The sequence below is a fragment of the Pinus tabuliformis genome, chromosome 7 (genome assembly GCF_031772625.1).
Source record: "Pinus tabuliformis cultivar Carrire ecotype Pingquan chromosome 7, CPIR1, whole genome shotgun sequence".
Lineage (NCBI taxonomy): Eukaryota > Viridiplantae > Streptophyta > Pinopsida > Pinales > Pinaceae > Pinus > Pinus tabuliformis.
The window spans coordinates 986,702,114-986,774,202 of NC_142293.1; the positions used below are offsets into that span (position 1 = coordinate 986,702,114).

Sequence of the window (72,089 nt, forward strand, 5' to 3'; positions counted from 1 at the left end):
AAAGAAAATGAAGAAGATCAGTGCTTAACTTCCATTTTAGGATCACACTTGGTTTTGAAATATGGCAACAAGAATATTCCAATTTAGTTTGTCCTTGAATTAAATTGTGAATTAAAATCGCATTTAGTCTTAACAGCTACTTGGAAATAATTGATTAATTCATTTTGAATTAATTAGTTGGAGAAATTCAAGTTAGAAGTTTTTTTGAAGTCATGCAAGAGTTATCCCTTAAATTAAGGAGATAAGAATGAGTTATATTTGAGTTATAATTAGTTAACTCAGTTTACTGAGTTAAGTCCAGTTAAATTAGTTCCAATCTGTTTGAGGAACTAACAGAGAGTTAATAGTCAGTTGATGCATGCATGCACTCAACTAGTGTACTCTAGTTAATTGAAGATTCCCTCATTAGAAACTCATGCATGTCTATTATGAGAAAGACCCAGTTGAGATTAAAGACAAGGACAATTTACTATCAGTTGCATGTGTTTTCTTATAAAGAAAACTCATGCATGCAGTCAAGGCATCATTCCTTGAGGATTGCGCAGTTTTGACAGTGTGTGAGATCAGGTGATCATCCACTTGGTAGATGAGTTTTCCACTTGGTTGAAGGTGTTTCATCCCAGAGGAACAACACAAGGAAATAGGAGCTTGGAGGGCATAGAGGAAGGCTGGAGAGAAGCCAAGATTGCATGTGAGCATCTGTGAGGATTGTACTAAGAGCTGGCTAACTGTGAGAGCTAAGGCTTTGTATAATTCCTATGTATTTCCACCTTGTTTGATAATACAGATAGTGGGGTTTTTAGTTGAGGCTTTCCCCAAAGTATTTTGATGTGTATTGTGCGTTGGTTCTTCTTCTTCTGGTTATATTGTTAAGCTCGATCTTTAAGCTTCCGCAAATTGATAGTAGAAGTAGGTTATAGTATTCTGCTTTGATTTATATTGCATTATTGGGCTAACCTGCACCAGATTTTCTACACTTCGCCTCGGTTGAAGCTTTGTTCTTGTATTAGACTTTGGAGTTCCATGACACTATTGGTGGTACCTTGTAAGTTCCCCAAGAAATACTCAAATGCTTCAAGTTTTCAATGGGGAGATTTATTTTGAAAAAACTCTTCTAAGTAGCAAATGGATAACCCTTATGTTACCCTAGAGCGAGAACTAGAAACCAAATAAATGCTTGCTAGACTTAATGTTTTAAATATCAAAATAAATGAGTAAAGACTACAATAAATCACAAAGTAATTAACTCACAAGCTCTTAGTTGATCAACATTTATTGATAAGTAATGCATTTTAGACCTAAAATATCATTTATTTCATTTTTCAAATTTGAGGGATACAAAGTTTTTCATTCTAGATATTCATCATTTTCATCCATTTGGAAGATTATCCTTTATTTATTTTAAAATCCCTTACATGGTTATCAATCATAATTTTGCTTCTTAACATTAAGTCAATTTCTAAGTAGTTAGGACAATGGTATATAGGACCTTGAGAAGTAACCTTTAATCACCACACCTTAACTTAACACTTAGTCATCTTCCATCTCGTAGAGACTCCTTACCTACAATTGTCCTAACAATTCAACCCCACTATCCCACCCCACCTTAACACTTGGTCATTTTGAAGATGTGAGGACATAATGTAACTCTTAATCAAGTGAAACCCATTTTCAAATCATAATGATGTAGACAATCTTTTCACTATCATCTTGCTACTATCTCACATGACACCATATTTGATTATCTTTATTAAGAGAGATGGAGCGATTGTATTAGTGTGAATTCAAAATGGACTGATTTATCAATTATTTTATTTTTATTTTTTGTATATAGAGGAATCGACAACTAGGTCGGGCTCGTAATTGTATGACACGGGTTGATTTTGACCACTACCACTATAACATGTAGGTGAAACCATATGCACCCCCAAGCATGACCCACATGGTAAATCATGAGAATTTGAACCTCATACTTCCTATAGGACATTGTATGACACGGGGTTGATTTTGACCACTACCACTATAACATGTAGGTGAAACCATATGCACCCCCAAGCATGACCCACATGGTAAATCATGAGAATTTGAACCTCATACTTCCTATAGGACTTTATATCATGGTCGTCGCCAATAGAATTGTCCATGAGAGCAATAATTTAATTTAATATTTTTGTAATTTCAATTAACTAATATAATTCTAGATTTACTTTAAAACCAACTTATATTTTCTTTAATAACAAAATTTAACTCTTCTACATTTTTGCCATTTTCACTAGTGATATAATCCTTGGTGATTTTTTTGTTACTTGAAATACATATTTGAAGCATAAGAAATTGAGGTTAAATCTTGATTTAGAAATTAAAAAAACCTTCCAACAATATTTGATTAAATTTAGAATTAAACTAATAAAAAAATATATATATTAAAAAGATTTATTTAAAATATATATTTTTAAAATCTTTTAACTTAACTTATGTATTTTAATGAAAATATTTTCCACACTTCTCAAAATAATAATAAATAATTATTTAAATATTTAAATACACACTCTTTAACATTTAAATATTTATCTACATATTAACATAATTTGTTTTTGGATTTCAAAACTTTTCACGAGCAATAATACCAACAAAAAAACCAAAAAATTATACCAATATGCTAAAAACCTTGAAAATCTAGGTCATAGAAATTTATGTCCACTTTTAGTTATTAGTTACTAATAACAACCACAGAGAATATTTATGTCGACTTTTTGTTATTAGTTACTAATAACAACCCCATGTAGTTTATACAAAACATTAATACTGTTAATGTTAGCTAACGAACATGCTTACTTTAACTATCACCCTCCCCGAAACCAGAAGTACACACGCTGGCGGGTCAACGAAAAAGTGGCAGGCAGTCCACGGTGTTCCACGAGGAACGGTGTGATATCCGCGTAGGATTCAAAAGAACCACATGCGTTTATTCGAGGAGCTCAAACCCTTTCAGTCAGTATCTAATTCTCCACCACCGAGATTCCACCTACCCTTCCGCCCACAAGGGTTGATTTTATTTCCTGTGAATTGGGAGAGATTTGACATTTTCTTTCTTTATTTATAGACAGTTAGCGAATTCGTCTCTTGCATTCCTGTGATACGGAGGGTGCAATCTGTTCCAAATTTTGTAGAACAACTTTGACAGAGTTTGGATTAGATGGGGAGAGGGGGTAAAGCGGAAGGGGAAGGCAACGAGATGAAGGAGGTGGTGAGAGTGAGAGTGCTCTGTCTGCATGGGTTCAGGACAAGTGGAAGCATTCTGCAAAAGCAAGTTGGGAAATGGGAAAATTCGGTGTTGGAGAGAATGGACCTTTGCTTTCTGGATGCACCTTTCCCTGCCGAAGGAAAATCAGACGTGGAAGATCATTTTCCTCCCCCATACTATGAATGGTTTCAATTCAACCCCGTACGTTCGTTCTCCTTTATCGCCTCCACTAGCCATTCCCCAATTCTGGAGTTTCAATCTTTAGGAAGCGCTTTTTAATAATCCCATACTCTGTTCTGTTGGTATTGTACAGCAATTTACAGAATATCGGAACATGGACGAATGCCTGTCATTCATAGAAGAGTATATGATAAAAAATGGCCCCTTCCATGGTTTGCTTGGATTTTCTCAGGTGGGTCGGTAGGCAATTTCTGCATTGAAAGCAAACATGCGTTCTTGCATTTTCTTTATTGCATCATCATGTTATTATAATTAATACTATTTTCTACAGGGTGCGATTCTTTCCGCTGCTCTTGCAGGTCTCCAATCAAAGGTATTTTGTTTTTGAAGTTTGTTCTTTGCTCTAGAAAGGTAAGGTTTTTACTAGAACTGGAAAGAGGAGAATACATACAAAGATGGATTCTCAACTTTTGCTTCTGTTTGGCAGGGTTTAGCTCTCACCAGAGTACCACCACTTCAATTTGTGATAATTGTTGGGGGTGCAAAGTTCAAAGCATTATTACATTTAAATCAATCTGCTTATTCCTCTGCTATTAAATGTCCATCGCTTCATTTTATAGGTATGCGGTTCCCCCTTAGCTAGAACTTACATTCATAAGCATGCAGAATGGATTTCTCTTTTAAGCTGTATTGTGATTTTTTTCTGAAGATTGATATATCATGTTAGTGCCAATTTTTTTCCCAAAAAATGTCGCAATTTCATTATTGCTCTGAAAGAATTTTAAAATTACATTCTTCGCATGTTTTTCTCAAGCATTTTTTGCTAACTGTCTTCACTTGGGACATTCTAAAGCTCTAAAAAAGAGTCCTGATATGAAACTACGCCTTTTCTGATGAATAACTACGCCTAAAGTCCTGATATGAAACTACGCCTTTTCTGATGAATAACTACGCCTAAAGTCCTGATATGAAACTACGCCTTTTCTGATGAATAACTACGCCTTTTCCGATGAACAACTACGCCTTTTCAACTTCATCAGATCTAGTGTATCAATAAAAAAACTCCACTCAAAAATGGATATCCTTTCCATTCTGTCCACTCAAAAAATGAATATTCTTTCTATTCCGGAGATACGACTTCAATATCTAGAAATAAAATAAATAGTATAATAAGAAAAACTAGAGAGTAAATTTTGATTAAACATAAGAAAGACCTCAGAGCATCTCTATCCCACCATTATTTCAAGGAAAAGAGGGCAATAATATTTCAAAATATGATACTATATATATTCCAAAATGAAAGCTATATCATGCTATGTCGAGGACATTGCATTTTAAATAATAAAACATCTTTCCTGATTAATTGTAATTAGTCTGCAAAATTTAACTGTTTAATTTTTCATATTATAATCTGAAGAATGGGAAAATTCCTTATATCTTATCATGTCAAAATTGTCTATAGGATTAAAAAGCTTGCATTATTTGCTTTGTACATCTAGCAGTAACATCTTTTGACTGGTCTGTTTCCAAATGATATCATAAAAGCAAGATTGAGGATTCCCACTATTAATTATTTTTACCAAAAAATTCAATCAAGTACCCTGGATGATTCCCAGAACTGATGTATTTTGGCAAAAATTCAATAAAAGTGCACCATTGTTCGATGAATAATGGCAAAAGCTCAATGAAAGTGCTCTAGGTGAGTAATCTCATGCACTGTTAGTGTAACTGAGTTCAACATAACTACTTGAAACAAACTACTCTTTTTCTGTACCAGTGGCGGTCAATAGTCATATTTAACCTCTGTCTAGTATCATGCTGGTGCAAGTTATACTTTATAATCGCCATATATGCCAACATTAGTAAATTGCTTATTACATATAACTTGTAAGTTGCACAACTGATAAAATTATTACCTCAATTTGTCATCTGCATTGTTAGCATACTCAGACGCAGGTCGGAATTGGTTAGCCCCAAAATTATTGCTTGGTTCAGAACCAACCGTTGACACCGTAAACATCTTGGCCAAATAAAAAAATACTTATAATATTCAAATATATTTATATATACTTTGTCTAGTATTATGTTGGTGCAAGGTATAATTTTGAATCTCTGTATATGCCAACATGAGTAAAGAGTAAAATGCTTATTCAGTGTAACTTGTAAGATTTTTTTTACTCTTCCAGGTTTAAAGTCTGGTGAAAATCCCTAATACCTCTTTTCATTTTTAGGATGGTATTCAAGGTAACTCCTAAAATCTTTCGGGCACAAAGCCGGTTAACGACAAGGCTCAAATCCATTATAATAATTTACTTAATATGAGCTCAACATAACACTTGTGGGAATTGAACTTGGGTAGAGAGGATAACAATCATTCCTTCTAACCACCCAAGATAAATTTAATTGACATGTAACTTGTAACTTGCACATTTGATAAATCTATTACCTCAATTTGCCATTTGCAATATTTCCATACCCATACTCTCAAAATTGTTTAGTCCCAAAATTATGACTTGTTTCAAAACCAACTATTAACTTAGTAAATCTCTCAATCAGATCCATAAAGTTTGTAAATTTATACTGCATGTAAGGGTTATAGGAAAACTTTATTGAGACACATAAATTATAAATTTTGAGATAGAAAAAATTAAAGTTCTAAAACAAAATGCATAAGTATTGAAAATACAATTCACTTTCTCTTACTATTATCCTGACACAAAGTTGCATGCAACTTTCCCTTGGATACAACCTTACAATGGTTTTGTGGAGGGTCTTGATGTGCATTTTGAATATATAGGCCAAGCAATGCTTCCATTTTACTTAAAACCTGCATGGTAGAAAGGTGCCTAAGCTCTTTACCAATGCACACTTCCATAGGCATTCTTTTATTCTTCTATACAAAAGTTTCTTTTGTATGTTTCAATTTTCGAATCTCACAAATCCTTGATCAAGGGGTGTAGGTGGAAGGGTTACATGGTACTTTTTGCAAATGTGCTGAAGTGTTTGAAAAAATTGTTAAGTGTGTTGAAAGGCATCCTAATTTTTCTTTTTCTTTGTGTGAGGTTTGATGGTTTGATTCTAAGTTGTACGATTCGGGGATATGGGTACAAGTTTTTGAAGCAGAAGTGCAATAGAAATGGGACCCCAAAAAATTTGGAAATAGGTAAAAATATATATATGACAAGCAATATTCCACCATTGCTTATATCAAGATTCTCATCATTAGTATCACCCTTTGCCTCGGGACATTACACAACACCATCCAATTTTGATGACACTGCTTAATCTCCGGGCCTTAAAATGTGGTAGAAAAAGTTTAACATGCGTAAACATTGATTTTGGTTTGAGTGAAGGGTACATTTTTGCTAAGGCCATGATAGAGGAGTTGAGCAATCAACACCATGAACTTCAAGCTACATAAAGGGCTTAATGCTCTTGATTGATGTCAATCCCATACCCTCATATGTGATAGAATTCAATAACAAATCTACGATACTACCCATCCTGAAACCCTAGAAACTATAAAGTTTGTTGAATTTTGCATGGGATATGAAATTCTACTTTCTCCATATGAAGTACAATGAGGTTGAAACCACTCTCAAACATCTTAGAACAATTAATGGTAATGTCAAAATTTAAGTAAAAGTTGACACTCTTTATCTTTCCTTCTATAAAGGTGTAAAAGGAACGATAAAGGAAAAGTCAACTTTTACTTCAAGAATTTAACATTACCATTGATTGCCAACATTTTTGGTCAAACCAAATCAAAATAGGCAGATTTAATGTAAGAAACATGTAGTAGAACTATTTGTATGGCTTGGAAACACTTTTCCATCTATAAAAAATGCATTTCCTGCACATCAAACCAAAGTTGCACAAGTGGAGATGAAGCAAGTGCGTTTTTTTGGAAGCGAAGCGTCATTGACTCATTTTCCAAATTTTCTCGAAAGCGAAGTATCCTGGAAGTGTGTGTGTGTATATATATATCTTCAAAACAAACACCCATAATGTCAAATTAGTTACAAAATATATGAAAGCATGCATACTTGTACAAAATTCAAGATAAAAGTGGCATCTGTAATACATTAATGATTAATCATTTGAGCCTCAACCATCTAGAATGTAGATTCTATCAATTACAAACAAACATACAATTTTTAAAGTTATATAATAGAAAGTAGATCATTACCTTGTGGAATGAAATAGGTTATCTAGCAACTGACAACAATAACATGACCAAATAATTATCTTTGCAAAATGGGCCATATACGCATCGAAATATGAAGACCAAAAGGTCTAAAACAATAAATTGAGCTAGTTGCGAAAATCTACACATCGAAATATGAAGACCAAAAGGTCAAACAATAAATTGAGCTAGTTGCGAAACACCTCTCTACAGTAGAAGTGTTCACCAATTTTGAAAGCACCCATGTTACCAAATGTTGGAACTGTGGCCCGTGGGATAACATCTCCATGCATGTTTCACCACTCCTTCACAAACAATGTCCCCCCATTACTTATATTGAGATCTTCATCACTAGTATCATCCTTTATTCTTCTCATCTTGTCTAGCCTTTGTCTCTACCTCTATTCTCTAGGGACATTAATGAACATTCCCCAATTTTGATCAAATTGCCTAATCCAAACCTTAAAATATGATAGAAAAACCTTAGCATGCCTGATCAATGATTTTGGTTTGAGTGACGGGTACATTTTTTGCTAATTCCATGACAAATGAATTGAACAATCAACACCACCAACATTGGGGTACATATAGGGCTTGGTGCTCTTGATTGAATGCCAATCACATACCCTCATATATGATTTAATCTAATGAAATCCCACAATTCCATTGATCCTGAAATTTTGAACACTATTAACTTTTAAGTCTACAGAATTTTCAATAGGATATGAAATTCTATTTTCTCCATATGAAGTCCAATGAGGTTGGAACCACTCTCAATCATCCTTGGTCAATTAATGGTAATGTTAAAAATTTATGTAAAAGGATGAAAATGAAAGATAAAGGAGAATGTCACTTTTACTTTAACATTACCATCATGAAACATTTAGGAAGCGTGTAGGGAGCACCTAGGGAGCATAATTTAACATTACCATTAGGGAGTATCTAGGAAGCGTCTAAGGAGTATCGAGGGAGCACCTAGGCAGCATCCAATAAGCATGGTTCATCACATAGCGGTTCCAAAATTATAGAATCGTGCAAATACATCCTGAAGCACAATTCCAAGGGCACCTGGAAGTTGGTCCACAATTTCACACAGTTCACGGTTCCAGGGTCTGGTGCGTGTGTTAGTTCCTGCAAGATTGCATGGTACATGTTCGTACTTTCAGAAATACATTTCAAGGCTGTAGACACATGTTTTTACGTTTCCAAATGGAAACGTGTATGAGACGGTACTTGAAATGGTGTTTCCTACAACATATGTTTGATTCCATTGCCAAACACATTTCACCCCCAATTTAATGAAAGTGAAATATAAGTAAAGGTGAATATCAATATTAACTTCAAAAGTTGTAAGCAATTGCGAAAGGAGATTGATTGGATGAAAAGACTTGGCTGACTAGACCCACTGTTAAGTAGTTTAGTTAGCCAAGTCAGATTTTGGTCTAGCTCCATCGAGTCAATGGTTGGCTTTTAAACAATTTTTCTCAAAAACTAGTAAACTTAGCCAAGTTCAGTTGAATTGGCTGAGTTTGGTTGTAAACATATGATATTGGAAACCAAACTCGAACATATATTAATTGGTCTCAATGAATGATGTACACAATATACATAAAAATACAACAAGAAACCGTTGAACTAGTTTTCGAGTCTTCTTGGACTCTAATAACCACTTACAATAACATAAACCTAATCTTGAGGATTAGCTGTCTAACATTCCCCCCTTAATCTGAAGGGATGTACTAAAGTCCAAGAATGAACGCTCAAAATGCAAAAATGCATCTCAGCCAAGCGCTGAATGTCTCTCAGAATTGGATTTTAAGGATAACCACAAACTAAAGATGGTGGTTTTTAAGAGAAAACCACAAACAATACCCACATCTGGAACCTTCATAGCAATTCTCAGATCAATCAAAACAACATGCCAAAAGCATGCAATCATGCTCATTCTCATAGAGCATAAATAAAAAAACTCTATCTACAACTCTGAATCTGAACTTAGACTCTAGACTATAGCAACAAAATTCTGATCTCTGTTTGTCTCAGGCTTGCTTGACAAATCTTCAAACCTATAGCAGACCATCAACAATTCCCCCCTTGTCGGATACAGGGTGAGAAGTATTCTTCATCACTGCAAGCTTGGTCAACACTCTCGAGCATATCCTGCGGTATGACCTGTAAATTTTCTTGGTTGTTTTTGACCAATCACAAGAAGCAATCCATCTAAAATTTAGCTTCTGTCTCGCAATAGTCTTCTTTCTGGAACATCTATTTGAATAGTGATTGCGCTTTCCACAATGCTCACACGAGTGAAGATCAAAACACTAATCTTTCTCATGTCCAACTCTATTACACTGTTGACATCGATCAAATTGTTTAGGAACAACACCATCCAAAAATCCAACACTACAAAATTTTATAGGTCTAGAAAAATCAGAAATATGAAAAGATATATCCAAGACATCCTTGTTATACGCCAAACTAGTTTTGTTTTTGTTATGTGTAATTTCTTCCCATGGTCTTATAAAGGTCTTGGAAACTATAGGCATCTCATAAGAACTTTTTGCTGCATCCAAATTTTCTCTTGTAATAGTCTGATCCATCCTTGATTGTAGATTAGAATCAGGGTCAAACAAAATGTTGTCTTGAAGAAACACAGGTTCAGAATCACAATTTTTTTGTTTTTCTGAAGTTTGTCTCGTTGTAATGCGACTCTATTTTGAGAAATTCAATCATCCCTTGAGCATTTTTCAAACATGTTTGGATGTTAGAAAGTGTGTCCTTGTTGACTTGGACACTGTTATGAACAATAGATAGCATTAAATTGCTTAATAACTGTAACAAATCATCGACTCTGGCCATTTTGTCACTGAGAATACGCCTAATACAAGCAAATTTACAGGGATTTAACTGGGTGTTGGATTCAACATAACTTGACAAGTAAGTGTGGTCTTAAGTACACAACTGGGTGTCGAATTCAACATAATTCGACAAGGGTGGTCTTAAGTACACAAAGCAAGTGATACTACAAAGACAATAACATTACTTGCTTCCTCCTAAACCACTTCTCAAAGACTTTCACCAAAAATATGCCACCAGATAAAATAATTTACTTTTCAAAAATGCTTCAAAACATGATTGTGCAACCCTATCTAGGGCACTTACTTTTACCTTGGCTGCTTTTAATCTTTGGAAAATAAAATTTATTGAATATAATTTTCCAAATCAGTTGCTTCTTGGGATGACAAACAATTATTACTATGTTAAATACACTTGTCAAAAGTCTTGTGATCTCGAAGACAAAATATTAAATGCTGCACATAAATGAAAACTGCTAACAATTGCTAACTAATCCTTCCTCAAAGCTTCATAATACATCTTTGCAACTTTACTACATCTGGAACCGAAGGTATATTCTCAAACAATGTAACAAAAGAATATTCACTGTGGAGTGTGGACAATTTTACCTAGTGCAGCCTTTTCTCCTCTGTTGTTTTTCAAATCATTTAAAATTTTAAACTTTCTTCTGTGGTGGTAATTTGCCATGCAAATCCAGACAGTACTGCTGCAACTTCGACTTCTTGCTCTGAATATGTTGGAGTCTTGGTTATTTGTTTGTTTTCAAAATAGAAATATTTCTAGAATCTGACTTCGACTGGACTCTGAGGGCATTCAAACAACCAAATATTACTTTAAATTACAAACTTCCCGCTGTCCTCATCAGCTGCTTCATAAACCACAACTTTTCTATTTCTTATAATTATTGGCAATGTTGCATTTATATTTTCCACAGTTCTCCACTGAATTCACAAAATTACTATAGTGAAATTAAGCAAAAAAAGAAGGCAAGAAATTAACGTTACATTGTTGCAGCTGAAAGATAATGACTTCGCACATGTGAGTTATAATATTTTCACATATTTCCAGACAAATTCTCTGAAATCTCCACAAGTTTTACAATAACGCTCGATAAATCTAATGTTAGCACATCTAGCAGCACCTGGCCTTGAGGATCAGAGGAGCTATTTGGCTGAGATTTCGTTCTCTTGAAATTGAGATCCTCACATTGGCATGAATGACAATAAAAAAATGCCTCGAGGCCCAAATAGTGTCTCCCTCACTAATCCATCTAGTATCGTATGCAATTCATATGTGGCAAGGCTCAAGATTGTTAATTTTTCATAGGGCTACATTGTTCTTTGCTTTGATAATTGCATTTCTTCATTAATACATTAAGTCAACCTCTTATCATCATTACATTATTCAGATCTACAACATTATTCATTAGCATGTGCAATTATATAAAAAGAACAACATCATCATCATCAATGCAGCGTAACATAAAGGAACAATAGAAGAAAACCATGCACACACATTGAGACACTAGGATTGGTCCAAGACCAGGGCAAAATCCACTATGGGGAAAACCCTTGCAAATCTTCTTCTTCTTAGATCGTCATCAAATGATTCAGCAAAAGAGGGTACAATGATCCATAACTTTATCTATGCAACAAAGCAACTAGGATATCCATGAGACAGATCTAATCATGCTTATAACCACAACCCTGATTCTGAGGACTGCTACTGGATGTTGCTGTCACTGTGCTGAACACTACTGTCACTGAGTGGAATCTTCGGAATACTGAAATCTCATCTTTGAGTCCTGTATGCAGGGAGGAGGGGTTGTGCGAGTGTCTGTAGCAGTCCTGGACGCTGTCTGCAGGATTGGAAGACTGCGTCCATAATAGATTTAGACGCTTCTAGGTGAACTGGATGAGGGCGTCCGGGGTCAAACATACCCAGATCTACGTCATACCCTGGACTCTCTCATAAGGCTTCTGTACGAGTGTCTATGGCAGCCTGGACGCTCTCAGGACCATACTATGCGTGCGTCCGGGGACCAAACTGAGTAGCGGAAACCCTAGCCTCTCGGACGCTCCCATAAACACTTTGTGCTAGCATCCATGGCTCCTTGGACGCTGTCAGGACCATACTATGCCAACGTCCTGGGACGAAAATACTCAGTACATGCCAACGTCCTCGACCCAGAAAACCCTAGATCGATCCAGAAAACCCTAGATCGATCCAGATAACCCTAGATCAGTGTGAGCTTCGACCCTGTAGTTTCAAACCCTTTGCGCGAGTTTTCCTCTGTCAAACCTGTGCGAACCAAGATAATAAGAGAAGAGAAGATGGCTTGATCAATGTGTCCAAATGAGCTTAATGTCTCTTCTATTTATAGGCTTTCATGAGGGTCCACTTGTGGTTGAGGCCGACTTGTCCAATTTAACATGTGCTTAGGGCCAACCTAACTCAATATACATGAGTGAATAATGAATTCAAAACCAACTTTTTCTTGTCTAAATAAGGTGATATTTAGGTTGATTTTGGTCCTCTCGAAAAGAGGAATCTAATGCAATCATCATGCCAGTCATCTGAGCTGTCCAAGGTGAAATTTGACCGCAGTTGCAAAAATTAACACTCCCTCTCAACTAGGGAGAATTCCACTTGCCAATATCTGTCCATCGATCAATATGCCATTCTTGTGTCTTCAAGTGTCATCACGTATCATCCCTAATCATCTCTGTCATGTAGTCATCATGCAATGACCACCTCAAGTATCTCATCATCACAAATCATCAATGTACATCTCAATCTATCCCTTATTCTTGCTTATCTCTTGATTGTTCCTGCTCGTATGTTGAACATTCTCGAATCTAGAAGAAGAAGAATTTGTTACCGGAGGGGAGCTTAAGCTACCACCCTCTATCCATTAGGCTGCTACCTAGAATCTCTGCCAGCGGGCTACTACATAGAATATCATCATCAATCGTCATCAGAGAGCATATCATCAAGGAGCACATCTAAAATTGGATCCACATCGGAGAACACATCTCGACTCGGAATCTCATGGGGGAGCTATACATCTACAATCCCATATCAAGCAATAGGATATCCAAACACACAGGGGAGCACATCTTGACCTTGGGATCTCATCAGGGAGCTCAATCTCAACCTGGAATCGCATAGGGCTATCTCAATCCATCCTAGTGCCTACTGATCTTCCCATCGAAGACCTTGAATAGTCATGTGGTAGAACACCTGCATCATAATCGACTTGGGTTATACACCCAAGTACACTCTCAACTCGTTGGCCAAACGAGGAGCGATATTCCCGACAAGCCCTGCTTGTGGGGACGATGGCAATTGGGGTATACTCTGCAACAACCTAACAGGGGAGCAACATTCTTCGACCTTATGAAGATAGGGGAGCAACATTCTTCGACCTTATGAATATAGGGAGCAACATCTTCAACCCTATGGGTAATACATAGGGGTCATTCCCATTGTCCAGAGTTTCCTCAACCCCAGGAGCCCTCTATCTCAATTCCTCACCCTGGGAGCTCAGACAGGGAGAAAGAGTTGGCTCAATGTCCTTGATCAGCGTTGCTCTCATCATACTCAAATTTGGTATCTGCTTGTCTCAATAGCAACTGTTTCCTGTTCATACATGACATCAAATCAAATATCATGTCAGAACACAAATAATCATATAAATCACAAAAGGATATCATAATCATTCTCCCTCTCAAGGAGGTGCTAGCCAAAAGACTAAGCTTGTTTCGAACAACTGCACTATCTCAATATATGAGAGTATCTCGGTCCCAACTATAAATATGGGATTTTCTGCCAATCGGATCTCACTCTATGTCATCACAATGTATCCATGTCATATCCAGATCATGCTCAGACAACTCTCTAAGGAGATTCTTCATCCTGCCTCACAGCTAGCCATGCTAGCAACATCGTACTCATCCTCAATCGTACTATGGACCTCTCATCCAAGATATCATGGCAGATCTCATACTAAAGCAACATCCAAATGTGCTTAACAATAATCTCTATCAACAACAATACATCCATGCAATCACATATCATAGGAGAAATATCTCAGCCTCAAAAATAGAATATCTCATGCAGATATTTCAAAGGATGCTCGGTGGCAACTCTATGTGAATGAAGTGGCTCACTCATGAATTTATTCAGGTTCTATGCACATCATATATATATATATAGATGGATGTTCAAAATGGAACATCAATGCTTCAATCAACTGTCAGATGCCATGTCAAGTTCAATAACATCTTGAACTTCAAATCAGAGTATCCAAGGATTTGCATTTCCATTATTCAAAAATGTTTCTCAATAGCTATGCAATATAGAATTTCTTTCCTAAATTCCAGAAATCGATTCATCATGCCATGATACATCATTTCGAGCTTCAGAAGCTATCTCCCTCTGATTTAGATCATCAGAGGCTCATCACCTATCAAGAGTAGACCATCAAAATATAAAACCAAAACCATAATCAAAATCAAGGCCATACCTTGGAACTCATCATCCTGACTTCATCAGATGACTGTCAAATATAGCCATATCTGGATCGGGGAGCTTGCTTCATGAAATGCTCTCAAGCATAATGCCTTACTAAGCCAGCATAATCAACCTTACATACATCAATGGTGTATCATCACATCAACAAAGTCAACTCACCAAAGTTTAGAAGTCAGATCACAACCAATATCAAAGTCATCAATATCATAGTATCAATTCTTTCAACTAGGAGACAGGTGGAGCTCATATCAAATATTGACTTCATTTATTATTATGCCAACAAGTTGTAATCAGTCATGCAAAATCAACCCAAACTTCATCAGGTCATTCTCATAAGTCATTTCTGTCGCTAGGTGCAAATGCATACACCAAGGATGAGTCATGCAGGTTCCATTTTCATGCTGAATCACAACTATCATTACCTCAACCATTGTGCTTGGAACAAGGAGGCCAATTTTCAAATACCCACATAAGTCATTGTGCCCACATAACATTGACATCAGGGCAAATAAAAAATCGTCAGATCAAATCATTAAACATCAGGTCAAGTCCAAATTTGCTATCGTAGAGAGATCTATAGTCAAAGCATATCTCAATCATCAATTCAAAGTTATTGTCAAGCATCATGACAAAACACTGTTCATCTATATCAATCAACCAAATCATGCCAACCTCTTGTAGCACAAACATAGTGACATATCTATATGTATGTCCCGGTCACCTGCAAACACAAGTTCAATTTGCATGTTCATGTTATGGCAAACATTCAAGCTTTTCCTGCTTGCAGATCTTGCTATCTGCAACACATATGTGGAACTGACATCTTCCAGGTGACCATCCAATTTCATGCACAATACTTCATTTTTATGTGATCAACAACTTTAGAAATCAGATTACAATGGCAGAATATGTCAGAGACACCTTGATTCAGAGTTTAGACAACTTCAGAAAGCTTCAGATGATGGTCAATTATAGTCAAACCCCTGGACGCTCCCTTCAAGTTAGCATGGGAGCGTCTTTAGCTGCTTGGACGCTACCTGGGCCTTAGCATGCGTGCATCCAGGGACGAGATTTCCCAGTTCTGTGCCTGTGTTCAGAGCATAAACCCTAATTTCTGTACAAGCTTCAGATCTGAGACTTTGCTGCAAATCAATAATGTCAGATGCACATAAATCATACTTCAACAGTACAAAATGCAAATAGTAATAAGAGTAAGAATCTTGAGAAGAGATTCTCCCTTTGACTGGGAATCTATGTCATCAACCTGTCTCTACTAGAGTCCTCAAAGCAACAGATAGTGCAACATCATATCTCAGAGATTATGAGTACAATAACACTTTATATCAAACCACTCCATCAAGTTAGGACATTCAGTTTAACCATATGTCATGACCACAAGTAGAATATCAATCTCATAGTTATACCTCTAACATCATGCTTATCATGATTAGTGAGATCAAGTTAGGTCACTCAATAAAAATTTATCAAAACAACGAGAGTGCCATTCTCTCATTCCATATGCTTTCATCGTGCTTATCACAAGCATTATCAACAGAATCATAGAGCTATCCTTTTATATGAAATCCATTTTGACAAGTATCAAGAGTATCATTTACTAGAGTCAAGGTGCTAGCCTTCTTTATAGGATCAAGATGTCCAACGGTTGGATGCTAACCAATCATCAAGTGTATCAATGTATTAATATTAGATAGCCTCATAGAATTCAAGAAGATCAAAATGTTCAACACCAAGCGCATCATTTCATCATAGGAAACATAGATCCAAGTTGCTTTCATATGCATGTATGAGCCATCAAAGAAAGAGACATTCTCATCATACCTTAGGGCTTACCTAGCCATCAATGTTATAGCTGAAATACAACATACCATGCATACCTTGTGGTATTCAAATACTTGTACACCTTCTCATAGGCAATTGTAGTGCTTGTCACCTTTTCATCAAGGCATGAAGCACTTTGTCATCTTATAGTGCATCTTAACCTTTTCCAGCCCTCGCCATTCTTCTTGCATTTCAAATGATCCTCAAGAAGGATCTATCTTATCAAGGAGGTTAGAAACATCCATATACTCAAATACATATGCAAGAAGTATAATCAATAAACATAATCATCAGATCCATAAGTCTAAACAAAAGTAAGAGGCATCATGAGTCAAGAAATACTTATCTTCAATGAGAGGTGATCCTCTCCCTCTTGAACCAATCTTCAAGAGCCATCAATGTCCATGGTCCATATACCAATGTTGCCTTCAGTTATCCAACCAGGCCTGCTAGGGATTATCCCATCTAGGGCTTCATCAAATCTTTGTCAAGTGCTTGAGCATCTTCACATTGACCAATTAGGTTCCATATCTCATATTGTTTCCATAAACCAGGGTTTTCTCTCCAACCCTAACCTCATAGAATCCATCAAACCCTAATAATCAAGTTGCCTAGGGTTTTCTTCAAACCCTAGAATTCTTTTAGGTCTCCACCATCCTCTTCTTGCTTCCATCAAAGGTGTCATCATCGGGGTGATCTCCATGGCTTTTCTTTAGCCCAACTCTGATACCATGTTAATTTTTCATAGGGCTACATTGTTCTTTGCTTTGATAATTTCATTTCTTCATTAATACATTAAGTCAACCTCTTATCATCATTACATTATTCAGATCTACACCATTATTCATCAACATATGCAATTATATAGAAAGAACATCATCATCATCATCCTCATCAATGCAACAAAACATAAAGGAACAATAGAAGAAAAACATGCACACACATAGAGACACCAGGATTGGTCCGAGACCAGGGCAAACCCACTATGGGGAAAACCCTTGCAAATCTTCTTCTTCTTAGATCGTCATCAAATGATTCAGTAAAAGAGAGTATAATGATCCATAACTTTATCTATGCAACAAAGCAACTTGGATATCCATGAAACAAATCTAATCATGCTTATAATCACAACCCTGATTCTGAGGACTGCTACTGGATGCTGCTGTCACTGTGTTGAACATTGCTGAACATTGTTGTCATTGAGTGGAATCTTCGGAATACTGAAATCTCATCTTTGAGTCCCGGTTGCAAGGAGGAGGGGCTGTGTGAGCGTCTATAGCAGTCTTGGGCGATCTTTGTAGAACTAGAAGACTGCGTCCGGAACAGATTTGGACGCTCCCAAGTGAACTGGATGAGGGCATTGGGGTCAAACATACCCATATTTGCCTCAAACCCTGGATGCTCTCATTAGGCTTATGTGCGAGTGTCTATGGTAGCTCGAACCCTATGACCATAATGTGCGTGCGTCCGGGGACCAAACTGAGCAGAAGAAACCCTAGCCTCCTGAACGCTCCCATAAACACTTTGTGTCAGCGTCCATGGCTCCCTGGATGTTGTTAGGACTCTGGACCATATTGTGCCAACGTCCCGGGATGAAAATACTCAGTTACATGTTAGTGTCCGAGATCAAGAAAACCTTAGATTAGTGCGAGCTTTGACCCTGTAGTTTTGGACCCTTTGCGCGAGTTTTCCTCCGTCAGACCTGTGCGAACCAAGACAATAAGAGAAGAGATGGCTTGATCAATGTGTCCAAATGAGCTTGAGGTCTCTTCTATTTATAGGCTTTCATGAGGGTCCACTTGGGGTTGAGGCCGACCTGTCTAATTTAACATGTGCTTAGGGCTGACCTAACCCAATATACATGAGTGAATAAATAAATTAAAAAACCAACTTTCCTTGTCCAAATAAGGTGATCTTTAGGTCAATTTTGGTCCTCTAGAAAAGAGGAACCTAATGCAATCATCATCTCGGTCATCTAAGTTGCCCAAGGTGGAATTTGACCGTAGTTGCAAAAATTAACAAAGATTACCATAAAATGATAAATTAAATAAAGAAATTAATTTTCAAACCTTTCTGCGTCAGTGAGCCACACGTTCTGCGTCGGTGAACCAAATGTCGTTCTAGTTGCGCTCTACTTCACAATACAAACCTTGTTGGCCAGTGCTAATCATGCACGCAGGGGTATTCTCTGCAACGCCGTGGCCCAAAACAAGACATACAGACTTAGTATAAGAGAATTCATCTTGTCTTGCTGCTAGACTAAATTGAAAAATCTCTTCACCTTCAAACAGGCCAACATCATGTCTCAACGACGACTTCAATTATCCCTGTGTCGAATGCTGAATGCTTATTTTGCGGGACTAGATGCTAGAAAGAAAAGATATGGATACCAAGAGGTGACAAAATATGATCACCGAACTATTGAAACCAGGCGTGAAAACACATATTTGGTGAGTGCCAAAGAGGGTCATATGAGATAACGCGCATAAATAATGCAGAGAAAATAGAAAAATCTTCTTCTAGGCTATATTACCATTACCTGAGAATGGGTATCAGAATACGTAAATACAAGAATATCTGTACGAGCAGATAGTCCCAGTGATGCAAGAAATTTAGCCATAGAGTCTTGCTAATTGCAACAGTGAGTCAAAATCTAGATGCATATGGTGCATATGTTTCCTTCATCCAATGTTTAACACTACTGCCACCTTGAGGCTTTGCAAATTTTTGTTATGGCTTGTTGCTAGAAATGTATCTTCTTTGCCCTTTTTCCTCTGTAGATACATCTATGGTGTCATGTAAAGGGTTTGTATATAGGCAGTCCCAGACATTCATAACAAATTTGTTTATTTTTTTATCTCCCCGCTTAGTCTTAGAGCTTCTCGTAAGGGGCTTAGTGTTATGAACCTAAATGCAAATCTTAGATGATAACTTGCAGGAACATAGAGCAACAATCTGAAAATCTGAAAACTAATATCTAATGTGAAAATCATAGGGCACTGAAAGCAGCAATTTTCACAGTAGTTACTATTACAATTACATCAGTAAGCATGGCCACATAAATAACAATGAAATACTATGACGCAGCAAAAGCCACATCTACCCACATTATGCAAATAAAATTGCATGTCACACTATGTCTCAGGAATTTTAATATTCTTGCCCAGTAAAACCTTCTTAAACCAAGGTTTAATGCTCCTTCAATAAACTCTATTCGGAAACGTTTTATTTAACTATCCAAACTCTACACCTTTATAAACCTTTGAGCGGAACCTTATAAATCCTTCATAATCTTTGGTTATTTCTTATTACCCACGCATATTAACCACACCATGGATTTTAAACTTTGGTTAAAACTCAACTTAAACCATAATACATTAATCCCGCTTATTTTTATTATAATTCCCATATAATAGAAATATTTCATAAACCACACTTAAACTGTACCTTTCCTCCATTCCACAAACCTTTGCACATATATCGATGCTCTCCTTAGCACATTAAATCTTCGCCGTTGATCTCATTCCTCAATCTGATGGTTATCGCACAATAACTCGCGCCAACTAGCTTGGCCAATCTCCACTGTTTATTTCTCCTACCTCAATCCAACGGTGATCGCGTCATATCACGCGATTACATGCGACTGATATTAAATCGAGAGCGCGCAAGAAAAGTGGTTTTCTCATGCTACGTGTCAACCCCTCAGGTTAATCGCGTGAAATCGTAGAATACCATTTACAACTTTTAGGGCGTGCAAGATACCATTGACCACTTGCGAAGACCGCTCCATCCTTCTACTAACACTGGTTTTATTCTGATCCATTCACTCTTGACTTTATTTTGTGCGACTTAATCCTAGCCGTCTATCTCCCTCACTCTCGTTTGTTGATCTGACTGATCCAACGACTGTACTTTGCTGCGACATCCTTTTGTTTCTTACTGTGTAATAGCCCATTCGGTTTTCTGCCTGTGTATTTGTTCTCGCCTTGTGGTCTTCAATTGTTCTGCTCTCGATCTTCAGCGCCGTTACTTCACTCCTTTGCACCTTTACGCTTCCTTCGTAAATCCTTAGGTTTTAGGAAACCTTGCAGTTATACCTTCATTGTAACATTAAAGGTTTTCTCCAATACTGTCTGTGTGCAAGCCCATAACACTCCTCTGTGTATTTCATCTCTGGTTCTGCACACCTACAAACCTATGTTACGCAGATTTATTCTAATCCACACACAATTTATAATTCAATTACTCAATCCACACTTGCACAATTTAGAATTAAAATCTCTTTGTATATATAAACAAGTAATTACATAATGAGTCTCTCTCTCTTTGGCCTGATTTTCTAATCAGTGGCCTTTTCCTTTCCTGCCCGTAGGCTTACAGTGAAATCCTATCTAATCTCTGAACTCTAATTCCCTAACTCGTTAACTCTCTAACTAACTATCTCTCTTTATGCCTTTTAGGCTTACATTTATACAAAAGGTTCTGTAACCCATTTCGCTTCAGATCCTTAATCTTTTGAACTAAATCCTGAATATCCTCTAAGTCCACTTTTGATTCAACTAATCTCTAAGGGTCCTCTCTAGTTCCACAAACCATGAAACCAATTCCTAATCTAAGATTTACAATTGATTTCCAAATCTCTCAATCCTTATGGAATCTTAACTAGCCTAAATCTCTCATGCTCTCCAACATTCAGGAACATTACAAATATGTCTCACAATATTTAATTAAATCCTATTCTTAATATCCCTCATAAAAATACTTAAAAACATTAAAATTACATTAATTTAATACTCAGGAAACTAACTTCCTTGAAAACACAAGACCCCCTATGTCTACTAAAATACACAATGAAATTGTTGAGCTGGATGCTCCTGCATCAGAGTTCCAAGGTTAAAATAATCATGATCTCCAGATCATGTGTTCTCATATGTTGATAGAAAACCTCCAGGGTCCCAAACTTTAGTTTGTAGTTGTCTGAATGCTCTGTTCCTTTGTTGCTGCTGTATGTTTGTTGTCTTCTGTTTCATATTCCTCTCCTTGTCAATCAGTTTCAAATTCTGATTGATCACTCTTCCTGTTGCTGTTAATCTCCTCCATCTGGACTGCTTCATCATTAATTGCCATAATTCTTCAATCTCTATCTCCAACACATCCTTGGGCTGGTACATACTCTACCATTTATTGCTGTACTTTGTCCACTCATCTTCAAACTGCTGTTCATTATCTTTTCTTTGAAGTTGTCGAATTCTTACTACCGCCCTTTCATCCTTACCCTCTTGTGACTTTCCAAACAACGTCTGTTCAATATCTGTAAATTTATTTTTAAAAAATAAATGGTCCTCCAATTCCCCTTGTACTTGATTCCTCTCAAATACATCATTATGTTGTTCATCAATTCCAACATATTTTCCTTCTTCTTCTTTGACAACCATAAGTAATTGTCCTTCACTTCCTTGACTGATTCTGATAGTCAATTTAATTTCTTCAAGCACGGTATCTTCATGCTTTTCTTTTTTCTCATCAGCATGTCTGTCCTGGCAACTTCCAGTCTTCTTCAGTTCTAAAACTGACTCTTCAACTTGAAACATGTTTGTCTCATTTTCATCAAATCTTGTAATCATAAAACAATTATCAGAATTAAAAATATAAGGCCTCATTACCTCTTCTTTCTCTGGCAACATCTCGGTATGTTGCTCTAACTTTTTTTTTTCTCTATCAGCATATCAGTATGCTGATTCAACCTCTTTAAAGAATTCTCCAAAGGACTCTCGAAACTGTTAGCAAGTCTCTCTTCCACACCATCTGCTTCAATTATGTCTTTCTGCTCTTGTTTACCATAGTGAACTCCTTATTCTGTAATTACACTGTCATACTTTGAGTTTTCTAGCAAATATTCCAGCAATTCAATTTCTCTTTGACATTTCATAAGTACTTCACCATCACTTATAATTCCTGCATTTATACACAAATTATCAGTTTGAGAATTACAAGGTTCAATAGTCTCAACTGTTGCTTCACATATTAGCTCTTCAGACTGAATTTCATCTCCTTCTTTCACAAGAAATTGTTCCTGTGTTGTAACAACTTCAAACATCAATGTATTACTAAATTCTTTCTACTGCAATAATTCACTGCTGTTCTCATTCAAGAGACATTCTCCATCATTCTTTACTTCAGGGTATTTATCTTCTGAACGATACTCTTCCATACTTTTGACAGCTTCAAAAGATTGCTCATCCTCTGCAAAACCTGTAATCACATCAAAATTATTAGATTCAAATTTACAAGTTTTCATATCTTCTTGCTGATCTGAATTTGTCCAATAGTTCAAAAAATCATCAATAATTCCTTTTTCAGCGAAGTAAACTTCTTTCTGTCTTGAATTCGCACAATGGTTCATAAGGTCTTTCACAGATCTCCAGTCTTCATCTTCACCCAGAACTTCACCTTGTTCTGCTTCACAAATGGAAACTTCCATTCTCAACTCAGCTTCTCTGAGTTCTTCAGACTTCAATTGAACATTCATTACTTGTTCAAGCTTCATTTTCTCTTCTACTAACTGCATATTCACCTGCTGATTTCTCTTCTCTTGTAGCCTTTGCCACTTTACTTTCTTCCTTATGACATAACCATACTTCTGGTCATCTTTATTCATCTGCAACATCTCCATCAATATCTCAAGATGAACTACAATCTCAGCCTTCTCCCTCTCATATTCTTCTTCACTTAATTGTCTTTGTAGGCCATTTGCCTTGGCATCCTCTTTCTTCACTTTTCTTCTGCTGTGGTCTTTCTTATTCCCTTCTCTATCTTCATGAGTTCCTCACTCACTTACTATGAGGTGTACTAAAGCCTCTATAACAGTGAGTCCTCCCTGTTGTCACTTACCTCACCAAGCTCTCCTCTGTACTTGGTCTTTTGGCAAGCACTTGGTTCTCTATTCTCTCGAACCTCTTTGAGCACTTCTCTCTGCTCCTTCTAGGCTTCAACTCATCTGCACCTTTTAAGAACACAATTGTCCTCTTGTATTTCAATCACAAACGAAATACTAGGTTCTGGCCACCTCTTCTTCCACTCAGAAACTCTTACCAACTTTCTTCATTACTTCTTTTCTTTTGCTGAGATACTTTCTTTTACCTACAACCTGAATTCTGTAACCACAATCTTCAAACCAAATTAAAACAAAACATATCATCTCACCTTCAAGATCTCTGCATGATCTTGTTCTACCATTCACCTGCACTTTGAATGGATTGTTCTCTGTTTCTTTGCATCTGCAAATTCTGCTACACTTTATCTCTGTGTGCCTATTGTTTGTCAGATTTAAAATCTGATCTCCTCTTGCCTGTATACATACCTCCAAAACATAACTCTGTTCTAAGTTTTCTCAAAGATTTTTTCACGCAGAATTTCCTTGTTCAACTTTGATACCAAAAATGACGTAGCAAAAGCCGCATCTACCCACATTATGCAAATTAAATTGCATTTCACACTATGTCTCAAGAATTTTAATATTCCTGCCCAGTAAAACCTTCTTAAACCAAGGTTTAATGTTCCTTCATTAAACTTTAACTTTATGCGGAAACGTTTTATTTAACTATCCAAAGTTTCGACCTTTATAAACCTTTGAGCGGAACCTTATAAATCCTTCATAATCTTTGGTTATTTCTTATTACCCATGCATATTAATCACACCATGGATTTTAGACTTTGGTTAAAACTCAACTTAAACCATAATACATTAATCCCGCTTATTTCTATTATAATTCCCATATAATAGAAATATTTCATAAACCACACTTAAACCTTACCTTTCCTCCATTCCACAAACCTTTGCACATATATCGATGCTCTCCTTAGCACATTAAATCTTCGCCGTCGATCTCATTCCTCAATTCGACGGTTATTGCGTAATAACTTGCGTTAACTAGTTTGGCCAATCTCCACCGTTTATTTCTCCTACTTCAATCCAACGGTGATCACGTCATATCACACCATTACATGCACGATCGATATAAGATCGAGAGCGCGCGAAAAAAGTGGTTTTCTCATGCGACGTGTCAACCCCTCAGGTTAATCGCGTGAAATCGTAGAATACCATTTACAGCTTTTAGGGCGCGCGAGATACTGCTGACCACTTGCGAAGACCGCTCCATCCTTCTACTAACACGTGGTTTTAATCTGATCCATTCACTCTTGACTTTATTTTGTGCGACTTAATCCTAGCCGTCTATCTCCCTCACTCTTGTTTGTTGATCTGACTGATCCAATGATTGTACTTCGCTGCTACGTCCTTTTGTTTCTTACTGTGTAATAGCCCATTCAACTTTCTGCTTGTGTATTTGTTCTCGCCTTATGGTCTTCAACTATTCTGATCCCGATCTTTAGCTCCGTTACTTCACTCCTTCGCACCTTTACGCTTCCTTCGTAAATCCTTAGGTTTTAGGAAACCTTGTAGTTATACCTTCGCTGTAACATTAAAGGTTTTCTCCAATACTGTCTGTGTGCAAGCCCATAACACTCCTCTGTGTATTTCGTCTCTGGTTCTGCACACCTGCAAACCTATGTTACGCAGATTTATTCTAATCCACACACAATTTATAATTCAATTACTCAATCCACACTTGCACAATTTAGAATTAAAATCTCTTTGTATATATAAACAAGTAATTACATAATGAGTCTTTCTCTCTGTGGTCTGATTTTCTAATCAGTGGCCTTTTCCTTTCCTGCCCGTAGGCTTACATTCAAACCCAATATAATCTTTGAACTTTAATTCCCTAACTCGTTAACTCTCTAACTAACTAACTCTCTCTATGCCTTTTAGGCTTACATTTATACAAAAGGTTCTGTAACCCATTTCGGTTCAGATCTTTAATCTTTTGAACTAAATCCTGAATGTCCTTTAAGTTCACTTTTGACTCAACTAATCCCTAAGGATACTCTCTAGTTCCACAAACCATGAAACCAATTCTTAATCTAAGATTTACAATTGATTTCCAAATCTCTCAATCCCTATGGAATCTTAACTAGCCTAAATCTCTCATGTTCTCCAACATTTGGGAACATTTACAAATATAACTCACAATACTTAATTAAATCCTATTCTTAATATCTCCCATAAAATTACCTAAAAACATTAAAATTACATTAATTTAATACTCAGGAAACCAACTTCCTTGAAAACACAAGACCCCCTATGTCTACTAAAATACAATGAAATCACTGAGCTGCATGCTCCTGCATCATACTAGTAATAGCTGCCAATATAGTAGAACTGTGGCAGTAAGCTCATAATGGTAAAAAGAACAGCCGCAAAATTAACCAGCAGACTTTATATTGCTAGAGCCTAGAAATAGTAATATTATCAACAACAGTAATAGAACAGAAGCTTTTCTAAGGAGGTTGGAATGCCAACTCATAATCAACAATCTCTAACCAAGGTATGATTGCCAAGCTTAGTCTCGAAGCAAAATGACAAGATCCCTCAAAACCTTAACTTGACCTACTCTAGGCATGGAAACTTATTTAAAGTTACCTTTGCTCTTTACAGCATGATGCCTTTTGCATGGGCAAAAGTAACTTAACATAGTAATAACTTTTTGGATTAAAAGATATTTTATTTTACTAACCTCTGTTAATGGTTCTTAATACACATACTGCCCTTCTTAATACAAAAATAGGCTTTTTATTTATTATTCACTCATTTCTGGCATTTCTTCTTTGCTTAGAAGTTGGACATCACTAAAATCTATGAGTATCATAGCACTTAGCCTCTTGAAAATCTTCATCTTAAAGTTATTGCTCTTTTGCTCAATGTTCTTATTGTTATGTCTATTTTGTGTGTTTTTCTTTTATGCATAAGTAGGTAGGTTGCTTCCACCAGCCTATTGCTGCAGGATGACAGGTGGATAACAGTGTTGGACAGAGCCGAATACATTGTAGTTACAGTTTCCTTAAGTAAGGAGAAAGTTTATTACAAGCTAACGTGTTTACAGTCTTTTCAACATATTCTCCACGTGAAGTGATCAAATTATCTGCAATTCAGAAGTAAATCTTTTAGGATCCAACACTGCATCATTTGGAAGCACTGTAGATTTCTTTTGGTTCTGGTCGATTAAATATTGTGATAAACAGAATAGCAGTTTCACTCCTTCCTCAGAACAAAATCCTTGAAATCTGATTTTGCATGGATCTTGACTTGATGATTTTTTCTATGTGAAATATAGGACGCACATGTTCATCATAATGTGGTGAAGAAATTGAATGTTTTTGTTTGGTCCAAAGACACTGAAACTTTTTTCTTGCAATGCATCCAGTACGTTGAATGTATCCTATTAAACATCTCTAGTTTCAAATCATCAATTTTGGCTAAATTAAGGTATGGTACTCAGAAGATTCTTAATGTTTTAAGTAAGGTTCTTTAACAAATATTTTAGAAACATTGAACATGGATTTAAACAATTTTAACAGAATTCTTAGCAGATCTATGTATGGAGATAGGTGAAATCATAAATTGATTTATCTAAATTTATTGACCAGTATTAAGCAGTGTTCCACGGGGATGCGTCCCCCCAGGGTCGGGTGCGCGCACCCCTCGCACCCCACGCACCTGGGACGGGGGGGACGTCTGGGGAAACGTTTCCCCATGTCTCCCATTTGGGGAGACACGGGGAGACGTAGGGGGGGGGACGTTTCCCCAGTGTGGGGGACACGACTCCCCAAAAGGGGGATGCCTGGGCGTACCCCCTCAAAATGGGTTATGCGTCCCCCCTTAAAGTTGCTTGTAAACAATGATTTATGATAGGGAAAACCTATTATTTGACCCTATTTCCCTACTAATGCTATGCAATTCATGGTAATGTTTGATTCTCCTTTATTTTTCATTTTTATCCTTTTACTTAAATTTTTAACATTACCATGAAATGACTCAGGTTGTTTGAGAGTGGTTCCGACCTCATTGGATTTCATATGGAGAAAGTAGAATTTTAGACCTCACTCAAAATCCAGCAGGACAGTTTTTTAGGAATTCAGGATTCGATGGATTGCAATGTTTCCATTGCATTTTGTCATGTACAATGGTATGGAATTAGTATTTAATCAAGATCACCAAACCCTCTGTGTATTTTAGAGTGACTTTTAGACTCATCACTCCACTGTTTTTGAGTTTTAGCTATATCAATTTACTATTCCAGACTTTCGATTTCAATGTCTATTATAGTCTATTTTTCTTAGTACTAATTAGATTCTAGAATGATGAATGATGAGTTTAAATTTTAAATCAATTTAGAATCTAGAATGGTGAATTTAATTTTTAAATCAATGTAGATTCTAGAATGGTGAATAATGAATAATGAATATGGATCAGAGTATTTCATTATTGAATTTCGTGGTCTATGGATGAATCATGTATGTATTAGTAAGGATGATGAGTATGGATCAATGTATTTCATTCTTTAATTCAAATATGTATGTATTATTGTATTTATGCTTTCGTTATAGAATATGAATTTGATATATATATATATATATATATATATATATATTAAAAAGGAAAAAAACTATATACCCTGACGTCCCCTTGTCCCCCCTAAATTTCCCTAAAATTTGAGGGTACTCCCACACATCCCCTTTGTGCGTCTCTCCGCACCCGCATCTCCCCGTCCTGGAGTCTTGGTGGAACATTGGTATTAAGTGGCCCTCAGACCTATTGGTTCCTAGTTATGTGAGGTACCTCTTTCTTCTTTTTATTCTTTTGCTTTATTTTCAGAATTTGGGCCAAGTATTTGGGACTCTGCTCCCAATGTGCTCTCCTGCACATTGTGTGCATCTCTAGCTCCCACCAAAAAACTAACGTCAATTTGTATGCGCTTTCCTTTCTCCATCACCTGCATTCATAAGTTACTGTGTTCCGTATTGTTGGTTTTGTAACTTTAACCATGATATTATGATATTTTATTTTTCTCCTCAGTGTGAATGTAAACTAATAAAATGGTGCCTAAGATATTTGCTTCCTTTCTGCTTTATTTTTATTTTTTTGACTACCCTCAGAAAGCAATACACTTACATAAATTTGAATCTAGTCCATCGTTGTTTTTAGTGAACTGCAGCAGGTTGTACTCATTGTTGGTAGATTGAATATTGCTTCAGGTGATAAGGATTTTCTTAAGCCTTATGGAGAGGAGCTCCTGAAATCATTTGTTGATCCTGTTGTCATCAGGCATCCAATGGCGCACACAGTACCCAGATTAGGTGTGATTGCAAATTTCAATTTTCAAGTTGTGTGAAATTTAACGTACTTTTCAATCTTTATAATCATCAACTTTTGGTATTGAAGGAAATATGTCTAAATTCACTGGTCTACAATGGCTACATCTGGAAAAAGGACACATATTTGACAATCTGCTGATGCATGGATTTTTGACAGATAACGAGGGAGTTAAGGCCATCAATTCCTTTTTGGATAGAGTAGAAGAGTCTATCACTACAAAAGCTGGCAATGCAATCAACTATCTAATTTCAACTGAGCAAAGTGAGAAAATAGAGCTTGAAGAAGAAAGTCATTAAAGGTGATGGGAATGTTTTCTTACATATTCCATGCCATGTATAACATAAAATCTAAATTCATTTCAAATAAATTAAAGTTTCATGATGAAAGCAGTCTGATGATTGCAAACCACACAATCATTATATATATATTGATTATTGGAGTTGAATAAACCCCTTGGAAAACATATTTTTTTGGTGAACATGAATATCTGTCTCAAGCTGATAATGATATTCATAGGTTATGGGGTATATTCTATGGACATGATTTGGCCTTTGAATTTCCTTACCACCAAATGAAACTATTTCAATTTTAATGCAGTTTTCATCTCATGAAAGCAGTTTATGTCCTATGGCTAAATGTCGGAAGATCCAGCAAAGATCACCTTTGAGGAATTCGGCACTATTGTATCCGATTTTTGTGAAACCAAAAAGGCCTTAAGAATACTAGACTACAGAATGGTTTGTAGAGACCCTGTCTCTGAGCTTGAATATATTTAGGGCCATTTTGCATAGGCTTAAATCAAGGTAAATTGCATTTGGAATTTGTTTGATTCTGCATAGAATTCCGTTATTAGATTCAATTAAAATTAATGTAAGTCAATTTTACTAAATCCTGAAGATTTTAGCTGGTCTCTTAAGGTTGCTCCTGAGGTATTTTAACTAAAATATTTAAGTTGCTTATATTAGCGTGCACTGGCTATTACAATGTAACTTAATATGGGAAGTGGTCTTTGGAAAATGACCCTGGGATTAAATCAGTTAAACTTATCACATCCTTTAAGAAACGGAGAAAAGCAAAAAAAAATTGTCAAATTGAGTTTGAGTTCAGCGGTCTTGTTTGAATGGGGCATTACTATGACAAAATGCATCTTCATTTTATAAGTGGCAGGAAATGGTCCGAAGTAGAATGCTTTTGATGTTTTTTGGGTCCGACTGGTTTTAGTTAAAACCAAATTAAACTGTCATTGGAAGTGTTTCTATATATCTGCTAATTTTGCTTCTGTGGCTTTTTTCAAATGAAAAAAGTTTACTTTTTATTTATAAAAAGAGCACTTATATATGCCTTAGTATCCTGAGAGTATATATTTCAATACATGTTCATTATAGCATTCGATAGTATAGCTGTAGATAGGAGCAGGGGCTTCTAATTGCAGTACAAGTTCCAGACCAAACAGGTGTCTAGTGAGGACTCTGCAAGAGAACAGTACCCCTCACTTGAGAAATAAGCAAAGACATTATTAAAACTTTCATAGCTTTTTAAGGGCTGCTCATACAGAGAAGTTTCACCTCCACACTTAGTATATGTCAGAAAATTTGTCTAGAAGGCACTGTGGAGATTCTGTCCATTGTGTGCGCTATTTGTAGTGTCTCTGGGGCCATGTGCACTGCTTCTTTTTGCTAGCCAATCTGCTTCACAGTTCAGCTCATTGTAGATGTGTGCATCATACAGAGCAGTTTCACCTCCACACTTAGTATATGTCAGAAAATTTGTCTAGAAGGCACTGTGGAGATTCCCTCCAATGTGTGCTCTATTTGTAGTTGCCCTGGGGCTATGTGCACTGCTTCTTTTTGCTAGCTGATCTGCTTCATGGTTCAGCTCATTGTAGATGTGTGTGAAGAGACTTTCCTATCTTTTGAGCTCTTTTCCCTTGTTGCTGTCATGCTGGCTTGATGTGTTATGCTTGTTGAGTGTGTCAACCCATGAAGCCAGCTACAGTGAGTTTTGAATCTCTATATATATCCAGGTTTCTAATTCCAGTATCCCAGACCAATTCAGTAATGTGCTGGCTGCTGGAAGCTCAGTTCTGTTGTTTGTGTTCCTTGCCAGCTTGAACTTTATTTATCTTGATTTAGGAAGAAAGGGCCAGCCACTTGCGCTTCTGCATCCTGGATTACGCTTAGAGGCTAGGTCAAAATATCCCTTTATGTGAGAGGGGTCATAGTCCGGGTGTAGTAGGAGGCCTGGAAACCATTGCTCCTGACCCGCTAGCTTTTAATATGTAAAAAATCCTGTAAGGGCTGGCTGCTTTGCCTTGGAAGATGCATTAATTTTCTGTCCAGCAATATTGATGATATTACCTCTGTGGCCAAGAGTTTGTTGGATTTATCTGACATGTTTACCCAATGTAGCAGCGCTGTGTTAATGTTGTCACCTGACCCTTTTTTGGGGCCAGGAGGTCATCTTGTGGAAACTGCTCAGACTTCCTTGCTGAAATGGTAAAGAACTAGTAAATAGGAGATTGATTCTTCACGCTCCTCACAATGGAGACACCCGCTGGGTCCCTGCCATCATTTGATTTTCAGTGTGTCCCAGGCAGGGACTGCTCCTTTGATGGCTAACCATGCAAACAAAATGGCTTTCCATAATTTAATCCTCCACCACTGGCATTTGTTGGGACTTGGGAGGGCGTGAGGGAACTGTGCTTTGTAACCTAATTTGACACTGTAGCAGGCCGATGATGGATTTTCTCCCCAAATCAAGAAGTCTCGTTCCCATGAATCCCTTCTAAGTTGGGCTCCAATGCTGATCAACAGGCTCGTAAAATCTTTCCATTGTTGCTGTTCAATACCATGTAGTCCAAGATCTTCACCTTTGACCCAAATCTATGGACCTTTGTCTAGTTCAAGGCCTGCTTGGCTAAGAAAGGGTAGTTGCCTGTTATTGAGTGCATCTAGTAATTGTTGAGGCATGGAATAGTCTGGGTTCTATCCTACCCATTTATTGAGGCCCATATTTACCTACGATCCATCCCCTGTTCTCAAACAAAGATTATCCATTATAAGGTGAACAATTTTGTGATGGCCTTTTAGAAACTAGAGTCTCCTTGGTGGGTCTTGTTTAGATCCCTAATCTAATCCAATCCTGTAGCTTAGTAGGGGTGTAATATCCCTCTTGGGAAAAATACCCTTAGGGGTGAAATTTTGGGTTAGGGTTTCAATGAGCAGTTGACAGAATTGTATTTTATAGCAGTATTACAGTACTTTTTCAATCTTTAAAACAGTGATGATATTGAGTGCACAAATAGTGTAAACAAGAACAGTTGATTTCACCAGCAACACTATAAGGCAATTCAACAAGTACATAGCAGACTCACAAATCCACAATTTTTCCAATAACACAATGTAGTTTCTAGACTCACAACTATAACTGTCACACCAACAAACCTTGCTGCTCCTATACTGTTATTCTGACCTTGATTTATCCCTTAACACCTCATTGTCAATCAGCTGCGGTCTCAGCTTCCTGAGCAGAACCCCTTGGTCACTTGCTACCCAATAACAACTTTTGCTGTAGGTTAGTATTCAGCTTGCCCTCACAGTCAACCAGCCGCTTCCCTTCTTCCAACCTTTGCTGCCAGGTTTCAGAGCCTGTTTTCCTCAAAGAAATGGTCCGCTGCCTCAAAGGGATTGATCCCAGCCTCACCGCCTCAGATAAGATGACTCGTTGTCTCAGAGGGCTTGATCCCAGCTCTTGTTGCCTTAGAGAAAACGATCTGTTTTCTCAGAATTTTTGAAACCAACCTTCACTGCCTCAGAAATCCTTAGCTGCCACAGAAAGCCAATCTGCTATCTCCAGAAGGAACTTTGCTGCCTTAGAAACCCAGTCCTCAGCCTCCGAAAGATTCCGCTGGCCATAAAGGTAATTCACTACCACATATAGGTAAGCCCCAGCCCTTTTTCTGACTCAGAGAATTATAATGAATCTACTCTCTCTCTCCTTTTTTATAGATTCTCTTTGGGGTTTTTCCCTCCTAATTGCAATTTTGAATGGCTAACAAGTCTCCCTCCATTTGCCCCAAATTTGACTTTTATTGCAAGTTTCCCTCCATTTACCCCAAATTTGACTTTTATTGCAAGTTTCCCTCCATTTGCCCCAAATTAAGTATCATTATCTAATATTACCTCTAAGTAACATTAAGTAATGGTTTCCCCACTCTTAAATGACTATTGCCTACAAGGTTAAATACGACTACGTCCTCCCTTAGGCAATTTAATATGAAGAGGACATTACAACAGGCATTATATTTATTGAGGAGGTCTTCTTAGCATAGGTTCTTCTTGTTAGTTTAAAGTTCATTTTCTAGCAACGGTGGTAGCAAAAGCCCTAATATCTTTTATTCCCCAAGCCTCCCATGTCCTTGGGGCATGAGAGGGTTTCTGTGAAACTAAGGGCATGGCCCCTCCTTTGTTTCCTTTTTTAGGGAGGAGCAATATATTTGTTTGAGCTTTGAGAGAATGTGCTTGGGAGGGAAAGCTAATGATAGCCAATGTACGACAACATAAAGAACACTTTTTAGAAATGATTCATTAAGCTCTAGAGATCCATTTGTGAGCCTAGTGGGAGGTTGAGCCTATACTTTGTTAGGGAGCTGGATCCAATCTTGGATTCTATAATTGTTAGGTTTTAGATGGAATGCTAGCTAGGATATGTCTTCAAAATCTTGGAGAGTGAAGGGAAGAAGCATGAGGATGATTGGGAATAAAGTATTGAGGGACAAGGTTAAAATGAACAAAGGACTTTTCTTTGTTTATCACCAAGAGATTAAGTATTTTGGCGAATGCTTTTGTTTTAGAGATGGAACCATTTCCAAAAAGGAGGTGACCATCTACAAGCATATTGTGTGTTATTTGTACGAATTTACAGGGTAAGTTCCTTAGATAGAACACCAAAGGACACCGCTCACAAACATATCAGATCAGTACACCAATATTCTTGACGTGGTTAGAACCCTCAAAGAGGGAAACAATCCATGCCGTGAGCCAACACGACCACTTCAGGAAATTTATTAATGTAAAAGAAATTTTTTTTACGTAAACTTATCTCATGAACGATCACCTAGCAAATGACCCTCCTTGCTCTTTAAATAGATCATGGACCAATCGAGCGTTAAGTCACAGATCAAGTGTCGGTAATATTGATGAGAGAATGAACTGTCAGATCACTTAATGTTTAGAACATATCGTGACCGTCAGATTGTAAGTTACGAAAAGTACATAGTATAGAAACACACTTTACCTAACTATACACTAGACCAAGTTGTACTTAATTATTTCCTATGTGTCGGAATATCCTAACATCCCCCCTTAAGAAAAACCTGGGATAGGATTGAAGGATGTTCAAAGATGACACAATAGGAGAAGGAAGGGGGCATTAAAGCCTATTCTATTTGGACCTTTTTTACAATTTTAATACCTTTTATGTTTCCCATTTGATATTTTGCATGAAATAGGTTGCTCAGACCCTTAATGATAATAATGAAAAATACCGGGGAAGAGGGAAACCTTGTTAGAGGCCTTTGGATGCTTAGAAAAATTGACATGCTAATTGATAAATGAAGATAACAAAGAATGTCAAGGATATACATGCTTCAATCTAGGAAATAAAAGGGCCAAGTGAAGTTGACATAAATAAGAATAAGTTTCAGGGAAAATGCTAGTTGGATCAATTGAAAATATTTAGCTTAGTAATGAAGACTCGCTTTTGGAGGGTCTTGCTTAAGTGTAGAACTTCTTGAGCAATGGCTATGGTGTCTTGAATGTCACACCCACATAAGAAGCCTATTTTTTCTCTATACATGTTTTAAGAGAGGGAGGGTTTGAGATGACTAGCAATAATTTCAGAAATGATTGTGTAAATGTTATTACACAAGGAGATTGGATGAAAGCGATCAAATGGGGAAGCACTGTTTACATTAGGGATGGTAGCCATAAATGTAGAGCTAAAACCATGGAGGACCTTCCCTTCATGTTTCGATTCCTCTATTATCAAGAGTAGATCTTGACTAAGTCTACCCCAAAATACTCTAATGAATTCAATTTGAAATCCATTGTGTTTGAGAGACTTATCATGTTACATTTTTTGAACAATTTGTTTGAACTTTGGCATAAGGATTGGCACCATTATAGCTACATTGTGTCATCATCCATATAGGATGAGAAGGTTTTTTCTACTATGAGAATACTTTTGAGGGTCTTGCAAGGTGGTTGCGAATACAAGGCTTTGAATCGTGTTTCCCCCATTGCACTAATGGAATTTAGTTTTTCACATGAGTTCCTTTTGTTAATTGTGACCCTCCATATGATATTGAAATCTTTGTGTGCGACTCCTTTTTTATGGAAGGATGTATGTTGGTCTCCCTCTTGGAACCATATGACCTTGCTTTTCAAACACCAACATGCTTCTTCCTATGCTAATAAAGGGTGACACTCATTCTCTTAGGTCAACAACTCGTGTGCATTTAGGAGACAAGGAGTTAAGACATGCTTGTCCATTAAGAATGGATATCTATTGCTCCACTAGTTCAATCCTTTAAGATGTGTCCAAAAAATGTTCAATGCACCATTCCTTGCAAGTGATCTTGATGATGATCAATTTCCTTCCAAATTGTATCATGAGATCTCCCTACCCTATTTAGAGGAGGGTCTAGGAGGAGGTGATCAACTATACATAATTAGAATGGGAGAGTCATTATGGATTGCATTTATAAAGGGGTATTGGGGGGCTAATCAAGTTTCAGGATGGCCATGGGTTGTAATAAGCTTATAGTCCTAAGCCTTGGTTGTATTAGATATCAATATTTGTAAATATGGAACATGTTATAGGGCCTTGCAATAGTTTTAGTAGCTTAAAGCTTTAAGTTTGCCTCATAAATAGGATCCACCCTCCTCTCTTTTATAACCTTTGACATTTTTTACCAACACAAGCAACAATTGCCTGTAACATTGTCTCTACCTTTGGCTCTTTATTTTATGTTATTCTTAGCTTTCCATTTTGCTTATTTCCATAGTTGCAATACTGTGTTCTTTTGGGGATAAGAACACTACAAGTTGGTCTTAGAGCATTAGTTAGTTTTCACTCTTATTCCACAACTAGAGCCCAGGGTTTCCAAAAAAGTTATCAAGGTGAAAAATCCCAATATGTGACCATTGCAAATCTAGATAATATCCTCACAAAATTTGTAATGTGAACTCTAGGCAAAATGGCCATGGAAATGAAGCTAGATACCTTGCTCCACAACCAAGTGGTGAATTAGATTCTACAGACAGACAGTGAGGGAAGATAGATAAGGATCCCCACAATGGCTATCCACACCAGTAAATAGATAGGAGCTACTCTTTTCCAACCAAGCGCCAGATCAGATCGACATCAAATGAGATAGATTGCGCTTGCTTCGAGGAAGAGAAGGAGATAAATACTTGTGGTGATAAACATGCCTATGAAGTCACCAATTGCACGACTCACAAACCCACCTTCAATATACATGCGAGGATCCCATAATATGATTTCAGAAGTGATGTGGAGTGCACACATGATTGAGTAATATCAAATTAGTGTTAAAGTGCAACTCATTTTCAACTAGGAGGATGCAAATGTGGCATTGCAACATCTAGATGGGGCAACCTATACATGGGGTGAGATGTGGAAATCTAAAGCCCCTTAGAGTGGTCTTTGTCAAGTTTGTAGGTGCGTTTAGTTATAGAGTAAATTTTATTAGGGGCAAGCCCTAGGATATTCAAGTGATGCACTTGTTCCAAAAAGACCTGACAATCAAAGAATTGGTTAAGAGGTTCCAAATATTAGAATCAAAGCCCAAATTTTGTAGATCTAACACAAATCAAATACATTTCATATGTAAGGCCAAAAATTGGGATTAAGGTAAGAATGCTTGACCTTGATTATTTGGACGAAGCTGTCACTTTTTGAACTTATAATTTGGACAAACCATTATTTTAGCTAGAAAAGTAGACTCTACTAAGAGAAAGGTACTTGGCTTTAGTGAAAATGGTTATGCATATGCATGAGGGTCAAGGAAGAGGGGAATCCATAAATGTCACAAATAGAAAACCCTAACCATTTCCATGTTCATAAGCCTAATTCCTCAACCTTAAACTTAAGGTGTAAATGTTCTCATCCCTAGTTTAAGGGACATGTCTACAACCCTTAAAAATAATTTTTATGATTGAAGATCTATGATGCCTCTAGGTCATTACAATACCTTGATTGTGATGTTTAGAAGGTGTTGGATAATATTATGTGTAAATTGTAAAGGTGTTGATCCATGAGCTTAAACAAATGACTCCACAATGTAAATGTTTTAAAAATTTGTTCTGTGCGGATTCATAATACACAGCGCAAGGCCAAAGGCCAACTAGAAATTATATGGCCATATGGATGTTGAAACATACAAGCTAGATTCTATGTTATGTAAATAGGTTATGTTGGAACATAAATATACAATGGTCTAAGATGGTTGTTGAAAGCACAAGGGAGCTATGAGTCTATAAGAGGGAAGTGAGAAAGAGGGCTCAATGGGAAGGATAACTTTTTTTACGAATTGTCGACTCAAGAACTCCCATATTTTCCATCATGTTCCATAAATGAAATGCTAGAAAGTGTGTTGATGTTGTTTAGTGGCTTGATGTGGTCTTGTACTTAGTGTCATAATGATAATCATTATAACATCATTTGTGGGGCACTTATATATGTACCTAGACCTCACTACAATTTTGTAACATTGCATATAGAGGTAGTTTTGGAGTTAATATTTAGTGGTGGCCTATCTCTCATGTAATGGGAACCTATACTTGTAGGTAATTTTATTGCACCACTTCTCCCTTATTTGTTGATGAGCTCATTACTTATCTCATCATCACAACCTTTATGGATTGGTAGATCTCCATCCTTGATTATGGCCTATGATCAATGATCTACATTTCTCGTAGTTACCATAAATGTAAGCCTCCTTGATCTTGAATCTTAAGGTGGAGGGTGGCTTATGGTTTTGATTATTAGCTTGGATTATGGGTCCTTGGGCTAGATCATCCGTGTAGTATTGTGAGTGTATGGATTCCATTTGAACTCTATAATTGAGAGGACTCTTGAAGGATGTTGTAATGAGGTTTTTTGCAATGAATTCAAGAGCTATTTAAAATTGATGTTTTCCTACCTTGGGGTTTTACCATACCACTATACATCTTCTCTTCATGTCTCTAATTTCAACTTTCTTGCTTTACTTATGATGCTATTGGTATCCATGGGAGTTATGGTTGGTTGGATCCTTAATGTTCATGCTTAACCTATGTCATTGCGTGTCATTTGTTTATCTAATTATGTATCATCGTATCAGAGTCGATATGCTAGTTCTTTGATCTAATTTCATTGTTTTTGTTGTTTTCTTGGTGTGAAGATTTGGTTATCCACTATCTATGGAGCTACCATATCCCATAGGACTTAGCAAATCAAAGCTGTTTCAATATTGTTTTAGCTCATCGTATGCATATTGTAAGATTAATATGCCTCTTGCTATTACTTCCTTACCTTGATTTGGTTGCAAGAAAGTTTTTTGATGGCATCTACATTCAATTGTTTTAGCTCATCGTATGCATATTGTAAGATTAATATGCCTCTTGCTATTACTTCCTTACCTTGATTTGGTTGCAAGAAAGTTTTTAGGTGGCATCTACATTGTTAGAATTCATAGCCTTACTCCTTTAATAGATGTACTAATTTGGTGATTTGGTTGCTTCAGTCTGTTCCTTTTCATAGATCTACAATAGTAGATCTGAAATGCATGTTCTATTTTTGTAAACCCTAAACATTTTTAGGGAAATAATAATGGCTACATTGCATTTGGAGCAACAAATATAGTTACTATAAATCTAGGCCACATCTACATGATTAGGATTTATAGTCTTAATCTCCATCAATTGGTCTATTGGCTTAGCAACTTGCATCTAATTTTTTTTGGTTGGCCTACAATTGTAAATATAAAATGCATGTTATTTATATATTTTTTAAATTTGAGCAATTTTAAGAAAAATTATTGGTTCCATTTTGTTTGGAGTAGCTGATTTGGTTCCATTGCATTTGGAGTAGTGATACTTGATTTATTTACTCTTGGTTACTATAAATTTATGTCTCCTTGGTCTTGAATTTTAAGGTGGATGATAGCTTGTGGTATATTGATTGTTAACTTGGACCCTATGGGTCCTTAGGTTAGATCATCCATATAGTATTTGAGTGCATGGATCCTATTTGAACTCCATAATTAAGAGGACTCTTGGAACTCCTTAATTAAGAGTAGTCTTGGAGGATGTTGTAATTAGGTTTTTTTGTATTGAGAGGACTCTTGGAGGATGTTGTAACATGGTTTTATGCAATGAATGGAGGAGTTGTTTAGAGTCGGTGTTTAGAATTCATAACCTTAATATTGTTTAATATATATGTTGATTTAGTGGTTCAAATCTTTACATCTATTTCTTAGTAGATTACAATTGTAGATTTGAAATGCATGTTCTATTTTTTAAAAATTTGAGCAATTTAAGGGTAAAAAATAATGTTTTTATTTTGTTTAGAGGAATTGATTTAGTCGAGATTGACTTTCCTTGTATGCAATTTAGTTGCCACATGCTCTAGATCCGAGTGTCTCAATTTTCCCAAACTTTTGGAGGTATTAATAATCGACAACTTGGGTAATTTTCTGTCAATTTGATGCTACCATTGTGTCTAAAGTGGTCAATCAATCAATATCACATCTTATTTTTCAAAATTGGTGTTGATTTTCTTGAGAACTAAGTTTCTCAAATTGGTCTATGGGGATTGCGATATGTTTTTGAAGACAATCTTTAAAACTACTCCAACATTTCTTTATGGAGTCATTTTTTGATGCTATTTTTTCAGACTATATTTTTGGGTTTATATGTTTAGTGACATATGTGGATTCAATCAATTGTTCTATTTGATGTCATAATTTATATTTTGTAGAAATCCCTTGTAGATTCAAACTGCAGATTGTAATATGCTAAAACAATTAACTTGAATCTACTCTACTCATAAGTGGAAACAATAATTGATCGATGAAGTCACGAAGCAGAAAAATGAAGAATTCAATCACACATAACACAATAATTTTTTGGGTAAAGCCACAACTAAAAACCCCTGCTATTTGTATATTGCATTAATAATTTTTTTTGAGAAGATTACAATGCTTTGTTCAAGCCCAAGCAAACTCTGCACTATCACAATCTATCTTACTGCTTCACAAACAAGCTCCAACCAATACTTATCCAAATCTACTGCTTGCCAAGCTCCTATTTCCTTGCACAATTTGCTAGGGAATTAGCCCATATTTAATTGGGAAATTTCTCATCCATAACTGTGCAATCCATCGTAGGCCTTCTTTTGATTGCATGCACCACCTGTACAATTCAGATGATTATACAATTGATAGTACACTATCACTGAACTCTAATCTCAACTGAGCCTTTCTTTGATCTAACATGCATGAGTTAATTATGAGTGAATCTTCAATTTACTGGTTGAGCAGTGCTGGTTACACCTTGTTACCACTCAAACCAGCAGGGGACCTAAAGGGGGTTCCTAAGAGGTGTAGGGACCAACCCTATATATATATATATATATATATATATATATAGTTTAGTCAAAATAAAAATACAACCAGAAAAGAATAACATTGGGAATTCAAATTTATTAAGCACTGATTAACACATCTCTGAAACTTCACTTCATTGAACATATCATCTAATTTACATATATTAACTAAAACAAAAAAGAAGTCATACAAAAGAATATTATAACAAGATAGGTACCATTCACCAGAAGACGGGATTCAAACTTGACTTGCCGTTACTTGTCTTCCTTTGTTGTCGGTCACCTCCGAGTGTGAATGTCGACGTACTTGATTGTTGGGTCCCTATAATACTAGTGATTACCCCATTACTATTGTAGTTATACCCCTTATTTATATTGTTGTGCCTCTATTACCCCCATGTTGTTATTTCTGTGCCCCATGGAATCCCTCTATTGTTATTTTTGTGGCTCTATATTATTATTGTTAGGTCGGCTGGATTATATTGTGACTCCTTAGACTCCTATATATAGAAAGGAGGTTTTGTCATTTGAATCATCGAAGAATTGTTAATTTATGTAATGTAAAGGAGGTTGCCCCCTCGAAGAGGTTGAATTCTAAGGCGTTGATCTATATTTTCTATCTTTTCTTGAGTTGGTTTCATAACATTTGGTATCAGAGCCTTGGATTCTAGGGTTTCGCTACTCCAAACAGGTCATCGTGGCATTTTCGCTATAATTTTTTTTTTTTTTTTTTTTGTGACGTTTCAGAAGTCGCAAAAGAAACCCATTTGAGAAGAAATCGCGCTGAACCTTGGGTGCGAATTTCAGAGCTTTTCACGCGATATGCATGTTTCAGATCCAAAGGTCGAAACAGTGACTCGTGGCACGTCGTACAAGTTCGCTCTACTGAACTAGTCTATAAGCAAGTCACTGTGGGAGATTTCACATAACTCTTCCTTGGAGAATCCAATTTGGGTCAGACTTGTGGCATTGGAAAGAGGACACAAAGGGCTACTACAGATCACAAATTCAGAAGTAGATGATTGGAAAGTACTGAGATACATCAGAGGCAATATCAAGCTCCTACAAAGTGAAAAAAGGTGTGTAGATTTTCTTAAATTTTTGCTTAAGCTTGGTTTGAAAATTTATTTTGAAGGAATTCAAAGGGCATATTAGAGCATTATTATCGGTAACTGATGCCCCGAGGAAAGAAAATGCAAACACCTAGTATGGAACCTGAAAGCTCTAGCATGACTCATGAAGAAGAGGAAGAAATGCAACATGATATATCAAAATTATAAGACCAAGTGCAACAACTGTCCCTTGCACAAAAAAGAACAGAATCTAAGATGGATGGTTTAAAGAAAGATGTAGAAGCTAAGATGGATGGTTTAAAGAAAGGTGTAGAAGCTAAGATGGACTGTTTAAAGAAAGACGTAGAAGCTAAGATGATTGACGTGGAAGCTAAGATGGATGATTTGAAGATAGATTTGAAGACAGACATGGACGAATTGAAGATAAATATGAATAAGTTGCTACAAGAAATAGTCCCTAAGGGTGAGGGTACTAAAGGAAACTCATGATGAGAACAAAAGAAATGTTAATCATGATTCCATAGACGTTAATGTTGGATTGAAGACTTACCATATTCCAAAAATCGATATGAGGAAGTTTGATGGCAAGGATCCCGCTACATGGATATTACAGATGGAGCAGTTCTTCGATCTCAATAATGTGCAAAACACACAAAAGGTACGTATGGCAATTGTATATTTGGAACCAAATCAGTTTGTATGGTATCAATGGCTTTGCTCTCGTAAACAATTTATCACTTGGGCAATTTTTACGGAAGAATTGATAGCACATTATGAAGATACAAAAAGAAACATTTTTTTTAGCCAATTGATAAGTCTCAAACAAAATGGTTCAGTAATGGAGCACATTGAGGAGTTCCAAAAATTGAACATAAGGGTAAAAGATATTCCAGAGGAGCATAGGATTGATGTGTTCATAGGGTCTTTAAAGGATAATATCCAACATGATGTTCGCCTTTGGGAACCTGATTCATTAGAGAAGGCATTCAGGTTAGCAAGAAAAATGGAAAGCAAAATTATAGCAACCAGGAAGCATACCACTCATAACTATAAAGACGGAAGTGTTGTTGCCCCTAGTCTTCCACAACCTATAAGGTTGACACCACAACAATTGGAAGAAAAAAGAGAAAAAGGGCTTTGTTATAGTTGTGATAGCAAATACACTAAAGGTCATAAGTGTGCTGAGAAGAAATTATTCTACATAGATTGTGAAGAGGAAGAAGAAAAGGAGCAAGAAAGGTCAAAAGAAGAAGATATATTCCAGGAACAAAGCCTAGATGAAGAACAAATAAATCCGACCATATCTTGTAATGCATTGGCGGGAATTACCACTCCTCAAACCATCAAGATAGAAGGACAAATCAAGAAGAAAAATGTAATAGTGTTGATTGATTCAGGAAGCACCCACAATTTTATTCATTGTAGGGTAGCAAAAGAATTGAATTGCTTCCTATATCCAGCACCAGAGTGTCAAGTGATGATTGCAAATGGAGGAACATTAAATTGCTCTGGAAGGTGCCATAATATCAAGCTATCCATGGGAGAATATGTATTGACTAGCCCAATGCTTGCCATTCCAATGGGAGGCGCTGATGTTGTACTAGGAGTCCAATGGCTACAATCCTTGGGTACAATAGCTTTTAATTTTCAAGAACTTTTCATCAAATTTTCTACGGAAGGAAAGGAAGTTGAATTAAGGGGTATTGCAGGGAAACCAGGAAAGATAATCAGCTCTAATGGTATGACAAAGCTTCTAAAAAAGGAGCAAAGAGGTGTAATTGCACAATTATGTTCGCTAGATGTTTCCACATCGGAATCATCTATTTCTCTAGATCTCCAAAAAGTCCTGGACAATCATTCCAAGGTATTTGAGACTCCCAAAGGTCTCCCACCTATGCGTGATCATGATCATGCTATCCATTTGATTCCAGGAAGTGTTCCTCCAAACACCAGGCCGTACAGATATCCCTATGTCCAAAAAAGTGAAATTGAACGTATGGTTGCAGAAATGCTAGAGGCTGGTATAATTCAACCAAGTCAAAGTTCTTTCTCTGCTCCAGTAGTATTGGTGCACAAGAAGGATGGATCATGGCGCACGTGTCCAGATTATAGGGAGCTCAACAAGCTCACTATTAAAGATAAGTTCCCCATTCCTGTCATTGATGAATTACTAGATGAATTGCATGGATCAATTTACTTCACCGAGTTGGATCTTCGTTCGGGATATCATCAAATCAGAATGAAGATTGAAGACATTCCGAAAACGGCATTTAGAACTCATGAGGGTCATTATGAATTTTTGGTCATGCCTTTTGGCCTTACCAATGCACCTTCAACATTTCAAGGTTTGATGAATTCAATTTTCAAACCATTCTTTAGAAAATTTGTGTTAGTATTTTTTGATGATATACTAATCTATAGCAAGTCTTGGAAGGATCATGTTGAACATGTTGACAAGGTGCTACAACTATTGGAGGAGAAACAATTATATGCAAAAAGATCCAAATGTTTCTTTGGAGTCCAGGAGGTGGAATATTTGTGTCATATTGTATCTCATGAAGGTGTTAAGGTAGACCCTAGCAAAATTAAAGCCATTAAGGAATGGAAAATCCCCACATCCATAAAGCATCTGCGAGGATTTCTTGGATTGACAGGGTATTATCGCAAATTTGTTAAGAATTATGGGAGAATAACAGCACCTCTAACAACATTATTGAAGAAAGATGCATTTTCATGGACTCCGGAAGCAACAAAGGCCTTTGAACATCTTAAAGAGGCAATGTGCCAAGCACCGGTCTTAGCTACACCGGACTTCACAAAAACCTTTATTGTGGAATGTGATGCTTCAGGAAATGGAATTGGTGCTGTTCTAATGCAAGATGAAAGACCCATTGCTTTTGAAAGTCGTCAAATCAAGGGAAAGTTTTTAAGCAAAGCTATTTATGAGAAGGAAATGTTGGCAATACTCCATGCACTTAAGAAATGGCGACCCTACCTAATGGGAAGACACTTCAAGGTAAAAACGGATCATGATAGCCTTAAATACTTTTTAGAACAAAGATTATCCTCTGAAGAGCAACAAAAGTGGGTCACAAAGATGTTGGGTTATGACTTTGAAATCATCTACAAAAAATGGAAGCAAAATGTGCTGGCAGATGCACTCTCAAGAAAGGATGAGGATGTGGAAGCATTGTTGTGCGCCATTTTTATTATCCAACCAGATTGGATAAACGAAGCAAGGGAGGAATGGAAGAATGATGAAGAAGTGTGGGCACTTATTCGAAAGCTACAACAAGATTCCAGTACGTCTGATACATTTAGCTGGAAAAATGATTCGTTATGGTACAAAGATCGCTTATACCTCTGTAAGAATTCCCAGCTAAAACAAAAGATTCTTATGGAATTGCACACTTCTCCCTTAGGAGGGCACTCAAGATTTTTAAAAACTTACCACAGGGTTAAGAAGGAATTTTTTTGGGATGGCCTTAAATCAGATATTCAAAAGTTTGTGGCGGAATGTTTGGTTTGCCAACAAAATAAAGTTGAAACAATTAAGACACCGGGTCTATTACAACCTTTATCCATTCCAAGCCGACGTTGGGAGGAGGTTTCAATGGATTTTATCACAGGTTTACCCAAGTTTGAGGGAAAGAGTGTAATCATGGTGGTAGTTGACAGACTTACAAAGTATGCACACTTTTGTGCATTATCACATCCATTTAAAGCCAGTACAGTTTCTACTGCATTTATGGAAACAATTCAAAAGCTACATGGAAACCCAAAGATTATTGTAAGTGACAGAGATCCCATTTTCACTGGAAATTTTTGGACAGAATTATTTTCTTGTCTTGGTACTCAGTTAGCTCATAGCTCATCTTATCATCCTCAATCTGATGGGCAAACTGAGATAGTAAACAAATGTTTGGAAGGATATCTTCGTTGCTTTGTATCTGATAAACAGACACAATGGGTCAAATGGTTGCCTCTGGCTGAATGGTGGTATAACACTTCCTTCCATACAGCAACAAAAATGACCCCATTTATGGCACTTTATGGGTATCAACCACCATCCATCACATCATATTTAAGAGAAAATTCTAAGGTTCAGGCAGTGGAACATCACATCGAACATCAACAACAAGTCCTCCAACTCTTAAAGGATAACCTCGTGTTGGCACAAAATAGAATGAAACAACAGGCAGATCAACATCGCAGTGAAAGAAGTTTTGATGTAGGTGATTGGGTATTCCTACGGCTACAACCATACAAAAAAATGTCCCTAAAGCAAGCTAAGAAGGATAATAAATTATCACCAAAGTATTATGGTCCGTACAAGGTGTTGCAAAAGATTGGTACAATGGCATACAAATTGGAGCTTCCTACAGCTTCTCGATTGCACCCAGTTTTCCACGTTTCATGTTTAAAGAAGGTTATAGGCGACAAGCTCCCAGTTCAAACAATATTGCCAGAACTTGACGAGGAAGGAAAAATTATATTGGAACCAGAAGCAGTCACAGAAACAAGAACTCGACAGCTACGAAATCGATCAATTTCAGAGTATCTTATCAAGTGGAAGAACTTATCCGCTGAAGATTCCACATGGGAGGATGAGAATTTTATGCAGAAGTATCCAGAACTACTCAAGCGTTGAGGACAACACTTTTTTGAAGGAGAGGGGCATGTTGGGTCCCTATAATACTAGTGATTACCCCATTAGTATTGTAGTTATACCCCTTATTTATATTGTTGTGCCCATATTACCCCCATGTTGTTATTTCTGTGCCCCATGGAATCTCTCTATTGTTATTTTTGTGGCTTTATATTATTATTGTTAGGTCGGCTGGATTATATTGTGACTCCTTAGACTCCTATATATAGAAAGGAGGTTTTGTCATTTGAATCATCGAAGAATTGTTCATTTATGTAATGTAAAGGAGGTTGCCCCCTCGAAGAGGCTGAATTCTAAGGCGTTGATCTATCTTTTCTTGAGCTGGTTTCATAACATTGATCCGAATGCAGTGACCCATCAGTTGACCTACCAGATTACTCCTTGGGTACTCTTCTTCCCCATGGACCCTCGAGCTGCAATGGGGTTGTACAATGGAAGAATGTATTAGCTGGTAGAGGAGAGCATTTTTTGGTTCAAGAGTCCCCTCTCTAAAGTCATCTACCTCACCAAACTTACTATAACTCGTAGTCACTACTCTAACATAGTCTCATCCATCCAACAATAGGGTAAAGAAAAAGTCCTTTCTCCCATGGCTTGCCCCTTCTTTTATAGGAGTCCTCATATGTAACACTTGGCATTTCATGTATAATTAATTATTTTTTTATAATTCAATAGTTTCATTATTCACTCACCCATGTGTCACTCTCTCATCAAAGCGTCTCCGAAATTATTTACTTAAATTTTAATTTAAAACTATTATTTTTCTTCACCTCAACAAGATTCCTATTTCTTCTCTTAGTTGTTTCTTGATCCCCCTTTTTACTCCTTAATTTGTGTTCATTACTAAAGTCAATTGATAAGTCAAGATTTTATCCCCTATCTACTCCCTAATTTAATTCAAGTTATCTCTTAGAAGGATATTCTTATGTTGGTTGTTGTCACATGGGAGCTCCTTAAATTTTTTCTAAGATTTAATTTGTTATTTTAATTTTAATTCACTATCCTCTTCTCTTAATTAGGTTTAACAATTTTAGGATTCATATTTATCCTTACATTTATGTCCCTCTTTCCCCTTTTTACCTAATTGAACTACATTATCTATTTAATATTTTCCAATATGGGGAGGGTGGAGTTTTTAAGGTAAAATATTTTATTTCTTCCTATGATCATCTTAACCCAAGTTTTATTCTTGATTTAATTACCTCGGTTTCTAACATTATTTTCCCTTGATGCGAATTTACCTGGTTTTCATATCTTGATTATATTTATTAATTTATTTATTTTTAATGATTCCAAGGGTGCCAAGTTTGGTCGAGCCCTTCAAAAACTTCCCTTGAAGTTCCAAGGATGTCACGCCTAACAGTTTATTTGTGATGCCAAGGGTGCCAAGTTGGTCGTGCCCTTCAAGAAATTCCCTTGAAGTTCTAAGGGTGCCACACCACTTGCCCTTCAAGCATTCAGTGGCTACGCGGGGAAAGTATAGGTGCAACGACAGAGACCACTATCATCTATTATGTTTCCTGCTATAGTGAAACTAATGGTGTCGAGGATCCAGGAATCTGCCTTGATGCGCGCCCCCCGGTAAAATCCTCATGAGTGACCCAACTTTGGGACCTGCCCTCATGACATCGTGATCTTCAAAGCGAAGATGTTTCAACCTTTCCAGCCCAAGTCATGACGAGAGTGCTAGTGGGTGAGATCAGGGACACTGCCCCACCCCTCCCATGTAGTTCCATCCAATTGTACAACCCCATCACCCATATGTGAGTCATTCGACCAAGCAACTAATATGTGCCTGCAATCACTAACATATCATCAGAACATAGATAAATATATATAGCAGGTTTCAAAATTGACTTAGAATTTCAAGAATAAAATAATATAAATTTTCATCAAACCAGCTGTCATCAACTCGTCATATGCGAGTGCCTCTGATGGTTTCCTGCCATACTCAATAATCATCAGTAACAAGGTTTCTCCGTGTTAGTCATTTTCATACTAGCATCATTAACATCACCTAGTCAATCGAATCATTGCGCATTGTGAACCAGAACTAATGCAAGTAGGTAACATAGGGGACACATCCATCATAGCTATCATCATCATAACATCAATGGAAACATACCTATCCATCAAAGCTATCATCATCATGATATCAATAGAGAGCATACATATCCTTTACTGCTATCATCATCATAAATTCAATAGAGACCAATCATAATCATTTATGCTACAATCGTCATAGTATCAATAGAGAACATGCATAACCATTAATGCTACAATCATCATAATATCAATAGAGAACATGCATAACCATTAATGCTACAATGATCATAATACCAATAGATACATACATAACCATTAATGCTATCTTCATCATAATATCAATGGAGAACATAGATAAACATCACAACCACTAATATCATAACCACTAATAATAGAGCCATGTGTTTGGATCCTCAACCTGAGGTTCTCAAAAAATAAAGTGTGGGCCTTAGGGCTAAATAAATGTTAATGTCATATCATTGTCAGTCGACTAGAGCGAGGCACTACATACGCCCCTCTTAATACTAGACTTCATCTCGAAGTCATTGGAATATGTAAGGAAAACGGTGACACATCTCCTCAGCGTCCTCCCAAGTAGCTGAACTGGGACTATAATTGTCCCATTGGACCTTAACCTGGTCCACTAACTATTGTCTAAGCTGCAAAGTTCGCTGGTCCAATATGTGAACTGGTTCGATCATCATTGTTCCCTCGTCTGAAACCTGCAAATGACCAAAGTCAATAACATGTGAAGGATCTGAAATATAATGACGCAAAACAGAAACATGAAACACATCATGCATACGTGCTAAAGATGGAGGTAAGGCAAGCCTATATGCCATCGACCCTTTCTTTTCTAAGATTTCAAAAGGTCCCACAAACCGTGGAGACAATTTTTCTCCCTTTCCAAATATTATAGAGCTTTTTTGGGGCCTTACTCTCAAGAGTACCCTATCTCCCACTTCATAACTTCGGTCTACCCGATGAGCATCATCATAGCTCTTTTGTCGATCTTGTGCTTCTTTTAGCCTTCCTCTAATCATAGTCATTTTTTCTTCTATCTCTTGCACCACTTCTGGTCCTATTAATACTTGGTCCTCTAGTCAGTCCCAACTGAGAGGTGTTCTGTAAGGTCTTCCGTATAAGAACTCAAATGGAGCCATCTTGATGGAACTTTGATAACTATTGTTGTAAGCAAATTCCATAAGGGGTAAAAACTCCTCCCATCTCTTTTGTTGGTCCATCACATACATCCGAAGAATGTCTTCGAGGATTTGTTTAGTCCTCTCTGTCTGCCCATCTGTCTCAGGGTGATAAACAGTGTTGAAGTTCAACTGGGTTCCCAAAGATTCTTGGAAACTGGTCCAAAACCTTCCTGTAAACACTGCTCTCCTATCAAATATGATCTTCCTAGGCACTCCATGCAATCTCATAATCTCATTAATAAAAATGCTGACTAGTTCTGGTGACTTATATGTAGTCTTAACTGGTATGAAATGGGCGCTCTTGGTCAATGTTTCCACCACAACAAATATGGAATAATGTCTTCTTGAGGTCATTGGTAGTCCCACAATGAAGTCCATTGATATAACTTCCCATTTAGATTCTGGTATCTCATGGGGTTGCTATAATCTTGTTGGATGTCTGTGTTCAACTTATTACTCGTTGACACTCTAAGCATCTTGCTACGAAGATTATGATGTCCTTCTTCATCCATTTCCAAAAGAAGAGTGGTTTCAGGTCTGCACTCATCTTCTTAACACCAGGGTGTGCCATGTATACTGCACGATGTGCTTCATTCAAGATTAACTGGCGTATATCTTCATTCGGTGGCACATATATCCTTCCCTGAAATCGTAGTAGCCCATCATTATCAAGGGAGTATTCTTCATATTTTGGGACCCTCATTTCATCCTCCCTCAAACTTTTTCTAACCTCCTGATACCAGGTGTCTTTAAATTGTAATTCAAGCAGTTTCTCCCTCAAATTTGTCTTTAAGGGAATCACTGAAAATATCTGAGGCCTCCTACTTAAAGCATCAACCACCCTATTTACTGTTCCTTTTATGTAAGTGATATCAAAATGATATTCATTAATTAGCTCAGACCATCATCTTTGTCTTGCATTTAAGTGGTCTTGAGTGAATGTCTTGAGTGAATATGTGTTGTAGCCCACAATATTCAATCCTAAGATCAAACTTCCTTCCTAGAAGATAGTGTCTTCAAATCTTTAGTGCATAAACAATTGCTGCCATTTCTAGATCATGAGTTGCGTAGTTTTCTTTGTGGGTTCTAAGTTTCCTTGATGCATAAACTATTACTCTTCCTTCTTGCATCAACACACAACCCAACCCTTCCTTGGAGGCATTAGTGCAAACCAAAAATTCTTGTTCCATATCCGACATCTTCAAAATTGGTGCTGTCGTTAATAACACCTTTGACGTTTGGAATGCCTTTTCACATTTTTTAGTCCAAATGAATTTCTTGTTCTTTCTTTGGACCTCGGTAATGGGGCTTGCTATCTTCGAAAAGCCTTCAACAAATCTACGATAATACCTTGCCATGCCCATGAAACTTTGTATTTCATGAACATTGGTTGGTGTTGGCCATTCCATGATGGCCTCGATCTTTACCGGGTCTACTGCGATACCATCCCCAGAGATAATGTGCCCAAGATAATGAATCTTGGTTTGGTAAAATGAACACTTTGACAACTTCACGAATAATTGGTTTTTTCTAAGACATCATAGAACTATCCTCAAGTGTTCGTCATGCTCTTCTGGGGTCTTTGAGTAGATCAAAATGTCATCGATAAAGACTTGTACAAGTAACACCGAAATATTTTGTTCATCAAACTCATGAAAACACCCGAGGCATTTGTCAGTCCAAAGGGTAAAACTACAAATTCATAATGCCCAAATCTTTTCTTAAAGGATGTCTTCGAGATATCTTCTTCCTTGGTTCTCAACTGATGGTATCCTGACCTCAGATCTATCTTTGAAATCACAGTTGCCCCCCTCATTTGATCAAACAAGTCATCTATCCTTGGCAGAGGGTATTGGTTTTTTTATCATCACTTTGTTCAACTAGCGGTAGTCAATGCACAGTCGCCAAGACCCATCCTTCTTCTTAACGAAAATCACAGGGGCTCCCCACGGAGATATGCTAGGTCGTATGAACCCCAAGTCCAACAGTTCCTTTAATTGGATCTGCAATTCCTTTAGCTCTGGAGTTTACATACAATAGGGCGCCTTTGCAATAGGCTCAGTGCCTGGTTTAAGGTCGATGGTGAAATCAATTTCCCTTTTTGGGGTTAGCCCGGATAATTCTTCGGGAAATACATCCTTAAATTCAACAAGAAATGGATGTTTATCAAGGTTTCAAAATCACCCTTATCGTTTAGATCTAACACCGAGAACATTTGACATCCCTTTTGCCTATATTTCATTAGTTGCATGGAGGAGATGAACCTTAGAGACACCCCTCGGTTCTTTCCCCTTAATGATTTTCTTTGGCTGTCATCCTCTGTGAAATGTAGAATCTTGTATAAGAATGTAATGATTCTGATAATGTTAAAATAACACCATGAAGGGTAAATGACTAGAATAGTGAAGAGTTATTTGAGATGTTATTTACATTCAGGTAAAAAAAAGAAGAAACATATCTATCAAAATTTGTTGCCAACCATTATTTATGCAATTTATTTTTGTTTTTATTTTTAAGCTTAATTTAACTTAACAATGTCAATGCAAGTTGTTGAGCAATTTTAGTTAAAAAATCTATTGATGTTGTATTTAAAAGAATCCAACTATATGACCAAATTGTACATTAGTGTAAAATATTTTTATGACTTAGGTACCCTATTACCATATTGTAATATCTCAACTCCAATATATTGTAATTTGTAAATGACCATAATGAACAATTTTAGTAAAAATAGATTCTTTGAAAATCTTATGCTATTACCATATTGTAATATCTCAACTCCAATATATTGTAATTTGTAAATGACCATAATGAACAATTTTAGTAAAAATAGATTTATTGAAAACGTTAGATTCAAGGTTATTTTGCAACAATTTTAACACTAATCACAAGTAAGTTAAAATATGTATATATGATCTACTTTAAGCTCAAACAAAAATCAACAAAATATGCCAAAAGAACGAAAAATTAATACCATTTAATTATGTTCTAATACAATTTTAAAATACAATACTGTCAAAAATACCCCAAAGGAAAAATATTAAACTTTTACTATATTTTCAAATAATAATATAAAAACGTAAAAAGTAAAACATAGTAATTATATAATTTTAAAATAAGAAACAAAATTTCATGGACTTTAAAATAAGAAATAAAATTTCATAAATCAAGAATTCCATGAATACTCGGTAAGGCCAACACAAACAATGTATGGCTGCCCTGAAATGTAGAGACATGTGAATCACTATGAATGAGAAATCCTAATTTTAAGGATTTTCTGCCCTAAAATGTAGAGACTTGTGAATCACTACGAATGAGAAATCCTAACTTTAAGGATTTTATACTCATATCTCTGTAACATCCAACATAGTTACCAAGGTCTAATTTGAATTTGATATGATTCGATAAAAATTTCAATTCGAAAAATTTTGATAGTATACATCTTAAACACACACATGTATATACATATAACTTCATTGATTTTGAAATTTAAATAAATTTTAATAATCAGAAGCTCGCGTAAGATCTCTTCTTCTGAAAAGACCCATATCCCGTTGGTTCTATTATGGTTGGATAGTCCTTACTTTTTCCAAATCCAGTGCTAGTTTCGGAAACAATTTTAATTAATATAAACAATTTTAAAACTACAATTTACTAACAAAAACGACAACCACACTTATATATTTTCTTTAAACTCTCTATTTTTTTCAAAACTCTAAACTAAATGCATGAAATCTTATTTGAAATCCTTTTGTAATTAATATATATTTAAAACTTAAATACGCAAAACTCAAAACTACATTTGCCCTGAAATCTCTTAATATATATATTTAAAACACAAACTATATATATATATATATATATAATATATATTTAATAATAACCATTATTTAATATATATATATATATATATATAAAACTAATAGTTATTAGTTATATATATATATATATATAAAACTAATAATCATTTATATATATATATATATATAAATCATTAGTTTAAGAAAATTTAATATTCAAAACTAATTGATGTTAACATAAATATATATAAAAACTCAACTCAACTTCAAAATTTATTTCCTTGTTCTATGAGTTTTTAAACCATTAAAAAACCCAATGAGTTTTTAAACCATTAAAAAACCAATGAAATTCAAAATTGGGAGAATTTCCATTTCATGTGAGATCTTTGTGTTTACAGGTCACTGCATTTACCATTCCAGCCATGCAAATCCGACTCTAAACCATGAATTTATACCAACTCTAATCGTTGTATTTACTGGCTAATGGCTGCAATTTTATATTTTTATAGCTCTGCTAATTTAATTAAGGACAAAGAGTTTTGTAAGATTTAAACTTATATTTATGAGAATTCTGAGAATTGGACGATATCTCAGTAATTTAAAATAATTATAGTAGCCAATATTGTTTGCATTGATAGAAGATTTTAAACTGAAATAAGTTTCTGAGAATTCGGCGCTATCTCAGTAATCTAAAATAATTATAGTAGACAATATCGTTTTCATTGATTGAAGATTTTATTGTTTTCAGGTAACAGTTCTCAGCGCTTTAGCTTGGCGACACTTGTTTTCCTTGAAACGGAAAGTTGAAAAATGGAAAAGGGCAAAATGGAGAAGGGAAGTCTATCATCGTGTGATGCAGAAGCTCGGAAGAAATGCTTGGAGGAGCACAAAGGAGATCATTACAAGTGCCAACAACATATCAACGCTTTTAAATACACATGCTTCATTAAGAAACCTTCTCATCCATCTGAGTCGGATCCAAAGCCAAGCTATTAGTTATTTTTGGTAGAGATCGTTATTTCAGAATATGGTTACTATTTTGTTTCTATATGTAACACGGGATTTGATTTAAATCTCCTTTGATCTCAACTTGTTTTAATATTTATTTTTTTAGTTGATGTGATTTCATGTATCTATTTCTTCCGTGGAAATTGAAAATCTCTTTGAAGATACACTGTGTTATGTGTATGAGTACTCAGGGTTGACCATTATATGTAGTACCTGCACAAAACTGCCATAAGAATTTCCAGGAATTATGGTTTCAATGCCATGTTGACTGTAGATTTGGCGTTAGGGTTTATTTTATAAAAAAAAATAAAAAATTAAAATGCAGTGGAGATTTTTTTTTTGTGAGTTCTGTGATTTAATAGCCAGCGGTAGCAGGAGCACTACCCAACATTTATTTACGAATATTTATTTAGGCGAGTATTTGGGGAATGTGGCCAAATTTTTGTGTGAGTAGTTTTTAAACGTGATTTTTTTTTTTTTTTTTTTCATACAACACCACTGAATAAAATAACTCTGGGCATGATTCATATGGGCTCACAAGTCCCTATTTAATGAATTCGTAGTCCAAAAATTACAGAGTTGTCCGAGTATACAAGAGTCAAATACTATTCAGCTAGTCACTGGAGTCAACTCAGTCTTGAGTCTGGCTTTTTTTCCAGCAATGTAAATTAATAAATACCCTCACCAGTGAGTAGTAAGCTACTCGCTGTCCGACGGTCAACTTCGAGGGGGAGGATGGGAAAAACCATATAAATGGCAAAAGAAAAAGGATAACTCTATTTTTTTTTGTTAGTGAATTCTGTTACCTAGATTTTACATAGTCCAAGCAAAACATTACATCTCACACTTTAGTCAAGTCAAACATTACACTTCACCCTTTAGCGTTGCAGTGGTTTTTTTTTATAGAACCAAAATTTGCCACATCAAGTTAATTCACTTGATACAGATTCAAAATTAACATTAGCATAGGTTTCATTTCATGGTAGTTCTAAAATAGAGTTGTGTTCTTCTCACAAGATGGCAACCAACGCCAATACTATAAATAATGGATTGTTAAACTCATAGAAGAAACATGGAACCTTTTTGAAGCGAAGTTTATTTCTTTATGGAATGCAAACACATAACATTGTGGAGATGCTTATCTAGAAGCTACATATAATAATCCTGATGGTAGATCGCTTGTGCAGTAAAAGTCTATAAAGGATCTATTTCATGACAGTCTTTGGATTTGGTGCTGCAAAAACGATCACGAGAATTGTTGGGTAGCTCATGTAGAAGATATTTTAACAAAACTAGTCAGGCATGCATGGGCCCATAGGTTTTAAGGGTTCAACATCGACCTGATACCAAGTGTAGGGACCAACCCTATATATTTATATTTTTAATCAAAATAAAAATACAACCAGAAGAGAATAGCATTGGGAATTCAAATTTAGTAAGCACTGATTAACACATCTCTGAAACTTCACTTCATTGAACATATCATCTAATTTACATGTATTTAACTAAAAACATAAAGAAGTCATACAAAAGAATATTATAACAACATAGGTACCATTCACCAGAAGATGAGATTCAAACTTGACTTACTGCTACTTGTCTTCCTTTGTTGTCGGTCAACTCTGAGTGTGAATGTTGACATGCTTGATCCGAATGTAGTGACCCATCGGTTGACCTACCAGCCTACTCCTTGGGTACTCTTCTTCCCCGTGGACCCCCGAGCTGCAATGGGGTTGTACAATGGAGGAATGTATTAGTTGGTAGAGGAGAGCACTCTTTAGCTCAAGAGTCCCCTCTCTAAAGTCCTTTACCTCGCCAAACTCACTATAGCTTGTAGTCACTACTATAACATAGTCTCATCCATCCAACAATAGGGTAAAGAAAAAGTCCTTTCTCCCATGATCTACCCCTTTTTTATAGGAGTCTTCATAGGTGACACTTTGGAATTTCATGCATAATTAATTATTTTTTTATAATTCAATAGTTTGATTATTCACCCACCCATGTGTCACGCTCTCATCAAGGGTCTCCAAAATTATTTATTTAAATTTTAATTTAAAACTATTATTTTTCCTCACCTCAACAAGATTCCTATTTCTTCTCCTAGTTGTCTCTTGATCCCCCTTTTTACTCCTTAATTTGTGTTCATTACTAAAGTCAATTGATAAGTCAAGATTTTATCCCCTATCTACTCCATAATTTAACTCAAGTTATCTCTTAGATGGATATTCTTATGTTGGTTGTTGCCACATGGAAGTTCTCTAAATTTTCTCTAAGATTTAATTTATTAATCTTATTTTAATTCACCATTCTCTTCTCTTAATTAGGTTTAATTATTTTAGGATTGATATTTATCCTTATATTTATGTCCCCCTTTCCCCTACCTAATTTAACTACATTATCTACTTAATATTTTCCAACATGGGGAGGGTAGAGTTTTTAAGGTAAAATATTTTATTTCTTCCTACGATCCTTTTAACCCAAGTTTTATTATTGATTTAATTACCTCGGTTTCTAACATCATTTTCCGTTGATGTGAATTTACTTGGTTTTCATATCTTGATTATATTTATTAAATTATTTATTTTTAATGATTCCAAGTGTGTCAAGTTTGGTTGCGCCCTTCAAAAAATTCCCTTGAAATTCCAAGGGTGTCATGCCTAACAGTTTATTTCTGATGCCAAGGGTTCCAAGTTGGTCGTGCCCTTCAAGAAATTCCCTTGAAGTTCCAAGGGTGCCACGCTACTTGCCCTTCAAGTATTCAGTGGCTACGAGGGGAAGTATAGGTGCAACGACAGAGACCACTATCATCTCTTATGTTGCCTGCTATAGTGAGACTAATGGTGTCGAGGATTAAGGAATCTGCCTTGATGTGCGTCCCCCGGTAAAATCCTCATGAGCGACCCGACTTTGGGATCTTCTCTCATGACATCGTGATTTTCAAGGCAAAGGCGTTTCAACATTTCTAGCCCAAGTCACGACGGGAGTGCTAGTGGGTGAGATCAGGGGCACTGCCCCATCCATCATGGCTATCATCATCATAACATCAATGGAAACATACCTATCCATCAAAGATATCATCATCATGATATCAATAGAGAGCATACATATCTTTTACTGCTATCATCATCATAAATTCAATAAAGACCAAACATAACCATTTATGCTACAATCATCATAGTATCAATAGAGAACATGCATAACCATTAATGCTACAATCATCATAATACCAATAGAGAATATGCATAACCATTAATGCTGCAATGATCATAATACCAATAGATACATACATAACCATTAATGCTGCAATGATCATAATACCAATAGATACATACATAACCATTAATGCTACCTTCATCATAATATCAATGGAGAACATATATAAACATCACAACCACTAATAATAGAGTCATGTTTCTGGATCCTCAACCTAAGGTCCTCAAAGAATAAAGTGTGGGCCTTAACGCTAAATAAATGTTAATGTCATATCATTGTCAATCGACTAGAGCGGGGCAGTACAAGAGGGAAACTGCTAGGTCAATGATCCAGGTGGATATTGGTGGCCACCTGCCTATTCCACTTGGACCCCCACCATTTTTTTGTCAGTTTTTTTTGTTTCCTTAATTGTAGCACAATTTACTATTTTTGGCAGTTTTTCAGGTCCTGAACTTCCGGAGCCATTTTGAGGCCCTAAATGACATTTGTTTGGCAATATTCAGTGATTTCATTGAAATCACATTTTCAGTTGTAGTCCTCAGAGAGATATTTCCAACGAAGTATTATGCATGTCAAATGGAGACAATATGATCAAGTTACAACCCTGGGAAGTTGGCTACCCAACTAACTCCAATGGGGCCCATAAACTCTTGGTGTTGCATCTCCTCGGGTTAGGGTTTTTGTTGTTTAGGGTTTTTTCTTATTGTTCAACAATAAAAAAGCCCTTAAGCCTCATTATAACAAAGTTTAGAGGCATGTAGCCACCACATCTCTTCTTAGAGATAAGCTACCATCGCCTGAGCTAGTCTCATTTCCATTCTGTTTGTAAGCACATTTCATTATTTGATATTAATGAAAGAAAATATTATTTTTGCTGCATCTCTGTATTTATGGTTATATCTGTAATTTGTTGCATTCCTGTTTAAATTCAAATCAATGGTATTAGAGCAATCTGCTCTTTCTCTGTTTTTCTTTACATGCCCCCAATGAGGTTGGTATATAAGGAGTCAGGCCTCAAACTAGTTGAACCTTTGCAAGACCAGCCTCGTAAATTTTGACGGCCTCCCATGGGGGAAGAAAAGAAGGACGAGGGAGTAGGAGATCCTATCAAAATATTGCTCGAGGAGGCCCTCGAGAAACAAAGGAACACGATGATGGATAACTTTACCCAGATCCTTCAACGGTTGCCCACCGGTGGCGCATCCACATCCAATAGCCACTTTGGAGGCTCCACACCTTTTAAGGCACAAGTAAACTTTGACATTCCTGTATTTGAGGGCCAAATAGATGCAGACGCTGCAGATAAATGGTTGAATCTGCTAGAAGGATATTTTTCTATTCATGGGTTTTCTAACTGAGAAAAGATTACTTTTGCTCTTCTCAAAGCTACCCCCACATCAAGGATTGGTGGGAAACCTATTGTGAGCAGAAGGATGAAAGTACGACCTCACTATTTTTTGTGGCTCCCACTTGGAATTCATGCCGGGACGCCATTAAGGAGAAGTACTACCTTGTCGGGAGCTACGAGGACAAATACATAAAGTGGACCATGTTGCGGCAGGGAAGGGAGCAAGGTGTGCTAGAGTTTACCAATGTTTTTCATGTACTTCGCACGAAGTTCAGTATCAAGGATTCTGAGAAAAAATTGGTACACAAGTACCGCAGATGCCTACATAGATACATCCAGGATGAGATGGAGTTCCTGGATATCTCCTCGCTCGTTACAACGTATCGATACGCCGTCAAGATCGAGCAGAAGTTTAAATAGAAGAAGTGAGACTTTGGATCTGCGAATCTGAAGCAAGGGAAAGGTTCCCCCAAACCGTAGAACAAAGGGCAAAGCCAAGACGGGACGACCTAGGATAACCTACCAAGGCCACAAGCAAAGGACAACACTGCGACGCTGAAGAAGGACACGGGAAAGTGGTGTGAGTTCTGTAAGAGTTCCACCCACAACACAAGTGAGTGTTAATCAAGGTTGTCATTGATGTCAATATGGTACTATTGGGATGGCAAATATTCTTGTGATATCATAACCTCATCATGATAACAAGTCCCTCTTGTTTGATAAGGATACCATTAATGAAGATTTCAAGCTATTAATGATGCCATTATGATGTCAAGCCACTAAGAAGTCTTGTCCTAGATGCTTATTGTTCATAATGTTCTAGATGTCCTTGAACTAACCATGAGGACACTATAACCTCTTATATCCTTGCTCTTGATGGAGAAGCCCTAGAAATCATGATGATGTCCTTACTCTTGATGAAGGAGTCTTTCTTATCGATACTCTTAGGATTATCTAGTCCTTGCTCTAACAAATTGATGAATGCTGCATATGGTTAATGACATATCACTGTACTATCTTGATGACACAGTGACATTAATGGCACACATGATGACATATATGGTGACATTACATTTGATAACATGGACAATGAAGGAATTGGATATCACTAGATGACATGTGATGACTAAAGACATAACAAGTGGAGACCTCACTTAAAAACACTTGGTGACATATGAAAATGAAGAAGCCCCTGCTGTCCTAATCATATTTTGCACATAAAAATTTGAGGATTGTTTCAAATAAAAATAAAATTGGGCATCTTGGAGGCAACCTTTCAACATGGGACTTAGACCATCTTAAAGAGGATTTTTTACTCTTTCCAATGAGCTCTTATTTGTCTTGAAACTCCTAGTAGTTTGTGAAATATTGAATTTTTAATATTAAGAAAATTTCCCTAACAGTGAGCCGACCTACATTTTGGCTACAACCACCCACAGAGCTTCGGACATACAACCACAGAACTCGGTTTTGCAGTGGCAATAGCTCGGATCCCTTGATTGTGGCTCAGACTTCTTATTACATCACAGTACTTCAGCTCATCCTCAGACCTGTGCTTCAGATCTACTATAACTCAGAATAGGTGTAGTATTTCAGACTGTTTTAGCTCATCATCGAACTTGTGCTTTGGATCTGCTGTAAGCTCAAATTAGTGCAACAATCTAGGGACTGTGGAGTAGTATTGTCCCTTAGATAAATTTTGGTTTTTGGAGTGCTCAGATTTTGTGCTATGGATCAGGTATAAAGGATTGTCATAAGATTGGGTTAAGTTGTGAGCTAGGCCGTGATTGCAGCATTAATACTCTCAAACTTTCACTAAAATAATGGCTACAAATAGTCCAACACCTTGAAGTTTCAAAGATTTACTGTTAAAGCAACTGTGGTGGCATCAAAGCATATATAATCAGTGGTGAGGAATTATAGGTTGGAGATTATTGGACACTCAAGAAAAAATCTTTTTGAAGCTAGTTGAACATATGAGGAATTGAAGACCTTGTGAACTTGGCAATTTGGTTGAAGATAGGTTTTGCTTGACACATCATCAAACATTCTTGGAAAATTTATGAAAGAAACATTTGAGGATTGTTGAAGACACCTTGTTGAAGCAGTCTTGTGGGAGATCATATTTGAAGTCTTGTAGAAACAATATTGAAAAATTTAACGATGAAGGATTTTGATGAAGGCCCTTGAAGAGTTCTTGGAGTAGACCTAGTGCAACACAATGAAGAATCTTGGAAAACATCTTGGAGTACTTTGAAGACATATTGAATATTTGTGGAGATCATTGGAGACCGTGATGTCATCATGAGGTGACTTGGAGAATTTGATTGAGTATCATGAAGGACAGTGGAGACACCTTCATGTGAAGAACAAAGTTGTCATTGATGACGAGACATGGAGACTAAAGCGAAGGGATAACTGAAGATTGACAGGGCTCGTTGAAGAAGACATTGGGAGCCGTGAGTTACTACCAAACATGTGTTGATGAAGTATTGTAGTGGGTTGGTGCCCAAGAGGTTGGAGCCTCGAAAAGACAAGGTTGGTGCCTCAGAGGATAGGGTTGGAGCCCTAGAGGATCGGAGTCCTCAAGAAACCAGGTTGAAGCCTATAGTAGAGAAGGGTTGGTGCCTTGAGAAGATAGGGTCGGTTCCCTAGAGGTCGGAGCCTCACAAAAGTCCAAGTTGGTGCTTGGAAACATGTTGGAGTCTAGGAGATTGAAGATTGGTGTCTTCATCTAGGGTTGGAGCCCTATATACATTGTACTTGATTTATTGTGAAAAAGAAATTAATAAAAGCATTTATTCTTATTGTTCATTTTGTGTTCTAAATATAAGTGATCTAATTGGTAAAAGTAACAATTGAAAAGAAACATTGATTCACCCCCCCTCTCAATATTTCCAACAATTGGTATCAAAGCCAGTACCTTCACTCAAAGCCTAACAACTTGAAGGTTGATCATTAAAACACAAATGGCGAAGCTAAGGAAGAAAGTCTCCAATCCTCCTAAAGATGTGTCTCCCTCAACCACTGAAATTAAAGTCAATCAATTTGTGAAGGCTCCATTGTTCAATGGAACTTTGATATAAAGGAGGCAAGAATGAGGAATTTCTTAAAGACTCAAGGCGTTGAAGTATGGGAATAAGTAATTACTGATAACATGATGAATGGAGAATCCAAGGAGTACAATGCAAAAGCAATAAAGGCAATCCTGAATGGGCTACCAAATTCTAGAAAGGCCAATTTGGAAAAATGTGCGTTAGCAAAGGGTATATGGGACAAAATTTGTGACCTTCACTCAAAAGGAGCATTGACCATGACCACTAGTCAAGAAGATGATGGAAAACAAGAAGGAAATCTGGAACCCATCAAGGAAGATGAAAATAAGAGTGATGACACCAAGGCTAAATAAGACCTAGAAAATGAAGAGAACGTAGAAGATTTGAAGAAGATCTCCTCACTAATCTTATGGATGCCATATAAGAGATTAACAATTTGAAAAATGAAAATGATAAACTTAAGAAGATAGTGCAAGTTGGTGACTAGGACAAGGCAAGGAAGGAAGTTGACCTTGTCAAACTTCAAGTACAAGAAAGAGATGAGGAGCTCACCAAGATTAAGGAAGAATTTCATCAAAAAAAAAGAAAGCATCATGAAGAATTCATATCCATGACAAATCAATTGGATAAGGCAAAGAAAAGGGAAGAAAATTTGTCAAGCCACCTTGAACAAAGACTCAAGAGCTTGAACAAACTTGAAGCAGAGATTGGTCAATACAAGGAAGAGGTCTCCTCCCTTAGATCCAAACTAGAAGAAGCAAGGAAACAAGCACAAGGATATGAGAAGGTGATGGAAGCCTTGGCATTCATATAGAAGGACAAGTTGATGAAGAAAAAAAGGGGAGAAACACCATGATATTCCAACTAGAAGAAAAGGATGGTGACATCACCAAGTTAAGATAAAAAATCACTTCTCTTAAGGCCCATTCGTGTGAAGCAACCAAGATGATGGAAGAAATGAAGAAGAAACTAGTTATGAAAGATGAAGATTGTGAAAAGTTGAAAGGAGAAATTGTCTCTCTTAAAAAGGAAGTTGACTTGTTGAATAAGAACTTGAAAAGCTCTCAAACCCTATATGACATCTTAAGTCATCAAAGGTATCCCCTTGATAAATTAGGTCTTGGCCATGGACATGAATCCTCAAGCAAGAATGATAATGCTTCAAGCAACAATGATGTGAGGAAGTCTATGTGGTGAAGTAAAATTATAAGTGTGGACACGAACAAATTCCTCTAGCCCGATAATGGGTCTAGCCACAACAGATACATTTTATGGAAGATTTCCTTAGGTTAGAATCAATCAAGAGGGCCTACCTCTTGGTCACTTATCCTGTTTGATGGTGTCCTCACTTGCTCACTCCAGCAATCTCTCGCTTCCTTCTTCAAGTTCCCGAAACAAGTAAACAACAACAGAAAACAAACATAATAATGGACAAATTTCAATTCAACCTACTTAACATGTCAAGAAACATTAATCCATGAATATGTAATATTAAAAAACATGTAGGAAATCAATCGATAGTTGCATATATTAATATCAAAGAGAGATTACAACCATTCATCTTGATGTTGCAGTCTTCCTTTGACAAGACCAGGTTCCCACACACTTCTGCTAGCATTCCATGATGGCTTCAAACAACAATAGTTTTAAATATTTTCCCTTTAGGCTTCACTCCAAACCAAATCACACTTCTTCCTCACACAAATAGATAGCTACAACTAGTAATAGCTTGCTTGCCTACTCCAAACCAAAGTAGCATCAACACTCAACCAAAACTCTGCAACTATAACACTAGTTTGTGCTTGGGAAGTAGGGAGGTTTATATAGGAAATATGGATGGGAGATGAATCCTCTTCTCATGGGAGAAGGACTTATATTTTGAGGTAGTTCCATCATTATAGGGGAAAGGAGCCCAAACTGTCATCCTCGACCCCATCCGGTCAAACCATTTACCAGACTTCCGTTACGAAGCTTCTAGAGCTGGAAGCTTCGGCTCTAATTTAAAAAAAATTCCATAACAAGACCGACACGACTGGAATACATCTCAATCACTCTGGTCGCAAGAGGAGTAGTGCTAATCTCTACACATTGGCGCAAGGAAGACAAAGGCCATTAGTGCCGGTCTTGTAAACTGGGCAGAAAAAAAGTTTCAGGGGAAAGGGTGCAAAAGGGAAATTATCTGCTCATGAAGAGGGACAAAATGGGAGTTTCTTCATGAAGGCAAAGCATGTGGGGTTCACTGTAGAGGTCCAGCAGGATCAAGGAATGGGGAGTACATGGACAATGATAAAATGTTGTGTAATAGATGCCCCCTAAAGCGTGAAGGTCGAGTTGGAGTGAGGGATGAAATGCTTTATACATCAGTGCGGGGAACTGTAGTCTGCCATCGGAAAACTTGCAAGCAAGTACAGATACATATACATAAACTGAGATCTCTGTCAAATGATACATGAATCATGGCATGGACGTAGCCATCCAGAGAATTATCATGTAAATGGATCCGGTATGGGCGCAACCATCCATCAAGGAGGATCATAATGAAACCAAGGTATGGTCGCAACCATCCAATAATGAGAAGGATCACATATGATAACTCATGGTCTGGTCGCAACCAACCATCTGAAAGAGACATGCATATCATCATAACCATGTCACATCACTTCACAACCTGGACTTTCGTGATTTGAGTCTAGGGTCTTGCGCTCTAACACAACCTGATCAAAGTACAAATTCTAACATGTGAATAGATGTGTTGACGTCGAACATGCTAGAAAGTCGCTTGATTACCAGTCATTGATGTAAATTGTTAAGAAGCGTGAGAGAAGCCACCAATAATGACAATGGTCCTCAAGGTACTATTAGCACAATTCACAGAATGTGAATACAGGAACTGAAGTCGAACATCTGTGAAATCACTCGATCAAAAGCTAATGATGTGAGCTTGTTGTCGAGTGAAAAGAACTTGCCATTAGGGCATGCAAGCTCTAAGGTACTAGAAGGGAGTCTCTTGGTCAACTTTCTGTATAATGAGTTGAAGTCGACAGAAAGTGACCGTGTCGAAGGAGGGCCATAATGAATCCCACATCATCGATGCAAGACGAGAGGATGAAAAATGATTTTGGATGATATAGAGAATCAGAGGTAAGTGTAACTGCAGAACGACAACTATTGAACATATCAGTGACACAACTAGAAGTTTGGAAGCTTTGGGATCCATAGTATCAGTGGTCATGTTGATGTAGCAGAGATCAGATGGAAGGAAAAATTGAATGGCCCAAACCCAGGAAGGTCAATGATACAAAGGAAGATGTCCCAACCCGACACGAAGCAAAGAGTGTCATGTTCAAGAGTGCGCTGCCGACACGACTGATAGATTTCCAAATTTCTCCCCACCATTTCTGGTAGGTACCCCAATTAATTTTAAATTGCAAGCTTGAAGGGGATAGCATATGCTAGCACTGTAAGTTCATCCTTCGGACGAATCTGACCTAGTAAGTTTAATGAGCCCTAGGAGGGAGAAGCTTATGTCCGTCATGATGATGAATCTGATGTCGTTTAATACTTTAACGAGTCTGACAAAGGTGTAACTAAGTATCTTTTTCATGTTTAGAGAGTTTGAAAAAGACACATAAAAGAAAACTGCACATGGTCCCTTTTCGTACGTTTGTGTCTCTTGAGCCTGAAAAGGTAGAAAGTGATACTCGAGAGAATTGCTTAACCATTTCAGTCAAGGAGTACCTTTTTCGTAAATAGTTCCTCCCAGCCCCAAAAAGGGGTAAACTTATACTGGGCACACGAAATTTCGCATCCATTAACGAGTTCAAAATGATAAGGGCTCGACCATCTTTTCGCTTTTAAAGCGTCAGAAAAGAGCTGAAAGTGGACCCCCATTTTTATTCTCTTTAATGAGTCAAAAAGGGAAAAAATACTGGACAATATTTTCATATAAGTTTAACGAGTCGAGAAAAGAGCTGAAATGTGACTCATCATCATCGTCAAACATCCATCACCTGTCGTTGCACAAGTAAGATAAAGTGTATTATCGAGTCCCTGAGGCAAAATAGGTCAAAATATTTTCAAAACCTGATATTTGCATGAAAAAATGAATAAAAATGGGAAAAGTAAATATTTTTTTACCATTTACCATTTTACCTTTGCTGTGAAAACTTTTACCCACTTTTGCCCTAGTTGTTCTGGAGTGGATTGCGAGAGATTCGAGAGGTCAATCAATGAGCCGCCAGTTCCAAGTAATAGCCTAAGCCCTGAGCTCCATTTTCATGATATTTATTTATGCTTTTAGCCATTTTTTTGGATTTTTAGGGAGGTTTTTGAAAATATTTTTCGCCCTCGGTCGACGCAATTTCCGGGCACAAAATCATGCCGCCTGATGGTGATTAAGAAAGCCATCCGTGCCGATCAGTGAAACTATTTTTAAAATAGGCGCGCTGATGCCGTGGATAGGAAAAACCCTATGTTCTCAAAAACTAATTGTTTAAATTTGAATTTAATGTGCCACTGATGATTATTGACTCAAATTAATGGCTTTTGTAGGAAAGAATTGCCGAAAATCGTGGATTGGAAGGAACGAGAACATGAAGATGTTGACACCCAGGCAATGAATGACCCAAACTGCCTGGAGGCTTTGAGGGCTTGCAAGATCCTCAAATTATTCCTTACACCAGGGATGTGGGCCGAACCCGAGTTGCTTCAATACTTGATAAGCCTTTGGGACATTAACTGGGAGATTTTTGTCATTGGTGACTAGGTGCTGGAGTTGGAAACTTTAGATATTTACTTCATCACTGGACTATCTCACATAGGTGAACCAATGAAATTGTATGGGACACGTCCGATCGCGACAAGCATATCTTCCCTGCTTGCTGAACACTGCCCTGAGGCCTTGAAATCCAAGAGTGGGAAGATAGAGATTTCTAGTGTGCGGGATTTGAAACTGAGGGTGCTTCTGTTGACTATCAACAGAGTGGCAGGGTCCCAGGTGGAACATGAGACTAACAAGTCAAAGTTCTTTTATGTTATTGACTGCACAACCCCTACGATCTTCAACTGGGCAGAGGCCATGAAGATGAACATCAAGCGCCAATTGTCCAAAGACAAGGTGGGGAATTTGAAGCAATTTTGCTTTGGATCTGTACTTGTGACCTTCTTCTTGGAATGAGTATCACTGTTCCAGTATCATCTGATTGAGGTAGATCCTCCTAGGCCACACGATCCGCGGATGGCCTGTTGGAGTCATTTGGTGCCCATGATCATTGGGGGTCAGCATATGTCATACCGTCCTACATCCTTTTCATGGATACAATGACAGAAGATCGTCATGGAGGACTGGCCATACAATGACATTGATTTCCGTGGAGATCCAGACATGCCCTTACCAGATGGACAGGACTTCGATGACGAAGGTAAAAAATCCAATTTTTAATTTTGAGATTTTTTAATTGTTTTTTGTATATATGTGCTTATAAAATTTCTCTTGTTTATGTATATGTTGGACTAGAGCGCCTAGCTGGGATGTCCCCGATAGCCAGGCCCGTCCCCCGTCCTATTGATGCTGTCGCCCCTTATCAGGAAGGGAGTGACAATGAGGAGGAGATTGCAAGGAAACTTGAGGGGTTAACTCATGGTATCCTGGAGTATGCTCGGATAGTAGACATGCCCCGTCGGTGCCAGAGACACACGGTGGGAGTCTTAGATCAGATCATGCCCCGTCAGTACCAGAGACACACGGTGGGAGTCTTAGATCAGATCTGCCGATTGTTGAGTTGTGTTGCATGATCTGTCTCGTGCTACCATGACCACCATGCTGATTAGTTCCTAGGTCTAGCACTTACATATTTTTTGAGGCCTGCGTGCCACGGATGTATGAGGCCTGCGAGCCGCTGATGTTATTTTAGACACACATATTATTTTTTGGGGTTCTGATGTATCAAACATTATCACCAAATGTTGGGTCCCTATAATACTAGTGATTACCCCATTACTATTGTAGTTATACCCCTTATTTATATTGTTGTGCCCCTATTACCCCCATATTGTTATTTCTGTGCCCCATAGAATCCCTCTATTGTTATTTTTGTGGCTTTATATTATTATTGTTGGGTCGGCTGGATTATATTGTGACTCCTTAGACTCCTATATATAGAAAGGAGGTTTTGTCATTTGAATCATCAAAGAATTGTTCATTTATGTAATTTAAAGGAGGTTTCCCCCTCGAAGAGGCTGAATTCTAAGGCGTTGATCTATCTTTTCTATCTTTTCTTGAGATGGTTTCATAACATTTGGTATCAGAGCTTTGGATTCTAGGGTTTCGCTCCTCCAAACAGGTCATCGTGGAATTTTCACTATAACTTTTTTTTTTTTTTTTTTTTTTTTTTTTTTTTTTTTTTTTTTTTTTTTTTTTTTTTTTTTCTGTGACGTTTCAGAAGTCGCAAAAAAAATCCATTTGAGAAGAAATCGCGTTTAACCTTGGGTCCGAATTTCAGAGCTTTTTGCGCGATATTTGCAGAGATATGATCTGAGGAAGTTGGTATTTTTGCAGAATCCTGAATTACATTCAAAACAGGTGACCTGGGGAAAAGCGTCATAACTTTCTCTCTGGGAATCATATTGAAATTTCGTAAGAAGGTACAGAAGGAGGATGGACTGTAGTTTCTTGTATATATTTTTCAAAATCAAAGATCGAAAATTGTACACGTGGCACTTCATACAAGTTCGCTCTTCGGTAAAGGTCTATAATCAGGTCATCTTGGGAGATTGTGCATAACTCTTTCTTGGAGAATCCAATTTGGATCAGACTAGTGGCACTAGAAAGAGGACACAAAGAGCTACTACAGTTCACAAATTCAGAACTAGATGATTGGAAAGTACAGAGATACATCAGAGGCAATATCGATCTCCTACAAAGTGAAAAAAGGTGTGTAGATTTTTTAAAATTTTTGCTTAAGCTTGGTTTGAAAATTTATTTTGAAGGAATTCAAAGGGCATAGTAGAGAATTATTATCGGTAACTAAGGAACCTGAAAGCTCTAGCATGACTCATGAAGAAGAGGAATACATGCTACATGATATATCAAAATTACAAGAACAAGTGCAACAAATGTCACCCTCACAAAAGTTAACAGAAGCTAAGATAAATGGCGTGGAAGCTAAGATGAATGGCATGGAAGCTAAGATGGACAATTTGAAGATAGATTTGAACACAAATTTGAAGACAGGCATGGCAGATTTGAAGACAGATTTGACAAATTTTCTACAAGAAATACTTACTAATGGTGAAAAGGTAGTAAAGGAAACTCATGATGAGAACAAAAGAAATGTTAATCATGATTCCATAGACGCTAATGTTGGATCGAAGAATCACCATATTCCAAAAATCGATATGAGGAAGTTTAATGGCAAGGATCCCTCCACATGGATATTACAGATGGAGCAATTCTTCGATCTCAATAATGTGCAAAACACACAAAAGGTACGTATGGCAACTGTATATTTGGAACCAAATCAGTTTGTATGGTATCAACGACTTTTTTCTCGTAAAAAATTTATCCCTTGGGCAATTTTTACGGAAGAAATGGTAGCACATTATGAGGATAGAAAAATAAACACTTTTTTTAGCCAATTGATAAGTCTCAAACAAAAGGGTTCAATAATGGAGCACATTGAGGAGTTCCAAAAATTGAACATAAGGGTAAAAGATATTCTAGAGGAGCATAGGATTGATGTGTTCATAGGGTCTTTAAAGGATAATATCCAACATGATGTTCGACTTTGGGAACCTGATTCATTAGAGAAGGCATTGAGGTTAGCAAGAAAAATGGAAAGCAAAATTATGGCAACTAGGAAGCATACCACTTGTTATCACAAAATCACAACTGAGGGCTGCAATCAAGCATGATTTCATGTAACTATTTCAACCAATCTTTAGACCAAAGATTAGCCTCTTTGATCAGAGAGGGCTCTCTCACAATTCTTGATAAAATACTTCAAACACTAGATGGCTAACTCTTTATTCACTTATGAAAGCATAACTGGTTGGAAACACATCAAACTGGCTCTCATTGGGCTATGGAGTCTATAATATCAAGTAAACAAGGAAAACACAGTGACCTCATGGAAATCAAGGCTCTTAGCATTACATGTCAAACATATTCCACCAACACATAGCTTGCTGTATACACAGGAAGTCAGAGCATATAATTATGAATTCTGAGTGATTGCATACAACAAAACCATAAAATAACATAAAGTATAACACATCATCACTACATTTGACCATGACAATCCTTCGAGAATCTTGAGAAGAGAATAACTCTGTTTTACTATTACTGTCAAAAAGGTCTTACAATGGCCCAAAACAACACTGTTTTTCTATAAAGTATCCAACCTTTTTTACATAAAAGTTATTCCTATATATAGCCAATCAAAACACTACTGCACGAGACTCCTCAACAAGCATGAAGGGAGCTCGGAATTTTGACATTAATGACCTTAACTATATCATAAACAAACTAACTGATTACAAGAGATATGGTGCTACGAAAACAGAGGACTCCATCACATTGGCACTTTAAGTCTTTCTCCTCGTATACTTTGCTGCGTTCTTGGAGCTTGCCACCTGTAGCATTACAATAATAACCAAATCCAAACTGAAAACAGATTCAATGTATGAACAGCTCCGGATACCTGATGCATAGATGATTCATCAACAAATAAGAAAATGAAGCCTATATTCTCGGTTGCTGCCTCCCATCGGTGTTCATGTATTAATGATCCAGTTTTAAGCTATTTAATCCTTGGATAGTCCCGTGTGACTGAAGAAAACTCATGATCTGGCCATCCCATAACTAGACAAGTGTATCACTTAACACCTCAGCAGCTCTATCATAACCCTAAAAACTCGGACATAAAGTGAAACTTTCAATAAGAGACAAAACTTCACCTTTTCTTCGAATATTTACACCTGGCATCCTTTTTTAAATATCTGATTGACCTTCTATAACCTCCATGCTGGCATTAAGTCATCTCTTTAAATATTTGCTGACCTCAGCATTCAAACTCAAGTTTTCAACATAACCAGTCATCTACAGCAGTTTCGTAGCGCGCTACGAAACTGCTGTAGGTCATCAAAATTAAATACATGAACCTTAAAGCAACAATAACTCAAGTCTGTGATTTCTTCAATCATTCTATACAGGTGTAAAGACATCAAAAAGTCTCAAAAAGCTTTAAAAAGACGATGGCCAAAATATATCAAAATTTGGAAAACACATCCCTTCTTGAATCATTTAGCTAGTTTGTCTAGCTTCTCTTTCAGGCTGATGACTTCTTCCTTCAACTTCTTGTTCTCTGCTCTTAGACCTGCATTCATTTGTTTCATAACCTTTGCCTGCTTCAGAGCTGGCACTGTCCATACATAGGCATCAGATACTGAACTAGCTTGACTAATCAAACTTGTTTTACCTTTCATTACAGCTTTCTTATAGCTAGTATATCTTACTGCCTTCTCTTTAAAAACACTTTGAACCTGAGGTATTTCCTTGCTTGCTCCAGCTTGTTTCTTAATGGCAATCACATTTCCACTTTGACTAATAACCACCTTATTGTCCTTGTTCTTGTTTTTAGCTGCTTGGGCTATTTCAGAGAAGATTTCAAGTGCCTCTGTCCTAGGCATCTCTGAAGGTACTTTCTCTTTTTGAGCCTTTTCTACTTCTTTCATTTGCCTTCTAGTCATTGGTCTGCGAGGTTTAAAGGCATACTCTTCACTTGGTTCTTCAAACTTTAATCTTTTAGAAGCCTTTGACTTCTTAGAACTTTCAGGTGAAGACTGTGTTAGATCGATATGCATTGGTGATACCAATTGATCTTGC

At 36.9% G+C, this 72,089-nt stretch overlaps 1 protein-coding gene across 1 annotated transcript; it reads left to right on the plus strand.

The window, feature by feature from the left end:
- The first annotated feature begins 2,979 nt into the window (after positions 1-2,979).
- LOC149250915 (uncharacterized) lies at positions 2,980-30,084 on the plus strand. The gene is made up of 7 exons (XM_089459274.1): positions 2,980-3,445; positions 3,558-3,656; positions 3,756-3,797; positions 3,912-4,044; positions 28,995-29,096; positions 29,272-29,413; positions 29,733-30,084. The coding sequence occupies exons 1-6, from the start codon at positions 3,197-3,199 to the stop codon at positions 29,409-29,411; spliced, it is 765 nt and encodes a 254-aa protein (XP_089315400.1). The 5' UTR covers positions 2,980-3,196; the 3' UTR covers positions 29,412-29,413; positions 29,733-30,084.
- Positions 30,085-72,089: the final 42,005 nt, after the last annotated feature.

Bases quoted from the DNA above. Each gene is read 5' to 3' on its own strand.
- LOC149250915 (XM_089459274.1), top strand. From the start codon at position 3,197: ATGGGGAGAGGGGGTAAAGCGGAAGGGGAAGGCAACGAGATGAAGGAG. The intron at 3,798-3,911 runs GTATTTTGTTTT...TCTGTTTGGCAG, and splicing joins TTGCAGGTCTCCAATCAAAG to GGTTTAGCTCTCACCAGAGT. The intron at 29,097-29,271 runs GTGTGATTGCAA...GATTTTTGACAG, and splicing joins GCACACAGTACCCAGATTAG to ATAACGAGGGAGTTAAGGCC.